This window comes from Calidris pugnax, unplaced genomic scaffold (assembly GCF_001431845.1).
Source record: "Calidris pugnax isolate Ruff unplaced genomic scaffold, ASM143184v1 scaffold211, whole genome shotgun sequence".
In the NCBI taxonomy this organism is placed as follows: domain Eukaryota; kingdom Metazoa; phylum Chordata; class Aves; order Charadriiformes; family Scolopacidae; genus Calidris; species Calidris pugnax.
In genome coordinates, this window is record NW_015091083.1 from 866082 (window position 1) to 936649 (window position 70568).

The following is a 70568-nucleotide window of genomic DNA, read 5'->3' on the forward strand; positions in this document are numbered from 1 at the left end:
AGCATCCCTTGCCCAGTTTAGCCTTTCACAGCCTTTCAAGATCAGCCCAGTGCCAAAAAGCCACTTGAGCGCAGATCTTTCACACAGGCTCTAAGAACTAAGATTGCCTGAACATATGCGAACAGTCAACCATCGTTTTGGAACAGACAGCACACTCATCCTCCTCACCTTGTCTAACCCTCACATGCTTCTTTTCATTGGCTGCAGGCAGATGGGCTTCCACATCACCAACTGCTACATTTTCCAGCTGAGGTATGAACTTCAGTTTGGGAAACTCTTTGCGAAAAAGCACTGCACTAGAAGTATTTGTAAACTGATGAGAAAACTCAGACTTCACTGCATTTGTTACCAAGCAAATGAAAACCAAAACCAGCAGTACAGAAAGTCCAAGCAGTGCTTCAGAGAGCAAGTGACACAGTTCACCTCTTTGGTCTTTGCTGGTACTTTGACTTTTTGGTATCACAAGATTAAAGCAGGGTAAAAGTAATGCCATGCAACTCCCCTACTTACTCGTCAAACATGTGGGCTGCTCCGAGCTGCTCCATCATGGAACAGAATCGTTTCTCTTCATCATCCTCTGCCAGGTCTAAGTCATCTGACCAGCCTGACTCAAAGGTTTCCTCGTGTCTGGAGTGATCCATTCTCCCAGCCCCTTGACACAACTCAATCCCTAATAACTTTCCTGGTGGAAGGAGAAGAGAAGAAGGAGAACAAAGAAAGTCAAATTGGATGTTATTTAATAAGCTGCTATTTAAATGGCGGCCCGACAGAGCTCCATGAGAAGCTGTCTGCACACTGCTGGTATAGAACACAGCCCCTGGTCAGTAAAGAGCTTCCGTTCTGATGTCCTGAGTGATGTCAGCATCCAGTCTGCAATGCTGGGACTGAAACTGGCTCCTGGCCCTGGCTGTGAGGGCTCTGCTCACATCTGCGTGAAGATGACCTACCACCCACGGCCTTGGATTCTCAGCATGTGAAACATGCAGCATTAGGTCACTTCATTCCCATGGAGCTCCACAAGCTCCCTCTGGGACTGCAAGCCCAGCACTGAATAGCACCGTGCCTTCAATACCACCATGCCTCCACAGCTTAAATAATGTGAGGAGGAGATCATTACCCTTTCCTTCTCACGTGCTACATCTGTTCTGATTCAAGTGCTACGGGACAAGGACCCCCTCTTGCTAAGATTGAGTAGTGTCTGAACATAATAAACTTACTTTCTGAACAACCCCTCACCCCATCCCACGTACGGATGGCTTCCAGTTATCTGGATCCTGTTTCATGCTGAGACACTAAGAGACTAATGCCATGAGAACTTCATGCTATGCAAGGCATGTGACAAATATTGATGCTGGGAACAAATTCTTCTCAAAGAAACAAATCAAGCAATCCTATCCAAAACGCAGGCCTCCATCCTGTATACAGAGGTCAGACCTCCATTAGCAGCTACTCATCCTTTCCAAAACATATCTGCTTGGTTCAAAAGGCAGCTACAGGGCCAGGAGCCAAGGGTGTTCAGAGCATGGATGAGAACATTAAGCTGCTTTAAGGGGAAAAATATCCACTATTTGTGTACCTAGAGTCACTTAACTTGACCGCTTCTTAGCTTTGTATGTCCACAACCTAGACACTTCTCTACTGCTCTGGGGATGCAAGTAAAAGAACTTGCAGTAAAAAAAGTTTCCAGTGTGGAGATACAGATCCTATTCAGCTTAAAACCTGAGGCTCGGACAGTTCATTAAGGAGATGGATTTAGATTAGGCACTTTGGATGTCTGCTTTAAAGAAAGAGTCATTATCTTTCATTATCTCTATTTTACAGATGGGAAAATTGAGCTAGAGAATTAGCTGAAAATTGCTCTGACATTCTAGAAGGATCTCAGATTGCTTTAAATTGAACATTTTAAATGTATGCTCTTTTGTCAGTTGTGCAGATGTACCCCGTAACCTCTCAGAGGCCACGTAAGGAGCCCTCTCCAGAAGCAGAGTTGATTGCAGCTTGAACTGCTTCCCTTGATTTCCCCCCCGCACATTCCAGAAGGAAGATGGCAACACACCATGCCAAACTCTTGAGTTAGGGGAAAAGTCTGAAAAGATTTTCAATAAAGCCAGACACAAAGAACAACCATAAAGAAAAGAAACACAGAAATGAAGCGTTCTGCCTAGACTGGAGCAAGTGCCACAGAGCCAGGCTGCCAACACAAAGTGGTCCCTGACAACTGGTGGCTGACACAAGGAGAAATCTTGCCTACCCATGCCAGCAATGGCACTGAGGCAGGTACCATCATGGTGTCCATCTATGGCTATGGCTGGTACAAATGCCTCAAACAATGAGATTTGGGAATCACCAAGCCATAACACAGAGGGCACTGTGCTAAGGTGCCCAAATGGCACCCATTCATCTTTCACCCTGATCTCTACTCTGCATCCTTCCTCTTCTCCACTCTCATGAGACCCCATCGGGAGTACTGCATCCAGCTTTGGAGCCCTCAGCACAAGGAGGACATGGATATGTTGAAGCAAGTCCAGAGGAGAGCCACAAAGATGACCATGAAGACAGGCTGAGAGACTTGGGGTTGTTCAGCCTGGACAAGACAAGGCTCCAGGGAGACGTTATAGCAGCCTTCTAGTACTTAAAGGGGGCCTACAGAAAAGATGGGGAGGGACTCTTTATTGGGGAGTGTAGCGACAGGACAAGGGATAACAGTTTTAAACTAAAAGCGGGCACATTAAGATTAGATGTTAGGAAGAAATTCTTTACTGTGAGGGTGGTAAGACGCTGGAACAGGCTGCCCAGAGAAGTTGTGGAGGCCCCATCCCTGGATGTGTTCAAGGCCAGGCTGGATGGGGCTTTGAGCAATGTGGTCTAGCGGGAGGTGTCCCTGGCCATTGCAGTGAGTATGTACCAACTCCAGTAGATGTTCAGAAGCTGTCCCTACCAGGTGGGCAGGTAACAGTAGTAGAAGGCAGCAACACAAAGGCTCAGGAAGGAGGACAGCAGTACTGCACACACACCTTCTCCGATGTTACTCCCACAAGCATGGGGCATTGCACTTACAGCTGGTACAGCTTCAGCAGAACCACTGCACTTTCTGTGCTTTACCAAGATAAAATATCGTATCATTGGATCACTGCCGTATGAACCAGCAGTGTGCCCAGGTGGCCAAGAAAGCCAATGGCATCCTGGCTTGTATTAGAAATAGTGTGACCAGCAGAAGTAGGGAGGTGATTGTCCCCCTGTACTCAGCACTGGTGAGGCCACACCTCGAGTATTGTGTCCAGTCCTGGGCACCTCAATACAAGAGAGATATCAAGGTGCTGGAGCGAGTGCAGAGGAGGGCAATGAAGCTGATGAAGGGCCTGGAGCATCAATCTTACGAGGAGCAGTTGAAGGAGCTGGGACTGTTTAGTTTGAGGAAGAGGAGTCTGAGGGGAGACCTCATCACTCTCTACAACTACTTGAAAGGACACTGTAGAGAGGTTGGTGCTGGTCTCTTCTCGCAGGTAATTAGTGACAGAACGAGTGGGAATGGCTTCAAGTTCGAGGACATGGATATGTTGAAGCAAGTCCAGAGGAGAGCCACAAAGATGACCATGAAGACAGGCTGAGAGACTTGGGGTTGTTCAGCCTGGACAAGACAAGGCTCCAGGGAGACGTTATAGCAGCCTTCTAGTACTTAAAGGGGGCCTACAGAAAAGATGGGGAGGGACTCTTTATTGGGGAGTGTAGCGACAGGACAAGGGATAACAGTTTTAAACTAAAAGCGGGCACATTAAGATTAGATGTTAGGAAGAAATTCTTTACTGTGAGGGTGGTAAGACGCTGGAACAGGCTGCCCAGAGAAGTTGTGGAGGCCCCATCCCTGGATGTGTTCAAGGCCAGGCTGGATGGGGCTTTGAGCAATGTGGTCTAGCGGGAGGTGTCCCTGGCCATTGCAGTGAGTATGTACCAACTCCAGTAGATGTTCAGAAGCTGTCCCTACCAGGTGGGCAGGTAACAGTAGTAGAAGGCAGCAACACAAAGGCTCAGGAAGGAGGACAGCAGTACTGCACACACACCTTCTCCGATGTTACTCCCACAAGCATGGGGCATTGCACTTACAGCTGGTACAGCTTCAGCAGAACCACTGCACTTTCTGTGCTTTACCAAGATAAAATATCGTATCATTGGATCACTGCCGTATGAACCAGCAGTGTGCCCAGGTGGCCAAGAAAGCCAATGGCATCCTGGCTTGTATTAGAAATAGTGTGACCAGCAGAAGTAGGGAGGTGATTGTCCCCCTGTACTCAGCACTGGTGAGGCCACACCTCGAGTATTGTGTCCAGTCCTGGGCACCTCAATACAAGAGAGATATCAAGGTGCTGGAGCGAGTGCAGAGGAGGGCAATGAAGCTGATGAAGGGCCTGGAGCATCAATCTTACGAGGAGCAGTTGAAGGAGCTGGGACTGTTTAGTTTGAGGAAGAGGAGTCTGAGGGGAGACCTCATCACTCTCTACAACTACTTGAAAGGACACTGTAGAGAGGTTGGTGCTGGTCTCTTCTCGCAGGTAATTAGTGACAGAACGAGTGGGAATGGCTTCAAGTTCCAACAGGGTAGGTTTAGACTGAACATTAGGAAAGAATTTTTCACAGAAAGAGTGGTCAGACACCGGCATAGGCTGCCCAGGGAGGTGGTTCAGTCACCATCCCTGGACGTGTTTAAGAGTCATTTAGATGTGGTGTTGGGGGATATGGTGTAGGGGAGAACTTTGTAGAGTAGGGTTGATGTTTGAACTTGATGATCCCAAGGGTCTTTTCCAATCTAAATGATTCTATGATCACAGGTGGGCGTTTTCCTTCCTCTGCCTCTGTGCAGTCCTTACCTAGTCCCATGCTGAACTCCACAGGCGTAAGATATCCATTATTGTTCTGTTCCAGGCTGTCAAAAACAGTCTCCAGCTGTTCCAGGGTCAGGGGGAGCTCACTCTGGAGCCGCTGCAGAGACAAAAGAATAAATAAAATTTAGACATGACTCAAGTCTCCTCTGTGACTAGCTCCTGTCCCTGCTTGCCCTCAGCTCTGGCCCACAGCAATGTGCCCTTTCAGCACTGCACGCTGGCTGGGATGCGACAGTCTGCCAGCACAGCTGAGTGATGACACAACTGCCTGTTTGGACCCACCGATACGGCAGTGCTTTCCACTACTGGATGATTCAACCAGGACTGCAGAGAGGGAGCTCAACCCTCTTCCTCTCCCACTTCAGAACCATTACCTCTACTTCACTGCCTGTCTCCCTCCACCCCTGCCCAAAGGTGGCTGCCCCCCCCCGGGGCAGTGCCAGCTTCCTGTGACCACTGCTGCTCCCAAGAGAGATCTCTATGGACTCATCAGGTACCACCTCCATCTCTTTGGCCAGGAAGGGAGGACAGACTTGTGGGTGTCTGGATTCAATTCCCAGCACTTGCAGAAAATATTTCAGCTCACAGACAAAATATTCAGTCCGTAACAGGGAGTTATCTTCCTTCTGTCACCTTCTGCCTGTTGGGACAGCATCACTATTCCCATGGCACAAGCCAAAGAGCAGAGATTCCTCTTCATGATACATGTGTAGAGCATGTGGTGTGAAGGGGCAAAGAAGCTCCCAAACAACAGGAAGTGCAGACTAAAACCTCATTACTCACCATTAAATGTGGAGGTTTAGATAAAAGCTTAATAAATATTTATAATGTAACTATACAAAATTAGGCATCACACAACCCAAAACAAAGTGAGTCAATAATTAAACCAGCATGGACCTGCCAAGTGTTAATTATAAATGGAGGGAGAGATGATACTGACTAATCTTCCTGATAAATCATTAAAATAAAACTCACAGAAAACTACAGAGATTCTGTTAACAAATACTGGTTCTAAAAAAAAAAAGCAGAAAACAGAAAGCAACAAAATGCATTATTCTAGAGCAAAGTTAAAGTTCAAGCCTAAAGTGAGTTTTTGAGAGCAAGCTTTAGCTATGATTGAGACAAAAAAAAGTTATACAGCTTTTTTTGTTAAGAGGTCGGTGGATTTTTTTCATCATTGACTGTTTGGGGGTATTGTTGTTGTTTTGTTTTTTTAAATTAAAACAAAGATTGTTTCCCCCTGAAATTTCCCATCCACTGAATACTTAATGTTTGTAGGAATTGTTGCAATTTTTTTTTTATTTGATGCACTCCTTAAAAATCTGGAATTGCAGTCCCACTTGTCCCAGGAATTCCCTAGAGATCCAAGGCCCTTCTGGATTTTCGATTCCTAGCAGCTGGCTGTGGCAGAATTTTGTTACCAGAAACCTGAATGAGACAGAGCCCACATGCACACCCATGCTTGCCAAAAGCAAAGACGTGCCACATTCTGCCCTCTTCTGCCACCCATGACATCACAGCTTTTCCCAGGAAAGGGGAAGGATTTTTTTCCTCACCTGCATGTCCACCTTGGTGATAAAACCCTTCTCATCCTTGTCACACAGCTGGAAGAGCTCCCTTGCCTTCTCGAGCATCTCCACCTGCACATCTTCCAATTCACTCATTTGGCTGGAAGGAGAAGCATCAGGAGCCACCCCATCCTCCTCATCCCCTTCCTCTTCTACTTCCCAGTGGACGTGTCCCACGAGTGCTCCCCTCTGGTTCTCCATTTTCTCAACGTTTTTTTCCCCAGGGCAGGAGCACAGAGAAGAACTGTGGGGCAGGAAACAGAAGAAATCCCTGTCAAACACAACCCTCCACTTCCACTCCACACATCACGAAGTTATGTGCCTTTTTGATTTGAAAGAACAATATTCAGCATCCACATCTGTTACGGAGGGGAGGGGGGAAGGCAGACAACATGTAGAGAATTTGTGTGAGAGGTACACACCATGTATAGGTACACACTGTACACAACATGGGCGTAAGTAAGCCTACCCCACAGCCGTGACCCTCCACACTGTGATGGGCTCCAGACCCTACACTGAGCAAGGATGCTTTTTTGCCATCTCTCCTCCTCTGGCTCAGACCTACAGGGCAGTCAGAGCTCTCTGCTGGTGAAAGCCAGGTGCCAAGGGAAGGTTTCAAGGGAGATCAGAGGATGGAAAGGGAACACTAAAGCATGTAGGTAAGCCTGCATGGGAGCACAGTGATAGTCCTGAGGCCTGAGATAGGGGATTCAAACACCATGAGCTGGGGCAGCTCTAAGCTCTCCCACAGCTCCCTGGATGCTTCTCTCTGGTCTTGGTTCCTCTGGTAATAACATGTGCTCTTCCGCCTCCTGTTGCTTCTCTGTGCCTTTGAACACTAAACCTGCAGCACAACTGCAAGAATGTCCACTTGGACAAAGGCAGAGAAGAAGATCTGTGTAAGTGATGGAGGAAAGAGAAGAAGGAATGTCTCCTTCTCCCAGCTCTCTCCTGCCCAGGTCCCCTGGCTGGCCTTATGCCTCTGACATTTTCTTGTTAACACTTCCCAAATAGTAACTCCATCTCCTTTCATGTTATTACAGCACAAATAAAGGTCAGACAATTCCTACACTGGGAAAAATTTAATAAATTGGGCACTCCTGCCCTCCTTGCCTCCCAGCCTCTGTTTTGAGAGCTCATGAGCTGCCAAACAGAATTTTAATCTGAAACATTCACCTTTATAGGAAGGAAACCACACAACTATGGAGACATTTCAGAGGCCAAAGAAAATAATTCCTGTTACTTGCAAGTACCTAAAACAAAAAGGCTAGGAATGAGAGCACCCCTTGAAGCACAGCCCTGTGATTGTAAAGACCCATACAACACACCCCTACCCCGATCCATCCCAATCCGACTTACTGATCCCACGTAACACCTTCCAGCTTTTCTTCAGTAGCACCACCACCGTTTTTTAAGTCTTATTGCACTGATTACTTTAGACTTCTGCTTCTGCAGATCTGTGTTCTGCATTGCAGGGCAGAAGTGAGCTGTGCAAGCAGGCTGAGAGCAGATTTAAACAGTACTAGACAAAGAGGGCTTGAGGGTTGGGGTTTTTTGTTTGGTGTTTTTTTTTTAACCTCCAAGAAATTAAAAGCCACGTACAGATGCCATGATAACAAACAAGTTAATTCTGCTTGCACTCTTAGTACAATGGGAGGACAAAGAGCATGATGGCCAGGAAGAATGTCACACGCAAGAAGTGTATGAAGCTGACACAAAAGGAGAAGGCAATTACGCACCATGCTATTTGACTCCGTTTATTACCGCTGGTTCGTGAGCCAGAGGGTGGTTCTGCTTCAGAGAACAAGCAGAACACTTCACTCCCCCTTTCAAATCAGTGTTTTATCAGGGCACCTCTGTTTAGTGGCACTTCAGAATATATTTTTTTGAAACTCTGCAGAAAGCTACCTTAAATAAAACTACCTATGATACAGGTTTCTAGTCAAGTAGACATTCCCGTGAAGCAATTGACACAGAGCTGGACACAAACTTTGGGGAATACTGCAGAGGAAAAGAGGGGAAAATGCATGAAAAGTGAGAAGGCAAAGGGGGGTCTTCCTCTCTTCCAGTTTTTCAAACAAACTCTCCTACCAAGCTTCTTTTTGTGTTATGGAGCCAACACAGCAAAATTTGAAGGCTAAAGCTTGATTCTCTCCATTATCTGGACAGTCAGCTTGCTTCTGATGGCAAATCTGTACGTGTTGATAGTTAAGGAGTTGGAAAGAACCCCAGCTTACTTTTCACATTCAAGTAAAAGTTGCAAACACGGCCTTGAAATAAAAAAAAAAAAGACCCAAATACCTTATGCTGCATAGATTTTACAGGTGATTACAGCGAGGAAGCACATAGCCCAACTGATGAGTTATTGCCTGCTACAGGCCACCTTGCTGAAGCTTTTTGCCAGATCCTTTTCTTCCATGAAGACACTGCCTCAGCACAAGCAGCACCCTGTACCAGACGGAGAGTGCGGGCGGCAGCCGGGGAGGAAACAAAATGGGAGTTCAAAACAAGAGCCAGGACAGGATTGCAGAAAACAGCCACCATATGAAAAAGTGCAAATAAAAAAAACCTGTTTTCTAAAACATCCCTCTAGCCACCAAAGAGACACTGAGGTCCCCAGAAGATCTCTCTTACTTTTTAGCAGCTTCATCATTTCTATTTCAAAAGCCAGAGCAGCCCACGCAGACAACGTCTCCCCAGCTCTGCTTCAGCAAACAAAAGGTTGTACAAGGAGGACGTTCTGTTCTCTCTCAGAGACATATTTGCAAGCTGAAACCGGACCCATTACATCCCTACCTCTAGCATCTCCTCATTTTATCAAAAGCCCAGCTGTACCATAGCTCTCAAACACTGGCTGAGCTAAAAACCTCTTAATTAGAAGAGCTGGGAGCCTGACATGGACAAGAGTCTGAAAGGATTTTGCTCACATGTAAAAGACCAAGCCCATTAATTCAATGTTTCAAGCGCAAAGTCTCTAGTTCAAACTGCTTCAAGTGGCTTCAAGCCAGATGTGGCTCTGTCAGTGACGAGACAGCACACGCAGAGAAACAAAGCAGCAAATCAGAGAGCCCCAGTAAGCAAAATACACTGCAGGTCTGACGGACCTCTCTCCCAGAGGCTTTTGAGAAGCTTTTTGTCTCCATCCCCGTTTGCAAGGGCATTGCATGGTACCAACACAGATGAGGCACAAAGCAGGTCTTAGTCTCACAAGTGCTGTCACACCTTCCTCAGTTACAGATCATCACTGCAAACTACTGGGGAAGATGCAGAATTCCACTGAAGGACAACTTTGAACACAGCTGAGGTCCATTAGAGTACTAAAGCTGAGGACTGGTGCACACAGGACCTGGGGATTACACCAGGTATCTCCCACCACGGTGTGTGCTGGGGCCCAGCAAGCAAAAATTCACCTGCTCCTGCAAGACAACCTTCCCAGAGCCCAGAAAGCAAACATAGATCTCAGACACAGCACAGAACAGGAAATTCCCCTGCCAGTAAAGACAGCTAACACCAGGTCTTGTGTTTCTACACAGAGGTAACTCAGACCAGTCTTATGTGCATATTTTAACCACCTGAAGCATAAACTGTAGTTTGTCCTGTGCAAAGCTGTGCCAGAAAGTCATCTGGATCCCATGGGCATGGCATTCTTTGCAGAAATCACAAGACCTGAATTTTAATCCTGATTCAGCTTGCCATATGGCCCTGGGTAAGTCACATCACCTGCCTATGCTTATGGATTGTCAGCTCCTCCAATTTGATTCTGATGCTTGTGACAGCTGGCACTTTATTTTAAGACTCAGTTCCTGGAGACTGATAATTACATGTGAAACTCAAGCATCAAAATAGTTTCAAAGCCTCAAAGCTGAAGAATGAAAAACTTGAACACAGAACTTGAAGAAATTGCAAATTTAAACAAACAGAAGAACAGACTCAAGGTGCTTTTCCTGGAAAGGGTAGATACGACTTTTAAGGTAGCATTACAGGATCATGGCTTCCAATTAATTGTCTCAGAAAGCTTCTTGTTGTAGCAGTAAGCAGTGTTCAAGAGGTAAAGAGAAGTCATGGCTGAAACGCAATCAAGAGCCAAGCCCTTATCTATGTGACCGTGACCACTGTGTGCATGTGACAACTTTGGGGGTTTTTGGGGTGTTTTTTTTCCACAGCCTGAAGACAAAGAGGAAAGTGGGGAGCACAGCCAAATTTTTCACAGCTGGTCCTCAGATGACCCCAGTCTCGCTGCAGGGCATTGTATACACACTGAACACACAGCATTCCTAGCAGTCCTGCCCCAATGCAAGACAATGAATCAACAGTTAACGAAGGAGGAAAAACTAAACACAACTGGCTTAAGTGGCTTACCCAGGATTACAGAGCAAATCCAGTAGTTGCATCCTGTTGAGCTATAAGGGAAAGTAGGTTTTTGCTTTCATGCACCCCTGAATTTTTGGTGACACAGTGGTAGAAGGCAATGTTAAAGAAGAATCATTACAGGTACATAGTAGGTGTTCAAGGTGTACCACAAACTAAAGTGCTTAGATACTTGCTGGGAAATTTCCCAGAAGACGACCTCCTGCATCTCTGCCTAAGACAATATTATTAGAAACAACAAAAACACCCCCATACTAAAGCTAAATATTTAAACCATTTATTTACACAGATCAGAAGCACACACACACCCTTTCCTTTCTACTCCTGGTGCAGAAAAACAGTCTTACAACTTTAAAGGGAGGAATTCACCAGATGTTTAGGTGTGCATTGATAATGCTCTTTACGCATACTCTGGATGAGACAGGTTTGATCCCATGCAGGAGAAGGCATTAGAGAAAGGGGAGATGAAGGGCTGGGGTAAGGGATCCCTGCAGCAGAAGCCTGTTGCCTCAGAAAATTACAAACACACAGCAGAAGCCTGCCAAGATGTGGCAGTACAAAGCATTTGTTGCTTGCTCACAGGATGGGAGCATCACTCAGGAGCAGGTGAGAACAGGTACATTTTAGAAGAAAAGGGCAATAAACACTTCACAGGTCCTTATACCATTTTATACCAACCATAAGCCACTTGGTCTGTTTGCTTTACCTTCCTTTCTCTCCCAACGTTCTGAAAGCCAATAATTACTATAAAAAGTGCTCCTTGTGGGACACAGTCACATCTACACATCCCAAATTTTACAGTATTGTGGGATTCAGTGATCAAATACATGTATTTACAATTATTATCCTAGTTGTATGCAAAAAGCACATATTTTAAATGCATTGACAAAATTACAGCTGTACAAATCTGACCAGGTGAAGGCAGAGCAGAGGTCTTGCCAGGGGACAACACTGACCTCTGCATCAAATTGGCTTCCACACAGGCTGAATTTCCAAAAGCTGCTCAAAGGACCCGGGCACCCTTTTGGTGGAAATTATTTCAAAAGGCTCTGTCACTGTGTCTGAAAAAGCTGGGAAGAAAAATAAAGAAAAAGAGTTATTTCTCAGTGTACTTTATTCAAAATTAATTTTGCTCTTTCCCTTCCCTAGGAAATTTGTTTCCATTGTTTGGAATTTGTTTGGGTGGTTGTTGGGCTCTCCCTTCCCAACGGGAACGGCAGGAAAAGAAATACACTGAAAAATTAGAAAAACATCAATTGTTTTGCAAGGTTTTTTTTTTTTTTTTTTTTTTTAAAAAAGCCTAGGAAAACCCATACACACCCTGGGCAGAGAGCCTGAAATCAGGTGTAATATCTAGAGCTACACTTCACTCACTCTCTCTTTTAATTGCCTGCACTTGATTGTATCCCTTTAAGGAAACAGGAACAAATCCAGGAACCTTTGTGTTGTTTACTCAGCAGGAGATTAGCCCAGCTTGATAGCCCTGAGCTAACTCCTGCTGCAATATCGATGGATGACTTCATCATGGGGTATGCCAGCACGCTACGCAGGTATATCCCAGAAACACGGGGAGCTGCAAAGGGCTCCGTCAGTTTCAACAGCATCATAAAAAAAGTGCTCTGCTGCTATTCACCATTTCCCTCACCAAAGTTCAGAGGAACACTTTTTTATGACTGATCTTACCAACTTCTTGATCTTTGCTTAAAAAAAAAAAATAAATTGCCATGCAGAAACACAGACAGGTATCCACAACATACTAAAACAATATTCTTTCCATCAGAAATTGCCACAAATCATCACACCCAGGCGCCACCCCCCAACTGTACCCATGGCAAGGCAGGGGCACTTGGCAGCTCTCGCACACTGGCACAGTGTGGCCGTGTTGGCACTGCAAACACCGAGGGCGCGTGGTCCCACTGGAGCCGCTCCGACTGATCGGGGGTTTGGCTTTGTTGGGTTGTTTTGCTTGGGGAGCGGAGAGAGAAAGCATCAGTTTTTCCTCTAACAATATTTGGGCCAAGAATTAATTCTCCGCAATTAAAACCAAAATCCAAACCACATTTTTTCCATAAACAGCTAATGGTCTTGGATCTGACAACACAACCAGCACACAGCTGATTTTTCAGAAAATAAAGAGTGTGCCTGCAATAAGACATGACAAATACTGACAGCTAGTTTAAAAACAACTAATTTTTACAAATTCTTTTCCTTTTTATAAAGGCGTACAGGTTTCATGAAACTTTTGTTCTTTAAAGAGACAGAACAGAACATATCCCGTATCTCATACAATGCAACGTAAAGATTATATACCACAGCAGCAGAGGAATGGAAAACCAGCAATATTGTACCCTTTCACTTCAAGAAGAATTAATTGTATTTTCATAGGCTGGATGGAGATCATGCTGCACATCCACAAAGGATGTGCCTAGCCAGCAGTAAGTAAATATCATGCACGTAGTCAAGTAGAAAAGACTCTGAGCTATTGCTCAAGTTTCCCACTGGTGCTGCTGTCGTTAACGTTCTACCACAAATATGCAGTTGTTGGAGGACAGAGACAAGCAGCTCAAGAACATAATTGAGAAAGATAGGTTATTTTAGCTGTGAAGAAATAATATAGCCTTTATCCATGTTAGCTAAGCACTGCTAATGCGGTTGTGAAATTGGAGGTAGATGCTGCTTTGGGTTCAGCAATCAGAGGGTAGGCTACACCTGCACGTTGGCTGTAGAGTGGGGGCTCTGCTCTGGTGAGGCAGGTAGACAGGAGGCAAACAAACTTTCTTTGCCAGCCCAGAGGTGGGAAAAGGAGGCAAGAAGACAGAGAACTTGACACTTGACATCAGACACACTGGATCATTTTTGATTCAAAGTGAAAACTGAGCACTGGGAGGCCAAGCAAAGGAGAACCCTGCTCTCCTCTGTTCCTCTTTTCCAAGGGCTGGTGTGGCAGACAGAAACGCCCCACAAGGAAGACAAGCTCCAGACCTAAGCTGAGATTCAAAGCTCTTCAAACAGTCTTTACAGGAAATTACATAAATCCAAGGCAGCTCTTCAGCCTGTTCAAATCAACATTGCTTCTGCCTTACCTGCCCCTTTAGCAAAGGGAGCACTTGGGTGCAGAGCAGCTTATACCAGAGACAACCATAAGTCAGCACGCTTCTGCTGGATTCGTGCCACTAGTTATTGAACAGCTAAGGTGTCATCCAGGAAAACTCGACACACGATGAGCACTACCTTGGCTGCTGCAGCTCAGCAAGGACACGTCAGCAGAAATGCTGCTGTGGAGACTTCTTTGGCACCCTGAGAGCAGCAGAGGCACCAGTACACAAAGCTCTCCCCCTGCCCTCAGGAATGCAACCACGCTCTACAGGCGTCCTGTAGAGAAAATTCAAGCTGAAACGAGGCACACCTGTGCTGGCAGAGAGCTAGACACACTCCATCAGTGTCCTTGAAGCACTTCAAGAGCAAAATTATATTATGCATAAACAGCCTTTTGCTGACTAAGTGGACTTTAGTTCTAATGGATACACAAAGCTTCAAATGCAAAACTTTGCTTTTTGTGGAATAGCCTGCATAACCAATTCCCAGAGAGTAGAGATGCTGAGGAATTGTCCCCAGTCACTGTCTTCTTTAAGAAAAGAATCCAGGATCCCCAGACAAAACTGGCTGGTGGCATATGCACATCAGACAGGAGAAAGCACTCCTCTGCACACCATTAAAGCCTGGGACTCGCTGACACGGGATGCTGAGGATGTCACAGGCACTCAGGGACTGCAGAAGTGGCTGGCTTTTTTCTTCCCTGAGTTTGTCCATAAAGGCCTATTACACAAAACATCTGTTTTGGTGAAAAATTTCTGAGCCACAAACAAAGAGTGTACTGGGGAAATACCATTACACATTTATGCTGGGAAGACAAGGGTATCTGCCATTAGCTGCTGCTGGAGGCACAGTGCTGGTTCAGGTTAGCCATTCCTCAGCATGAATACGGGCTGCTTTCTCATCAGCCCCAACCACCCTCAAAGTACACAGAGTCTCCTACCAAAAGAACCACAGCATTTGCTGTGTTTTCACCAAGGACAGTCCTATGAACTGAAGTTGGTGCTCCAATAGCAAAAGGTCAGGCCTCTCTGCACAACTATCACTGCCATAACATGGGTGCCAAACTCAAATCAGACTTCCCTTTGAGGCCTCAGATTCTAGCTGCCCATGCAATACCAGAACAAAGATTTTTCCTTCCAAGAAGAAGCTGAAGCAAACTCAGAAGCAGATGCTGTCCGAGAAGTGCTTTTGCTCAACTTGTTCTGGGAAAGGTGAAATTATTAACGGGGGGAAATATTCCCCTATGACAAAAGCTGTCACCGAGTCAGAAGCCCACCGCAGCAACACTGATGTAGGATTACAGAAAATGGGGGGGCAGGAATAGCTATGCTTATGAGATATTAGTGGAAAATTTACTGAAAAATGTTTTTAAAGAAAAATGTCTAAGTCTTCAGAAAGTATGCAACAGAAAATCCTTAAGCTAACCAGCTCAAGACACCAATTTCATAAGAAAACATCACAATCCCGCATATTCTAAGCATTTACTTTTTACCCTTAAGTTTTTAAAATGTAACCATCGCAGCTATTACTCTAAATCAGCAGTTTCCCAAATCAGTGGATCACCAGGAATTAGTTAAGCCACCTGCAGAACTACATCAGACCTGAAAGCAAGTTTCTTCAGTTCAACATTTGCAAGACCTTGGGTGATCTGAATTGAAGTGTTAACCATCTGTTCATTAAGCACCTTGTTAATTCAGCTCCTGAAAACCGATCAATAAATTTTCCTTCCTCTACCCTGGGAATAACGACCGTTTTCTGCAGCGCTACGCAATGCCACTGCGCCCTGCTGCCTTAAATAAAGCAAATGCAGGGAGTCAGAACAGAGAGTTCCCAGGGAGAAACTCAGCGGAGACACAGCAACTTGCAAACTTGTTCGGATTTCCTTCTACTCAAATAATTCCTTACCCGAATGAGACAGACTTTCTTCCCTCCCCTCCACCCCATTGAACCACCTAATTTTCTCTCTCTGCAGGTGTCCCCAAATACCTCCAGCAGCAGGACATTAACACTCCCCTTCCCTGGAACCGGCAACGTACTCCGCAGCAAAAAAGCTAGGAGAGAGCACACACTGCCACTGTAAATAGAGTATCAGAGCAGGTCCAAGGGAGGAGGTGTGGTTTGCAATGCTCCCTACGCATCTCATCCCTTTTCCAACGTAGGCTAGTAGCCATCGGTTCAGAAAGCAGAACAAGAAAACCTGCCATTAAGCTCCCAACTTAAATTCTTTGTAATCCTGCCTCATGCACAGCTGTGAAGGAGAAGGGTTTGTTTCTGAGCTGCCTTAGGCACGAGGGGAAGAAGTGGTAAGAAAGCAGATGATCCCTTGTCTCACGCTGAACTTACCTTCCCTGAGGAATTCTTACTGTGCTTGTAGGTAGCTCACTGCCTACCTCCTCTCTGATTTCAACAAGGGCAAGGCTGGAAACTACCCCTGTGAATCCTGCCTCAAGTTTAATTCCACTTTTACATAGCTGGCAACCTGTTTCACAAAGAGAAGCACAGAGAGCTTAGGAAAAAAGAGAAGTAAAGTATAAGATGAGAATGCAAGGAGCATATTTCCAAAGCACCGTAAAATACACCCCAGGGGTGGGGTGCACATTCCAGGACTCTCTCACTAAAGCAACCAGAGATACCATTGTCTATCCTGTCACTGCCCAAAGTGCTCCTATAAACCACAGCACCCCTGAAAGGAAGCAAAGCCACCCCTGCCCGCTGACAGTTGGAGCTGCTGATGGGGATTTGCTGCTCAATGGCAGTTCCAAGGCCTCCAGGTGGCATGAAGCCGCCCTGAGCTGTGTCAGCTCCCACTAGTTAAACCTGAGGACTTCCTGGGAGGTGACCATAAAAAAAAAAAAAAAAAAAAAAAAAAAGGGGTTGTAGAAAGACGTTTTTTTTCCTGACATTAAACAAGATCACAGATTAGAGCTGATTAGCCTTTTACATCTTCCTTAATTGGCTGGAAGGCTTGGGTGGGGGGAAATAAAAAAAAAAAAAAAAAAAAAAAAAAAAGAGTGTGTTGAGACCCTGGCAGGCTGGTACAGTCTTGTCCCCTTTGCTCAACCCTGCCCCAAAAGCCTCTTTGTGTCAGCCCTCAAGGATAATATTTGCCCAGCAAACAAGCTTTGCCATACAAGTCACGAGCAAAAACCACTCTTCCGGAGATTCCCACTGAGAAGACTCCAGCTGGTATCTGAACAGCAGAGACCTCATCAACCTGCAAACAGAGGAGCTCTAAATAGCCCCATCCTCCCAGCAGCAAGTGAAGGTGGGACCTGCAGAAAGCAAAGGTAAAGGTGGGTCCTTCCCCACATGTTTTAAGATGGTTATTTCATAACCTAGACTAAAAGATGGACATGAAGACTACTACACATATTTATAAATACAGATTTAACACGGCCAGCGAGCTCCCTCGAGCCATCTGGGAGGGCTCTATGCTGTCGGAGAGCAGCCCTGCTCATCTCCAACCAGGACCATAATTTCTCCTCTCCTCACAGGCTCAGCCTTGCCTCACCCCCAGGACAGGGGCAGGCTCCAGCAATGTAGCTGAGGCCAAAAAAACAAACAAATACCAACCAAGTGAGGTACCTGCCTCTGAGCAGGAGAGTTTACTCACCATTTTGTATACCATTGCTGCAGAGGCGATGCTCAACACTGAACCGTGCCTCAGCTGGGATGCTGCTAGAACAGCACAAAAAAGGGGACCCAACTGCTCTTCTGCACCTCGCAGCCTGTCCTGTTTCTAATTTCCTCCTAGTGTCCTTTATAAAGCTTCTTTTAGTACTGACCAGAACAAAAAACCTTATCAAACACAAAAAAATAGCTTTTTGGAGCTACATTAATGAATCCTTAGCGTTACATGGATAAAGGTCAGGAAATACAAAAACTTACGGTTCCCATAGTAATGCTAATTCAGCCATACTGCACATCCTGTGTATTTAGTGATACACGTTGAAAAGAAAAAGGCTTCATCCACCGATGCCAAAAAAGGTTTTGATTTAGTAAAGACACTTGAATACCGTTCCCCACATGCAACATTTGTTGTTCAGAGAAGTGGAGTTTCATATCGAAATGTATTAAGCCAATCTAAGCATCATTAGAGCTCCCCATATCTAGGGCAATGGCAAGAGCTCTCAAGCATGATTACAGACTGAAGGTTATTTGCCCAACCTGAATAGAGGAAAGGGATCCAGGCGTCAGAACAGGTTGAGTCACCAAATCACAGTCGGCGCTGATTCCGCACTTGGATGCAGCAGGGAGGTGGTAAGGAGAGAGGGGAGAGAATAACCGACCAACCTCCACATACTCAGAACTAATAAATGTTAATCCACTTCTATAAATGCTTATTTCTTTGATACTGACAGCTTGAGATATCCCCCTGCCTGGTATCCCACCTCATGAGTCCGGAAACAGGTTGTGAATGAGCTACAGCCACGCTGACCTCTCTCCAGCACAAATCTGCGCATTGCTCTGCTCTCTGAGCTCCTGAGGTCTTATCTTGACGCTTTACATAAAGCCCACACCACTCTTCCCAGAGGGAACAGCCACAAGTGGTCCATTTGCATTTAGCAGCTTTGACTGAGCGACCAGATTTGCATGGAAAGCAAGACTCTTTTTGTGCCATATGAAACTCATTAAATCAAAGGGATTTCTGCATCTGTACCAGAGCAGAGGATCACTCCTCTGGTTACGTGTTTGGGAGGAAGGAAAGGTAGAGCAGAGATCTTGCCAACTCCTTTAAGAGGCAAAGAGGGTGAGGAAGAGGGAAGGCAGCTCTCAAGCACAGGAGCAAAGCGTGCAATGGAAGAAACACGTGCATTTGGGGGGGCATCTGCATGCATCCTTTTTCCCACCAATGCATCTGAATTCTTTCCCTAGTTGCCATGATCTCAGACAGAACAGCACAGTTCAGGACAACAGATACCTTTGAACTTCAAAAACCTGATAGGCGAAGAGAGAGGTTCTGGCAGCGCTGCTGCTGAGGAGGTCCTCAGCCCTGACAGACACCAGGGCACCCACACAGCCCTGCTCAGAGAACACCAAGCTGATGGAGCTGCTCATGGAGCAACATCTACACCAGAGTCCGCAGAACACAGGCAGAGGAACACACAGCAGGTTTACTGGGTGGCTCTCTCACTCTCACACCTCAGGTGCACCTACCTTCCCCTTTGGGCTCCAGTTCCTTCACTCTCACACCTCAGGTGCACCTACCTTCCCCTTTGGGCTCCAGCATCAAGCCTCCATGTTTTAAAGAGGATTTGCAACCCTCCCCACAGCTGCAATGCCTGGCTGTTCCTTAGACCTGCACAAATCCCAGCCAGCATCTAGCCACACCTGCGTAACAAGGATTTCATCACACTATTATCTTATCTAAGCATTAATGTCTCTCATCCTATTTCTTGGGCAAAGCTCAGCAGCTGACATGCGGAGGAGAGGAGCTGGGCAGAGGGCAGGAGCTTCAGGCTGCAGCAATTCACACCAGAGCAGGATGGCTCTGTTGGCCTGCCTGTCCCACCACACAAACCACTGGACGTTTAGCCCACAAGCAAGAGTTATGGGGAAAATAAGGCTCAGCAATATTTAGACACCTCACCTCTGCCTCAGCTGCTAGCACAGGTGTACAGCTCACCTGCCCTATACACAGGGCAGCCATGCTAGTCCTTGCCTATAAATAAGCCAGTCAATTTTATTTTACAGGGAGTCAGACCATTTGTCCAGAGAGATGACTTCAACATCCATCATGCTGTCAACCTACAGCTTAAATTCCCAGACGAGCAGATGAGCTTGGTTTCCTCCTCTTCATTTTATAGAGGGGAAACTGAGGCAGATAAAGGCACTACTCTTACTCAGAAATGTTTTGCTGAGTGAGATGGAGAGGTAGTCAGCTACTACAACAGCAAGGGTCACCATGTTTTCCTGTATTACACATTAGATGTGCCTCCACACACCTGCATGTCTCCCAAGCTCCCACTACACCCAGCTGAGTGCTTACAGCTAGTCTGAGAGCCTGAAATCTGCTTCTAACCCTCCTCTTGCAGAGGCTGGAATCACCCAGCTATACCCAGACATAGCTGGATTTTTTCCCAAAAGGTTTGCTTTCCATGGCCTAAATAACATATTTAGACATTCCACAAAATTATTTTTAACACCACACAGCTACCAGTCCTACTCCTCCAGAAGCCTGTAGATATCCTGCTTGTTATTCGTTTTAAGAGCTTGAGAGGAAGCAATAAACAGCTACTGTGATTGCACAGCTACAACACCTGGACTCTACATTTTTCAAGCCCCAACTGCACTGTGTTAGCCTTCATCCAGCATATGTGCTAAAGGCTAATTCTTTAAAAAAAGCCATAGAAGAGGTCTTAAGAGCTCTCCCCTTACTCATACTCCCATCTCCTCTTCAGAAATGCAGGTTGACTCAGCCCATGATACATCATCTGCTGTGAACAGTGACAACTTTGCATTCTGCCAGGATCTTACCAGCATCACAAGCTTGGGCCAGCCCCATGCCCAGACAGCACTGGACCACCACAGCAGGTGTCAAGAGGTTCAGGACTCCCAGGCACATTTTTAGAAGTCTCCTGCCATCCTCAGAACAACACAAACCTTTCCTGTGGGGCTTTCAGGTGTATGTAATCCGCAAACATCTTTCTGAATCAGGTAGTCCTTTCCACATAGGTGGGGCCATTAACTGGTGCAGAAAAGTGATACAAAGTCTTAAGATTAAAACTAGAGAAGCAGGAACAACTGCTCCTCCTTCAGATGACACCTCTGCTCAGTTAACTGCCATCACACATGTCACTAGATAGAAAGCGGGGATGTTACAAGCTTCTTTGCTCTCAATCTTATCACTTGACAGATTTTCCTACAGTTACATCAACCAGAGGAGAGCACTGTACCCTTCCAGAGTGTTGTACCATACCCCATTTCCTCCACCCCCCACCCCGATTAAACTCAGTCTCTAAGAGCACAAGACAGTATTTGTTCCTGCTTTAGTGCTCTGTGACACTGGTTAAGAGGAAAACACAAGTCCACAGGGCTTCCCAATCACATTACCCCAACCTGAACAAAGCACGGGAAAGCCCACCATGGCTCCAGACATCATTTTAAAGTTTACAGTACCACAACCTACGCACAGCAGCTGTTAACCTGAGGTTTGGCATCGTTTTCTCCCAAAGCTCACAATACTTGTTATTCTACTCGAGGCCTCTAGGTCTGCAGTCAAGTGAAATACTGAGATTCAAGCATTCCTGGCAGCTTATACTGACATGCAGAATCATAGAATTGTCTAGGTTGGAAGGGACCTTTAAGATCATCTAGTCCAACCATCAACCTAACTGATAAAAAACCATCACTAAACCATGTCCCCCAGCACCGTGTCAACCCGTCTTTTGAATACCTCCAGGGATGGTGCCCCAACCACTTCCCTGGGCAGCCCATTCCAATGCTTAAGAACGCTTCCAGTGTAAAAATTTTTCCTAATATCCAATCTAAACCTCCGCTGGTGCAACTTGAGGCCGTTTCCTCTTGTCCTATCGCCTGTGACTTGCAAGAAGAGACCGACCCCTGCCTCTCTACACCCTCCTTTCAGGAGCGATAAGGTCTCCCTTCAGCTTCCTTTTCTCCAAGCTGAACAACCCCAGCTCCCTCAGCCTCTCCTCATAACACTTACCCCCCAGACCCCACACCAGCATTGTTACCCTTCTCTGGACCCACTCCAGCACCTCAATGTCTTTTTTTGTAGTAAGGGGCCCAAAACTGGACACAGTACTTGAGGTAGGGCCTCACCAGTGCTGAGTACAGGGGGACAATCACCTCCTAAGTCCTACTCAACATGTTGTTAATCTCCAAGACAATCACAAATCAGCATAAAAATTAAATTTAAAACATAGTTTAAAAAAAAAACAAACCACAAACCACTTATGTTATCCCATGGCACTTTTTTTTTTTTAATGTCTGGCTGATGATTTTTTTAAAAGCTTAGTGCTGGCAAACCTTTTGAACATATGGCCTGAGAAGAGCACATCATGCTCGTTGCCAGAGCAGAAGCACGCAAGGAATACTTGGTGAATCCACCCCAGTGCTCCTTGCACAGCTGCAGAGGCCAGGTTTGCTTAGCAAAATGTGCAATTAGGTCCATGCAAGGGGAAATCTTTCTCAGCATCAGCTAAGAAATTTCACACCTCAAAGGATACCCAGTGATAAAGTACAGAAAGCCTTACAGATAGTTCAAGTTCTGCCATTTTGATGCAACAACAAAACGGACCATTCAAGACTCAGACATTCAAAGTAAACCAAGTATTTCCACCTCAGACTTTATGTGGACAGCATGCAAAGGTTCTGGCAGGAACAGGGGAGCTGCTGCTCCACTCGGTGGAAGGCAACGCATTTGGTACAGCTGAAGTTTCTCACCACTGTCTTTAAATCCGAGATGAGCTCCTGCAGGCAGGCGAGGAGAGGTGGGAGGATTCAGTCCTCAGAGCAGTCTTATCAATTCAAAAAGATTTAGACAGTGAGGAACATGTGAGCTATAGACAGTAACATGTGAGCTATATTATGGAAACCAAACCTAGTTTATTTTACATAAGGATCAATATTTGTAAAGCGCTCTGACCATGAAGAACATTGTGCATGGAGCTGTGCCTATATGATTTATGTCACTGCCAATCGTCCTCATTGCATTAGTTCATTCTCTGAAGCTGCCTGTCAAAGTCACAAGCAACAGCAGCTCCCCAGCACTGTCTGTGTGCTGCTACAGACAGTCCCACATGGAGTCCTCCTGGGCAATACAATCTTCAGATCAGTAGATGGCAGGGTCTTGATTCATTGGGTGCATCAAATTGGGGTGGAGGGAGAAATTTTCTTATTTGATGGTGACAAAACAGCCAAGCAGACTTTCCAATCAGATAGTTTGTACTACCCAGCTTAGTTTGCCACACAGAGACCAAGAGAAGAGTGATGCTCTGGAGAACAAGAACAACATTGTCCAACTTCAGAGAGATTTTATACCATTGTATGAAGGGTCCTAAAATTTTATGCCTGAGGCCTCATATCAGTCTCTGTGCAGCAGGATGCCAAGGCAAAGACAGGATTCTTCCACTCCAGCCCATTGCAGTTTATCAGAACCTCCTCTGGACCACCTGAATTGGCCAGTGAATGGACAGACTAGACTGTCTGTTTGATCTAGAAAAGCAATTTCTTCAGGAGTATGTATATACATATACACATCTGTATATACCTGCTTATAAGATCCTCAGAAATAAATATAGCTCTAGAACATGAAAAATAAGATGCAGTTGCCCCTAAACCTGGCTAAGGCAAGGCTAGAAGTTACTGGTTTTCTGAGAGCCCCTTGACGCGCAACAGCTACCATCTCCACTGGAATAAGCAAGGACTCAATGGGTCACATCTAAACAAGTAAACTGTTTGGATTATTCTGCCTCCTCAGGATATTCCTGAGCACAGCCATGTCCCCGTGTCCGAGGCTGGCGACTGCTGGCCTCTTTTCCCCTTGGCTGTTTTCAGGAAGTCCTACAGGAAGGACCCGAGGTTCAACACCCAAGTTCACCAAAGTGCATCCCATGCGCACGGGATGTTAAAGAGAAAGACGCTGCAGTCTTAGGAGAGGGAAAGCTCTGCTTATTTTTTCCTTTCAAAGATAAGGAGAAGCAGCACTAAGGCAGCTGCCATCGGGACCCACGGCATTACCGTGGGGTGTCACCTGCACCTGGAGCGTGACAAGAAAGAATGTTCCCTGAGCAGAGGATGCTGGAAATACCCGAGAAAATGAAAGATCTCCATTCGGATGCAGCACACGGGACCAAAGCCCCTGAACTCAGCTCAAAGGAGGCTGCAGACTTCAGAGCAAGAGAAGAGGGGAGAAGGTGGGAGGGTCGGCAGCCCCCCCGGCCCAGACCCCGCCAGGGCAGCTCTCCCCCTCCCAGGGTGGCAGCCACAGCCGAGGAGCGGTGTGTGGCAGAGAGGGGGGGGCTCTGCACAGGAACGGGGATCCTCCGTCCCCGTCCTTCTCCGGCGGGGGACCACCGGCAGCTGGGGACGAGGCCGGTGGGTCGCTCCAGACAGGCCAGGACACGGAGCACACGGGGGGGAGCACACGGAGGCCCCCCACCCTCCGCTCCCTTCTCCCCTCAGCCGCGGCGGAGGGACGGGGGAGCCCGACCAGGCAGGGGCGAAGGCGCCGCCAGGGCCCTTCGCTGTGGCGGCCGCTCCCCAACACCTCGCCTGCCCCGGCGGGCTCGGGCCCCCGAGGGGGTCCTGCCCGCCGGCCCACGGCCGTGTAAAACGGCGAGGGGAGACCGCCCCGCCGAGGGGACCCGTCCCCAGGGACACACCGCCCTCAGCCCGCCCCGGGGAGCCCCTCGCAGCCCTTACCTGATCCGGCCAAGGGGGAGCAGGCACCTGCGGCCGCCCTGCCCCGGGGAGCGGAGCCGCCGCGAGCGCTGGAGGCGGCCCCGACCCGGAAATGAGCGAGGGAAACCCCGCCGCACGGCCCGGGGCCGGCTCCCGCCGCCTCCGCCCGCCCCCCGGGATAAAGCAGCCGCCACAAACCTCCCCCCCCGCCCCGGCCACAAACCTCCCCCAAAAGTCAGGAAACCCGGGGCTTGCGCGCCCGTCCCTGCGGGCAGCCGCTCCCCCGGCATCGCCCCCATCGCCCGGCGCCTCCCCTGCTTTAGGGGAGAAAGCTCAACTTCGGCGATTACCGGCACCGAGTTGGGATGTTTGTTTCTCGCTGGCATTTAGGGGTGAAAAAAAAAGCTATTTGGTTTATCAGGTGCATGCTAAAAATGTTAATTACAGCCCTTGCGCCCGCCCCGCGGCAGCGCATCAGAAAGCATCTTTCTACAGTTTGCTGCTGTCAAAAGACCTGGGAAAGGCGGAGAGCCCCGGCCCCGCGGCGGCTGTCGGACCCGCGGGAACAAACCCCATCCTGCCCGGAGATGCCCTCCCCGCCCCCGGGGATGGGTGCCCCCACTCCGCAGCCCGGCCGCAGTCCCGGTGCGGGGACCAGGCGCGGGTCCCGGGGCTCTCCCGCAGCCCAAGGGCTGGCGGATCCCGTGTGCCCCGGCAGGAGATCCAGCAGGCAGCCCGTGGTATCGACGCGAAATAGACATTAGTAGTGAAATAGTGTCATCTCTCCCAGCACCTGGTGAGCAGAGGTAAGAGACAAGGCTCCATTTCCCCAAGAGGTCATATAGAATCATCCAGGTTGGAAGGGACCTTCAAGATCATCTAGTCCAACCACCAACCTAACTCTGACAAAAAAAATATCACTAAACCATGTCCCCCAGCACCGTGTCAACCCGTCTTTTGAACACCTCCAGGGATGGTGCCTCAACCACTTCCCTGGGCAGCCCATTCCAATGTTTGATAACCCTTTTGGTGTAAAAAAATTTCCTAATATCCAACCTGAACCTCCCCTGGCACAACTTGAGGCCCCTTCCTCTAGTCCTGTTGCCTGCGAGTTGTGAGAAGAGACTGACCCCCGCCTTTCTACACCCTCCTTTCAGGTAGCTGTAGAGAGCAATAAGGTCTCCCCTCAGCCTCCTTTTCTCTCGGCTGAACAACCCTCAGCCTCTCCTCATAGACTTGTGCTCCAGGTGCCTCTGAATAGGGGAGGTTTCAAATTTGTGAATAATTTTTCACTACACCTTTCACAGGTTCCAAACTCCTGCAATTCCCACAAGATGATGCTTAATTCCTCTCAGGAACCAGAGTCTACGCAGAAGCTCCAATGAAAGAGACTTACGTCATTCGGGGCATTTTGGCTTGAGGAAGTCAGAAGTGGTCCAAAACGGATCATTTTTTCCTCAAGGTCAATGCCTCATTCATCACACACTGATGCATGTTTACCCTGCGAGGATTTTGAACGGGATGAACAGGATAGGGCCCAGCAAAACAAACCCACAGCGTACAGTATATTCCAAGAATATTTAATAAACCTTTAAATGGCAAGACAAGCAACCTACCACAGCCAGGTAAATATATTTAGAAAGTTTTTATTAGAAGGTATATTTCTGCCAAAATAAATAGTTACATTTTCTTCAGCAAAACATTAGAAAAAAGAAACAGGAGCAAAAAAAGCATCAACAATTTAATACTGAACTTTTAAAGTGACTGTGAACACTACTTAGTGACATTGCTGTGTAAATACATGACTTGCGTATGCTATTGCTGGTCTAGTTGCTGCTCTGACATCAGTAATTTCCACAGGATCTCCACGTGTGTTGTGTGTTTAAGGGTCTTCCCAAACTCGGCGACAGCAGCCGAGTCCCAGGGACAAATATGTCCCTGGGACTCAAATATAAGTCAGAGAGCTGCTTTAGATGCTGTTTTCAAGAGCAAGAGAAAACCCGGGAAGAAAGAGGTATTTATTTCAAAAGTTACATTTCTAAGTCTTCTGTTTGGAACTAGAGGTTTCCCCTCCCTGTGCAGGAGGGCTGGTGTGGGTCCACACAGTGAGACTGTCCTAGTGCGGGTTGGAAACAGCAACGTGCCACCCGTGGGCAAGGGGAAGGAGGGAGAGGAGACAGCGCAGGGACACGGGGGGGCAGGCAGGCCAGAGCCCACCATCAAGGCACAAGGTGTGTTTGGCACAAACTGGCAGACACAGCAGCCAGGTGAGGTGGTCCATTCACTCATTGATTTAAGGGGAAGATGGAAACCAAGCTTGAGAAAACTGCTGGCAAGGTCCTCTGACTTTGGCGACGCCCAACCCCACCACCCACCGCATCCAGCATGCGTTTAGCAGAAATGGACCCCTAAGGGAAGCACACAGAGTTTCAGATATTCCTCCCACAACCACTTTAGTGAAAGCGAGAGCTCTTCTCTCAGAGGAAGGAGTGAATTACCAGATTCATTCTTAAAAATGGACAAAACCACTGGGGAATATATAGTAAGCTCTAGGGACACCCCAGTGCTGGCAGACAGCAGATCGTCTCTTATTCTCTGGTCTGAGTGCTGCAGCTACACAGCCCTCTAAGTTACAAGAAAACAATTCCTAGGTCCTATAGATCACGGTCAGAAGTGAAGTATTTTCTCCTACCCCTTGAAAATCAGCTTGCAACAGTATTAACAGTAGGGCAGGCAGCAAACCAAACCCAACATACCACACGCGCATCGTGGCTTACAGAGCATGCCATAGATACGGACTGTTGTGCACGACATAAACAACTCTACAGTGTTGTACGGGTTAGGGGCTGGTTAGATGCAGGAGTAGTTCACCATTAGCCTTGTTAAAAGCAGCAGGTAGTATCTGTATCACAGGAAGGAGAAAAAAAAAAAGTGGATTCCTGAATACACAGACCCTTTATGTAAAACAGTAGAAACTGCTAGAGTTGGGACTCTTGCAGAGTTCAAGTGAATGCTGTAAGGATGATTGGACATGGACTGCAAGATGGACTTTTGGTCCAGGAACCTGACCTCTCAACCACCATATATTGGAGAGCAGACAGGCCCTGGCAACCACCCACTGGGCCGCCCAGCCACATTTTGCTGAGGAAGGGACTGACTGCTACAGAGGATAACCTTGTTCCTATGATCTTGACAATGTAGGTTAATCAGCAACTGCTGCCCGGAAGATAATGCACGCCATGAGGAACACACAGAACAAAGGCTTGAAGAATTCCAGTTAGCCCTATCACAACAAACCCCTCTATATCCAATCCAGAGCCTATCACAAGGTTTCCAGTTATTTCAAAGAAGTGAGCTAGACAAGGCAAAAAGCAGCCATAGGTCTTTTTCTGCATCAGTGGACAAGAAGATTTCCCCTACTTCCTTCATCCTTTATAATCTGTGATGAACGAGCAGCAAAAATTTCAAACAAATGTGTGAAACTTCTCTTAAGGAAGAAGAGGGTAGTTTGGGGTAGTTTTGACAGGTCTGCAGTTCCTTTATCAGACCTTAAATCTATAAAACCAACAAGCTATCACTCAACAGCCACTGAATTACTGGGGGAATAAGCACAGGCAAAGAAAGGGTTAATACAGTGGTGCTTTCCCAGTATCCGTTCACACCCTGCAAATTAGCATAGGGAAAACAGGAGTTTCCTCCCTGAAGAGTTAGACCTTTATATTTAAAGCCAGGCTTTGGTTTGTGGTTACACTTTGAAGTGTACAAAAGCATCTCTTTGAATGGTTAATATAAGAAACCGAACAGCAGTCGAAGTAAAAGACAAAAAAACCTCAGGCCTTTTACCAGGCACAGCAGTTAATGTCTTGAAACATACAGACCAGAACCAGCAAGCCTTCTGGATCAGAGCACTGGAAGACAGTGGCACCATCCCAGTTAGTTCTGATGCAAAAGGAGAACAGAGGAGACCCAGGGGATAAGGGTGCCAAGCTGCAATTTCTTAGTGCACTGTTGCCAAGAGAGTTTTATTTCATAGTTTAGTGGTTTACATAATCACTCAGTGGTTTTACCAGTCCAGGAAGAAGGGATAAAAAAATAGTTGCATCATTTTCTCCACCCATATATCAACACAAACAAGGCAGAGTCAAAAGGGCAGCAGCTTCTAAGCACAGGACTTTCCTTATCCAGCTTTGCTCCTCACAGATGTTTTGCTTCTGGATGAAATACCTTCAATCTTGCCACTAAATATCTGTATATTCCTGCCAATTGCTCTGTGTGCTCTAGGGACAAGAGATGTGCATTTGGCAAACTAAGCAGCTGCACATGTGCTGGTCCCCCAAAGAAGGCAGCCCAAAGCAGTGGAAGAAAAGAAATCCCACACCAAACCGCAAGATAAACACCTTTTCTCAACTCCAATTTTCATCAAATTCATCCTGTTCCCACTAACTGGCAGTTGCTTGTTATGATTCACTTTGTTTAGTTCTATCCATCTAGCAGTAAGTTTTTTCTGCAGGCTTTAGACAATCACAAGATTGACTTGTTTTATAACCCAGTATTCCTATTCTGGTTTCCGAATCCTCTTTTTTTTTTTCCTCTTCCTGTAGCGACTTCCCTGTTCCCTAATTGCCTTAACTATGTGAAGCTTAAGACTAAATCTGACTGCGTAAGTGCAGGCCTGCTTCAGAAGCAATGCAGGCCCTTGTTAGGTTACATCCAGGAAGGGCAGTGGGGCGATACTCTAAGTCACGAGCTCGTATTTGCACTGGTGTCTCCCAGGCAGTGGGTTAGCACCACAGCTGCCTGCTTTATTGCCTCCCAGCTTGCAATGGCCACTGCAGAAAAGTCCTGATGCTTATTCACAGTCTCCACCACAAAGACTCAAGCCCACGTCCAGTGCACAATTGTGCTGGTCAGAAACAGCACCCACCACCTCACCCACACTGCTCCTGCAGATGTGATCAAGCAGATTCACTACTTTCTCCAGCTATTAGTAGAACTTGTGCGGTTAATTTCCCTGTCTAAATCAAAAGTGCATAAGAGAGTCTATTATATATCACTATTCCACATATAGGCTATGTAATCAGCTTCAGACACCCTGTTCTGCTCTCCAACAAAGACAGCATATGTTTGCTTTGGCCAGTTGCAGACTGTTTGTGCTAGGAGAGGTAGAAGAAGCCTCATGCAGCTAGACACACTGCAGAAAAAGATACCAGGAGCTGGTTTTGTGTCAGTGTGTGAGGACTGAAGCTTAAGTACATGCAATCCCCACAGGAAGCCACATCTCACCCTGTGAAGGACAGAGTTCACGTTTCTGCACAGCAAGTCACAACCAGACCACCACTGAGAAGGCAATACCTTACAAAGGCAGAGTCCTGCCCTGCTACAGACCCAGTAGCTCCAGTCTTTGAAGGGCAATCCAAAAGTAGCCAGTCCAGTTCCAGGCATGCTGCACATGCACCAACACTCCTAACTTCACTTCCACTTCTCATGCTCCTGCTGTTGCCAGCTGCAGAGCTGTACCAGCGAGCCACGACACAAGACAGGCAAGCTGTGAGGCTAGTACAGCTATAAGCCTAAATCCTTTCACTCCAAGGCCTCAACATCCAAACTCTTCAAGCAGAAGACAGAGCCAAGCCCCAGTTTTGCAGGAGATCCCTTCTGTATCACCCACTTGGACCTTCCTTCAGTTGTACAGTCCCTTAAGGAGCAAAGCCTGACCCCTGTCAGAGGCAACCGCTTCCCCAGCACTTGCTGTGATGCTTCACCACAAGCCACTCAAAAATAACATGCCCAGCACAATCTCACCTTCCTACAAGCACTTCATGTTGCATCAGCTGCTAAACTGATCCTGAGCTTTTCCAGGGCAACCCCACACTAATTTCATTCACAGTGACAAGAATGGGGCCTCAAATTCAACACGTTTCCCTGGAAAAAAAAAAACCAACTGTCTAAATTACTTCTTTAAAATAAACTCAATGACTTAACATTCAGAGTTTAAGCTGCAGCAGTTCCATGAGAACAAAGATCAAAACGGGAGAGACCACAACAACATGAATCATAAATACTTAACTTTTCTACATTTCTGCAGTACCAGCACAGTCTGCAGCAGGGCCAGCTCTGGCTTCCAGTGGGGATGCAGTTAAGGGACGGAGGAAAGGATGTGGCTTCAGCAAAGAAGAAAGTCAAGAGGAGATTTAGAAACCATGAGAAAAACTGGTTTGGCAAGAGGCTACTTCATCTTTCAGTAGCACAAAGAGCTAAGGGATGTCAGATGATTTAAGAAAAAAACAAGACTCATGCTCTAAAAAACAGAGGAAGCTGTATGAACTTCAGAACGTCACCTACGTCCTAATTATTTGGCGATAAAAAGCCAACGGCAATTCAAAGTGCATTATTTGGGAGAGCCCAGCTGGATCAGCATCAGCCTGGCCACGGGCAATGGCCAGGCCTCAACACCAGTCTAGAGCAAGGTAGCAGCCCATGTGTGTCTTTGAACACAGAGACCCCTTGCTTGGCCCAGTGGGCAACAAATGGCTACAGTCAATTCCACCAGCCTCCATCCCGGGGAAACCCCCTTTGCAGCATAGTCAGGAGCACAGGGCAGTCCTGCTGCTGAGGGATGAGACTGGTCCCCTTCCCACCCACCCTCATCCCCGCATGGCAGCAGGCTCAGAAGAGTGGCAGGCACTCTTTTGCACAGTCTAGAGGTGGAAGCTTTATCTGAAACCCTTCCCGAGGGAAGAGGGAAGCCTGCATGTCCACGTTGATGCAGAGTAAGCCCAGCATGAGCTGGCGCTGGTACTCCTCCCACTTCATCATGACATCAGACACGGAACGGTTGCTTCTTATCCACACAGGCAGGGCTTCACCACAAGCTGACGTGGAAGAAATTGGCAGGTTCTGCGGCCCTCCAAGCTCGAGATGATAGTAAAGCCTGAAAGGCAAACACATGCAAAGAATCAGTACATTGGGCAGACTTGAGCAGGTCACCAGACCAGAGCTCTAGAACCATACACTTAGTTTGTTTTACCACTGACTGCATGAGCATGGTCAGGAATGTGTGTGTGTGTGTGTGTACGCTTGTTTCCCCCCCTCTCACCCCCATCGCTTGATTATTCAGATCACAAGCTCTTGTGCTTAAGAATCACTCCCTCATACTCGGATCCAAATCACAGCTGGGATCCTCTGCCTACTACTGTAAGGTGCAGTTTCCTATCCTCATCCAAGCAAGACAGTCTTGCCTCAGCCTCAAGCCACAACCCACTGCAGGGAGTTCGGTTCAGAGGCAGAGGCACACACACAGACCCAAAGCACTGTGGGGTCCCAAAGCACAAATGAGACTGTGTCTCATTTGGAAACCCCTAGTGTTTCCTGGCCACCCTAGTGCCTCCCCAGCCTAAAAAAGGGCCTAGACCTTGAGGCAGATAAGGCCACCTGAACACAAGTACCTCTTGGAAGGAACATTTAGGGGACCCTGGGCTAGCAAATGCCACACAGACAAATGCCCCCATCTTCTACAGAGAGCACAGAATAAGCTAGCATATTGTTTTAATTAGACCTACATCTTCTGCTCTATTGCTATAATAACAGCTTAATTGCAGGGTCTGCCCTGTAATGGGAAGAAGGAGGGAGACCAAGTGCCAAGTCTATCCAACAATTAAGGAAACCAAGGGACCATGGATCAGATCTGTATTTTAGATTGGGCAGTAAATCCTTCTGGTCAGTTTGTGCTTGACCTGCTCTGCTTCAATGGAGTAGAGTCTGCAGAAGTCAATGGTGAAAGGGGAAATGGAGGGGTCCTCCAGAACAGTGCTGTGGAGGAAACCAGCCATACCTGGCTGAAAGATGGCTGCCCAGTTTCTTCTTGGCTTTCTTCACAAGATAGTTGCAGATTTCAGTCATCTGCTCCCTCATCCATCTAATATCCTCAGGGATATCTGGGAGCCATTCCAACAATCTGGGAAGAAACAGGAGACAACCATTAGCTGGGCCCACAAAGAACAGGATGGAAAGAATGACAGTTTTGCCTCCTAACAATGATTACTCATTATTTTTTGTGACAAATGCATTAAGAGCTATTTACACTACCATTCACAGAATTAAGGGGAAGAAGGTGCGAAGCATGAGAACAGCCCAGGAACTTATTCTTCACATTTTGTGTCAGCACTTTCCATGTTTTCCATCCATTTTCAGATTTGGAAAGTGTTTTTCCCTAAGCCTTTCTATCACAAACTGTGTCCTCCCAGAAATTTTTCATGGGGTACTTCATACTAAGGACAAGTCTGACAGACTTGCCTTCCCAGCCATGTAAGTGTAGAGCTGGAAGCGACTGCAACCACACTGCCCCTCGCTCCAGTGGTTCCAGCTCTTGTGTGGTTTCTGCTTTCATCCCTGCACTCCAAGTTCAGAAGCCTCTTTCCAGGCTCCAAAATTAATCACCATTTTCCAGGGCAAGATCCAACACACAGCCATCTTCTTTCAAGCTGGGAGTATGGGTGTAGCTAAGTGACACACAAAAGTAGGAAAAGTTTTGGGGCTTTTTTGGGTTTGGTTTTTTTTTTCATATATCTGGTAAGCAGCAGGAACACTTTTCCCAGGAACTCTGGCACTGCAGAGTTAGAGAGGATCCTACTCTCTGTCCATTCATGCTCCACCAGCTACATGAAACACTTTGCTGCACTGGGAAGAACACCACTGAGGGAACCAGCCAAAGACCTACCTGACAGTGAAGGAAACTGCAGACTCCAGAGGCAGCATATAGGGGACCATCATTGCCGTGGCCACACGTATAGGCAGCATGTTGGTGATGCCAGTCAAGAAACTTCTTCTTTCAGCACAAGCCTCCAAAAGAGCTGAAGACAGAGAAGAACATGGCTGAATCCCCATAACAGGAATGTCATCTTCCCTGCCACACCCCAGTAGTTACCCAGCCTAAGGTCTCCCCTCCCCACCTTTCACTTCTTAAGGAAGTCTTGCTCAGGATAGTAGTTCTCCGAGCACAGCTGAGAACAGCAGCTTTTAGCTTTATCAGACTCCCAAAGGAGTGACCAACAAAATACCCTCCACTCCTTACCACACAGAATACTGTCAAATGAGTCAACCTCTCCCATATTCAGCCTCCACAGGGCAAGCCACAACTTCATCTGAGAGCCACCAGCTCCATCTAATGATCAGCAGGTGCCAGAGCAATCCCTGGGTATGGCCAAGCCCAGCCACAAGCAATACCCACAGATCCCAGTAATCCTCTGAAGTGGACCAGGCAGCACAGGAAGATTGCCTGGGCGCTCTCACTTTGGATCATACCTTGGTTCAGTCTGGGAGGCAAGTGTTCAAAGATGTGCTCTTCAACAACAGCAAGGGCAGTATTGTCCTCTAGTTGGTCCTCAGCTTCTGTTTCTTCCTCTTTCTTCTCTCCTGGGGGTGCTTCTATGGCAAGGAGAGGACGGGCAGGACTTGGACGATGAAGGAGACCTGAGAAGAAGTCATACCATAAGGATGATACAAACTAGCAGCCCTGCCTTGCCTGGCCTTTAACGTTAGTCCTCACCTCACCCTAACACCCCTCAGACAGACAGACATCACAGCTAGCCTCTTTAGCTTACATCTATCGTAATGCTTACCACAATGAGTTAGAAATCTTGCTCCTTTAATATCATCCTTTCTTTCCCTACCAGAAATTTTAACTTTTCCCCTTTAAGTACTGCAGGGTGCTGTTCAGCAGTGTTTTGTTGCTATAATCTGCCAGGCACCAATCTTGCAGGCAAGATTTCCCTCCTGCAGCTTAAATCCACAAACACAGCTGCATGATTGCTCTTATCCCAGTAAGGTACACATTACAGAGCAAACAAATGTGCTTGATCTGCTGTAAATTGACAGTAGGTGGCATCAAACACACACTCAACCTCTTAAAACAGTTGGAGGCAAGAAAGACCAGTGTTTTATGTAGAAAGGAGTGAAACAGTAGTGTCAAACTGCCAGGTGCTGAGGGCTGCTGAGGGCATGCCTGCACTCTGCACTGCTGTGCCACACTAGACACAGCCTCCTCCTTTTTATGTGCAGCTAGGGTATCTGCAGGAGCTCCAAATGGCACCTAACAACTGCGCTGGTGTAGCACTGAGACCGTACGAAGTAGCTTCAACGATCCGTTGTGCCACCACCACTGTGGTATCAGTGGTTAGAGTCACCCTGTGTTGCACCAGAAAGGTGTCCACTCCACCTCCACTTCCTGAAGTGCTAGCACAGGCTTCTTAATGGAAATCCCATAGTAGCTCAGTTCTGCCCTTCCACCTTTCAAATGCACCATTGTCTATCCTCAGAGCCAAGCCACCAAGCCTGGCACAAAAGAGGCAAATCAGCGCAGCTTAAAAACACCCAGTTCCTTACCATTCTTCTTCAGGAAGTGCAGTGCATCCCGATAGCCCTGCTTGCACATATCCCGCAGCACCTGGGGGCAGAGGAAGGCAAGAACATGTAATTTGGAGATTGTCTGGCTGAGCAGAGCAAACACCCAGCTCAATGCTGGCTTTAGAGGAATTCTCCTAACTCCTAAGCTACCCCAAGGACAAGTTTCATCCTTGCCAGCTCTTCCCAGGCTTTGAGCAAGAACGGGAGGTATAACATGAATACACTGGGGACAGGAGTCACAGGATAAATCAGATTGGGACACTTGGAATCCTACTTAAGTACAGGCTTAGAGTTGCAGCCACCTCATTTCCTCACCTACGGCTGATGCCGCGGCAGGCAGTCTTCAGCGAGTCACTCTGACAAGCAGCCCAGAATACTTCCCAGCAGATGCCAGGAAAGGCCATTGCATTTGCAGATAAAGCCAGCTAACACTAGAGGGGGGCAGGAAAAAGCTTGTCCAAGTAATTCAGCACATGAATGCATGCTTATGCCCAAACGCCGGGTCTATCTGAAGCTTCATTTGCTCAGAAGCATGCAAAGCTGTTTGCAGTGCCACCTGCTCTATCTGCACTTTTTAAGAGACAGTCACTGCTGCAAGCTGGCAGCTCCATCCTGACACCTTAGAACACTCAAGAGCACATTGGTTCTGATGGTTAATACATCCGTGTTTACAAGTGAGCCTGGCTTCCTGGCAAACACCACTCTAGAGAGAACAACATGGGAATGCTTTCCAAGCAACTCCTACCACCTAAATTCCAGATCTCCCAGTAGCAAAAGAAAACCAAGCCACCTGTACAACCTTGTGCAGATGGTCAAGGCTTTCCAAGTCACTGGGTTCATAATGTCAAGGTTAAAAACCAGACAAAGAGATACAAAACTAACAGTGTCTGGAATCTTGTTCTGCCAAAGTGCACAGTATAGCCAGGACCTGTCTACTGTCCCCAACTTCTGGTGCTGCCAGGAGACTCACCTGCGGCTCCGGAGGAAACAGGGCCTTTGAGAGGCGGTAGAGGTTGCGAAGGTTGAACTGGATGCTTGTATTGGTGACTCTCAGCTCATGCATGTTTGTGGAATCATCCCGTGGACAGATATCGCTCTCTCCTGAGAATGGAGACACCGTGATTGTATTCTTCAGCTCATATCGGGGCAAGTTGTCAGAAATCCCTCCATCAACGTATCTCTGAAATCAAGACAAATGAAGAACTTTTCATTCTTGTAACTGATCAAATGGCTTTTGTACTGTGTCACTGTTCATATTTTTGCCAACAGCTTGGGAACAGAATGGAGTACATCCACCAGCACTGAAGGAGTCAAAACCAGGGATAGCACAGCTGTGTTGTCTATAATCTTTTGCTATGAACCTTTCTTCCTTACGGTAAAGTGTGTTGATCACAATTGTTCAATAAGAAAGGCCTATTCTCTTGTGCGACTGCTGACTTACACCCATGGGGTTTGACTGCTGTCCAATTAAATAATATGACACACCAACGACCACCTGCAGTGCAAATTAGCACTGATCTAAGCTGTCACACTGTGACTTTGTGCCATTTTTCACTTGTGTTTAAAACAAATATGCTCAGACACAAGTCCCCACGGGCAGAAGCATTGTTACCTAAGAGTAAAACCACATGATTTGTTGCTAGCAGGCTTATCAAGCAGCAATACCAACACATGCATACACATTTGGAATCTACTTGCTGTGGTGTGATAACAGAGAACGAGGGACTTGGGGTTTGCTCCTAACATGTACCCTCTTATCAGAGGACGTTCTGTACCTACGTACCATAAACACATTTGCGTTACCCTTGCAGAAGGGCAACTCCAGTAGCATATACTCAATTCAAAGCATTTGTTGCAGTACCATAATTGCACAAGGAGCTGAGCAAGACAATCCCTATCACAGGCCTTTGGCAGAGCAAGCAACATGTAGAAGATAAAAGGAAGGTGATGTTGGTCAAGCCAAAAGAGCAGCAAGTTTAAGACTTTGCAGAACAACAACTCAAGCTCTTGTGAACCTCAGTTACAGGAGAGTCTTGCTGATTTCGTATCAAGGTCGATCTTGCCACTTGCTGCCTGGAACCCTTCCCTTTGGATGCATTCAAAACAAATCATCATACAGGAGCTACATATCCCCATAAGCAGCAGCTGTAACATCTTTCAGCTCTCTGCTGGGTTAGGAGCTGAGCCGGCAGAGACTGAACTCGGGCAGAGCATGGAAATGCTGATCAGAAGAGGATCATGCTTTGCCTTCACAAGTAGGCTGACCACTGACAGCAGTCTTTTGCTGCACAATGTCTAGAAAAATGCTGGGTGCTTTGCCTGGAGGGCACATTGCACTTTGTTCTCTCTTGCTCTGGATGGCAGACAGGCAGAGACCTCTTCAAGCAGCTCCTCTGAGCCTGGTGAACAGTTCATAGACTTTTGGGCTGAAAGCAATCAAATTCAGCTATAGGAATCCAGTTTCCATTGAGGAGGCAGGGTCAGAGTGGACTGCACAGTGGGTTTCTTTGGGGCAAACTAAATCTCGAGACTACCTTTGCATATAGCCTACACATTCAAGGGAAATGGTTTGTAGGTACAGTTGTAGGCTACAGCAGCACTAACTTGTAGCACAAGGCATATTGTCATCACATCAGGCCTTGTTCACCAAACACAGTATCAAAACACACGTAGAGACTCCTGCACCACCTGGGTTTGGGCAGCAAAGAAAGTGGAAGGATGGGATAGATTAAACTCAAGAAGTACACCCTCTTGGGGTGCTGAGTGTTCCTAGTGTTTTCTAGACAGAGGTGCCAAAAATCAATTGAACCCTCACTCCCTTCTAAAGCGGGCATCAGTCTTCCCTAAACCAAAATCAACCACAGCAAACTGGCATTGTCATCATCTGCCCCAAGCTGCTCCACTGAAAGCCAGACCAGTCACAGCTAGAGTTAGAGATGTCTGGCCAACTCCCTCTGCAAGGATGAGATGATGACGGGATGAGTGGGAAGAGGACAGAGCAAAGCAGGCGGCACACGCTTCGTTTGAAGAAGATGGAGGTAAGCGTTTTGGCCACTTAGCTAAGACAATAGTTTTGCAGTAAGGATGCAGAAACATAGGGTTCCCTGAGGGTGGCAGCACAAGTGCACGGATGCCATTAGGAAGAAGCCTTAACTACAATAAGGCTGACAGGCAAAGTCTTCTTCTCACTGCATGGAGATCTAGGAATACACGTGGAAACCCCACTCCCTGGTTCTGCAGGTGATGGCAAGTACCATTCCTTACTCAGTATCAACTGCCACTTCTTTGGATTTGCCTGAACCTCCAGGAAAGAAGCCCAACCTCTCTCCAACCTCCTGGAAAGCCCCTAAGAGTGCAGAGCCACGGGCTGGAGCCCCCAGCTGCCTGCAGGTGTGAGCAGCAGCTTTTGGCAATGGTTCACGGACTGAGGTAATTTCTGGGGTGCCCAGTTGCATCCCTTATTGTGTCCTCCACGGGGCCCCTCACTTGTGAGCTGTCAATTTGCTTTTTTACCCTTGTTAGGAGTTCATCTCACCCATGTGCCACAGATAGTTCATGGCAAAAGTGTGTGTTGACAGATCAGTTATCAACCCTTCAATTTCTCTGTATTTGAGAATTCCTTTTTTCCTCCTCCCACCCATCTTCATCATCCATTCCATGGGGCTACCAGAGCTTAGAGACATGAACACTGAAAGAAGATTAGGAGGAAGACAGAATATGGGTTTTACACCTTGCACGCAATTGTATTGCCCTGAAAACTGGTCCTCATGCCAGGCCTGTCAGTCTGTCCTGTGATACATACAATAATCAAAGGCGCGCTAGAAACCATGCAGTCCTTTTTCAAGCCTTTTGCTGGGCTCATACTCAATCTGACTTAACCTCTCCCCTTGCCAGCTCTCCCCTTCAGAAACAGAAAGGGCCATGATTTTCTGGGGAAGAGGTAGGAATGAATTTCTTCATCTCATCTATTCCCTCCCCACCTTTCCCCATGAGGAATCTTGACATGAGGAGTCATCCCTCAGAGTGCCAGGGCAGCTGCACATTCCAGAAAGCCTCATGCTGTACACAGCTTTGGAATTTTGAGATTTTGCCTGATTCACACAGACCTCAACTGGCCCCAAAGAGGTGTCAGGCAAGAGCCACTGCTATGCTCCCACTAGCTGTGGGACAAAAACCCTGCCTCCAATTGATAAGCAAATGTCAAACCATTACTGATTCTGTCACTTCTCTGAAGAGTTGGACATTGGACATTTCTTCTAGGTCATTTCCCTACCCAACATGCTTGCACAAGACAAAACCAGCCAACTGACCTCAGTTTCAGGACACAGGTAGTAGTGGGAGCAGATTTGATGCTCTGGTCTGACAGACTGAGGCATCTTGGTCAGGTTACTTATGGAAAACCAGGGCACACATACATTAATAGCAGTCCTCCCTCTCCCTTTTGACTATTTAGTTTGAAAACAAACTGCCTTTTAATGTGTACATTAATCTACAGAGCACAAGGGGAGTCCAACTCAACTGTGGCCCTTAAGCATGACTGCAATATTGAGAGATGCTCCAGCATTTTCATTTCTAACATGCAAACACAGAAGAGAGAAATGGTTCTGGACAGCCTTGGACAGGATATTAAAGAAAGCTCTTGCAGGCAGCAGAACATTATTCTCAGAGGAAGGTCAGGAAGAACTCCACGGAAAAGAGGTCTGGTATCAGCACCAATAGTTAAAACCCCACAGAAAGCGTTTAGGTATGTGGGAGAGGGACTACACTCATTATTTCTATCCCGGACCTAAGTTCTTTCCACATGCAGAGGGTTGGAGCCTCAGTGATGGAAAGTGCTGGGCTAAGCAGCCAGAAGAACTATCTGCTACATCAGCCAGCAGTTGTCCAGATTGCTATATATTACTATCATGTTAAATCCTCTAGTCTTCCGGACATTTATAGCCAGCATTTATAGGCAGCAGCAGAAAGAAGGCACATTCACTGCTGGAAGTTGTTTATTTGGGAATTTCTCATGCCTCTTCAGGCTTAGTGTTGCCATCAGACAGGCAATAAGACTGCCAAAATGGAGTACCAGCATTTCCCTCTTCTTATTCATTAGTGCATGATTTAATGAAGCAGCATCTTAAGAGTCTTACTTACCACTCCACGCAAGGTTGGAGGTATCAGCCCACAGTAGACAGGTATAAAGGTGCTGCAGACACAGGCCTGAGAGAGAAAGAGATCCGGAACATGAGAGGCAGATCAAAGCTTACCAAACTTATTACTCTTCTCAGAACACCATGCTGGCATGCGCTGACAATGAGAACAAGGCAAAACAAAACTGCTTGCAGTTCCTGCCTAGCCCTGCGCAGCAAGTTTCCATTCACCTGGATCAGCTCTTCCTTGGAATTGAAGTCTGACAGTATCACGTTTTCTCCATCAGAAACCCGCGTCAGGGAAATACCCAAACGTCCTGCTGCAACCTCATGCCCATTCTCTGGCACAGTCTTGGACAGGCAGATCCGAATGGTCTTCACCAAGTTGAAAGATGGGTGGAGTGGGCCTAAGAACCTCTTCCGGGCTTCTTTTGACACTCGAATAATGCTGGCGCCAGCCTCACCTGCAACAAGAGAAAGAAAAATGCACCATGAAATCCTTGCAAAACCAGATTTCTCCTGCACAAAATCAGGCACAGAAAGCCTCATTCACAGCTTTACTCAGAGGTTTCTCCCCACTGGTTGATATATACATATAACTCAAGATAAGAGACTACTACGGGCAGTGTTAGAGAAGTCATGGAAGTTTGCTGTCTTGACCCTCGCACTCCTCCATTGCAAAGAGCCACCCTCATCTTATATATGTTTTATACAGTTAAGGAAGATCGCACACATCCGGCTAAGGCCTCACACTTTTTCTTAGATCCTGTTTCACTGGCCAAAGCAGGGCTGGTAAAAACACAGACTAACAAAGAAAACAAGGGAGATGCTTTAACAGCTTTGAGTTTTTAACTAAATCCACTTCAAAACATCTTTCACTAAAACTTTTCTAGTAAACATCGTCTTTTTCCTCACATAAAAAATAAAGTCATTTGCCTGGAAGCAAAAGTGCCAATAAACAGGAATGCTGGTGCTTTCCAGCTTAGCGATCTCAGCTCTGCTGCGATGTCAGTGACTTCTCAACGTCAACAAGACAGACAGCATACTACATTAAGGAATCAGTGACTTAGTGCCACCTGCAGAGTCTTTGGTGTCCCATCCCTTCTGTGTCAGATTCCACTGCAGTACACTAGGCCCCAATGGCAAGCAGGACTCAGGAAGGCATGCCTGCTTCGCCCTTTCACACAGTGACACAGCTGAGTTTGGAGGAGAGGAGACATCCTATCCGCACAGAAGGGAAGGCATCTGCTAAGCCCATTATCTCACGGTCACTAGGAGCCCAAACTGGCAAAAGCATCAGAGCTCGCCAGTGGGAAAGGAGGGATGGGAGAAAACAAACCAAAAACATCAACCCACGCCAAACCCTCAGCACCCACATGCTGCCCTTTACACACACTGTCTGCGGCTTTCACACACATCTCCTAGCCATGGTGAGATACAGACAACAGTTCCTGTAAGCACCACCCAACCGCTGCACTCCCAGGGGCATTTGGAACATACACAAGAAGAATGTGAGGGGAATAATTAAAGAAACCAGGACAAGAGAGGCATGCTTTCACAAATCAAGACTTCTCTCCAATCAAGTTTTATTGACTGCCACATTTATGAGGAAACTAATTAACTTTCAAATGTAGCCTCTCCTTGGGGGAAAAAACATGTTAAGAGACTGAAAAAACCCTATGATTCAGAGCTCCCAACCATGAGTGAGCTGTGGGGACATTAACGAAAGTGAAGATCAACAGCAGCAACATTAAGTGAAATTTAGCTTTAATTCTGATCGTGTACTTCAAATAGACCCTTAAAGTCTACACCTCAACCCTATGAATGACTAAAAGTTCAGTTCTCGGAGAAAAATGAAAGACTATCAGTTCAAGCCAACTGGAAATCCCTCCATTTTGCTCTCCCACCCAGTCTTGCAATCACAGAAAGGAGGTAGCAGAATGAAAGCATCCAAGTTAGACCCAGGTTAATAAATATAATGGAGATAAGAGCAACACCACCCTCAAAGCTATGTTGACACATCCCAGTCTTTTGCAATACACGTGTGCCAGCAACATGTTTTCCACCAACACAGCCTGGGAATGTGATTCTGTGCTTAGGAAACCCATCAAGATCAGCAGCTCAAGCACGCATAGAACTAGACCCTTGAACATGACCACAGACTCTGGGGTCAGGATTTTAGGCACTGTGAGGTAGCAACTTAGCAGAAAATCCAAGTTACCCCCTCTGAAGCAATTTTTAGCACTATAATCCCAGTCTTTTGCTCTGTCCTAGAGCAATGTTTAGCAGTCTAATTCTGATCTTACTTACTCAATTAGCAGTAAGCCATTGAGCCCAGCCTGTTCCAGATAGTAGCCACATGGTTCAACATCTTCCCAACATGAAGGAAGTCGCCCTCACAGAAATTACATTTTATCAGCACCATGACATTAGCACTCATAACGTTCCCTAAGATGCCTTCACATCTGACAAGGGGAAGAAAGACACACAAAGAACTGCAACAGAGCTGAAAACTGAATGAAGCCCAGCCCAGCACCTTATCCACACAACCCCAGGAAACTCCACTGTCTGGAGTGCTGAAAACCCCAGTGGGAGGGTGGGTGTTGAGCGTGCAGCCATGGGGAGATAGCCTGTGTGCAAAGCCCATGCTGGAGGGGGTGGGTGGGTTGGGGGGTCTGTGCCACCCAAGAAAGACACACAAAGAACTGCAACAGAGCTGAAAACTGAATGAAGCCCAGCCCAGCACCTTATCCACACAACCCCAGGAAACTCCACTGTCTGGAGTGCTGAAAACCCCAGTGGGAGGGTGGGTGTTGAGCGTGCAGCCATGGGGAGATAGCCTGTGTGCAAAGCCCATGCTGGAGGGGGTGGGTGGGTTGGGGTGTCTGTGCCACCCAAGAGATGGGGCTTAGAGAACAATGCTTTCAGACTTGGCATCTCAGCGTGCAGAAAGATTTGACAGCAATACTGAAAACGACTGCAATTAAATTGAGCTTATGATTTTTTTGAGCTACAGCAGGAGCTGGAAGTTGCTTAAGAAAAACAAAACAGCGAAGTCCCAACTATGCCAGGAAAAAGACCGTCAGCATTTGAAGGAAGACTTCACTTGTAGCTGCTCTATCACCATTTCACAGCCAAGTGGGGTGGGAGGACAGCGAAGAACAGAGGATGAAATAAGAATTGCTGCTAATTAGCAATTTCATTCTTTGAGTACTTTCTGGGTATTTGTTGTTTGGAGTTTTTTAATACACGTGTGCATACATGCACACACACACAGGAGCTTCTGAGGTATTTCAGTGTAAGGGCACCTGTGATTCTGTTGGACTTGCTGGCTCATTTGCATCGAAGCTGAACGCAGAAGAGCTCTGTGGGAGAGACGAGGACAGGGTGATCTGCAGCACCACCACCTTTCCTGGAAATAAGGCTAGCTGAGGGTTCAGCCAAAGGAGTCGGGTTTACGTAGTTAGATCTGTGACAGATGAAAAGCCCTCTTGGAAATACATTTGGGAGGAGAGAGAAGAGGTGAGAGTGTTTTAATCCTGTTACTACCAGAGGTGCTATTCCAGGAAAACCAGCTCAAATTCTGTTCACAGACTGCCAGAAGGAGCAGCTGAATGAGGGGTGGTCAAGAGAGAAGTTCTGCAGAGGTCAGCCATAAGCTGTCAATTATTACTAGGACTAGTCCAGTGCCAATTCCAGTCCACAGAAGTTTCCCATGGTTTTTGATGGATCGGGTGACTCAGGACACAGGGTCACAGGAAAAAGCTAAATTAAGTTCCTCTTCCTTTATTGAAGTACGTACCGAGGGGCAGAGACAGTCCCTAATAGCTGGTATTGGTTGTTGGGAAAACATTTCATTCTTCTCCCACCAACCAATTAATTCAACACTTCTCCCTACACAGATTTACTAAGCCAATATTTCTCTAAAAATTATATTAATATGTGGATTATTCCATTTTCATTAGAAAAGCCATATCTCCCTCCTTCCCTGCCCCCACCACTGCCGCAGTGGGTGGTGTTATATATGAACCTGAGTACTGCAGGGCCATTGTCCTTATCTGAATTTCAGTTGTGATGACGCAAAGAAGCATCAGACAGTTGTGTCCTGAAACACCCCAACGTGTCCCTTGCCAGACAAGGCGGCCAGCTGCTCCACCTCTGCTGGTTCATCCCATGATTCTTCTGCATCAGCTACCAGGGGCAAGTTACTGTTACCAATGGGAAAAGACCTGAAGGCAGCTGCTAGTTTGCATTTAATTTTTAAGCTAATGTTAAGCCAGCTTCACATTAGCTTATTGACACAGCAAGACTGTTCCCTTAAAGAACTGGCTTTCACCCCCACCAGTCATGCTCAACTCCAAAATAACCCAGTATCTAAGTCTCTACTGCCTTGCATCCCCTAAACTACCATTCTCTAACCTGAAAAGCATTCAAGCAGCATGTGCTATTTATAACTGTATAGAAACATCTCCAGCCACAGCAGCCTACTGCTACTCTGCTCTGGAAGAGGAGACAAGCTGAAGACCCATCATCTAAAACTGATGTTAGCCGGGCCACTGGGAAGACCCCTAACCGCAGCTAAGAGCTCTGAGATGAAACAGAAAAGGCTACTTCAAGCCTGTGGAATGCACAAACATAAGGACCCTTGCAAAGGTTAAACACCCTACAGGAGGAGGGGTGATGCATGGGGAAGAAGGACCTCTTTAGACGCACATCTTCAGCAGCAGGGCTTTTGCGCCAAGGGCACCGTGATGCTCACCTGTTGATATCAGATCACATTGACATCCATTTGCCAGCCAGCAAAAGGACAGTTGACCCATAAAATATTTCAAGTGGAAAAAAAAAAAAAAGCCTAAGATACAAATAAAAATAGGAGGAGAGCAGGCTGAAGAGGGAGAGGGGCATTCTGGACATTCCACCCAGCAGCTCCTGTGACTGTGGCTCACCCATGACACTGCAGCTCCTTCTGGAAAAGCTCCACATCGGCACAAAGATCACCCCCTGCGCCAGGGACATTCCTGCTCCCTGGCTCGTGCAGCAGTAAACAGGATGCAAGCTTAAAGGAAAGGTTCTCCAAAAGCAATGGAGAACAGAAGATGTCCCCTCTCCCTGCTGGTAGGAGGCACCAGCAGAGAGGTCACACCCCAGACTGCAGATGCCATACCTCTCCTGGACAAATGGAGCAGGAAGGGAACTGTGCAGATCCCTGCTAATCCTGCTTCTCACTCAGCACAAGCCAGAACTCAGACTCCTTCCTAGACATCAGCGATACGCAAGGCACTGCTGCTCTCTCCTCAGTCCCATTGCCCAGAGAAGGCTCCAGACTGGCCGGACACATCAATACCAAAAGCTTTGAAAGAAAGCCCGCCAGCAGAAGGAAGTCCAGGTGCATTTTGACATTCCTCCAGTACCTGGAGAGCCCGATGCCTTGTTACTTTGGGATGGCATGACCGAGCTATTTTGACTGCACAATTTTCAGGACAGGAGCCAGCTCCTGTGTACCATAACCAAGGACCTCATTTTGGAGCTGCCTGAGTTCTGCTTAGCTCTCTGTTGAAGCAATATGCTTGTGATGCTCAACACAGATGCTCCCTACAAGAGTCCCCAGCTACAATCTTCACACTTTTCTTTGAACTCAGATAGTTGCTGAGCATCACCGGAGTTCTTGTGTTTCCCGTTGGTAGATCCCAGTCCAGATCTGCATTTAGGAATTGGATGAGTCGGAAGGATTTTACTAGCATGATCTCCCTCAAGGTTGATTTAGCTGGGTTACCTCTCCCTTGCTATTTCAGCTGTTCCTGTTTATAGTTAAAAGCTAGTCTCTAGTGATGGTTTTTGGGAGAGCTGTCCTGTGTTCTTCTTGGGCACAAATGCCCAAGTTGCTCCAGCTCAGCACACAGAGGTCCTGCACCTGCCTCTTCTCTGAATACTGAGAGTAAGCAACAGGCATACTCTGCCTGCCTGCCCTCTCCTAGGAGATTATACAGTCCTAATTATAACAGTCCTGTCACCAGCCCAAAAAGATAAAGCTGTAAACAAGAGGCACCGAAACAACAGTTTGCAAGCTGACATCTAGAAAATAATTAAACAAAGAACTTTACTGGATGCTTCCTCATAGGTAGCTTACACCACCAGAAAGGGCCCATTTGTTCACCCCAAAGAGCAGCGTATAGCAATGCACCAGTGACCCAAGGACAACCCCAATTCTTGTGGGCAGTAACCTCAGTTTGTGAAAGATTCCACTGCTTGGCTGGACTTCTGCCCCTCTTCCCACACTCAGGCTGAAGCAACCTGGTTTCCACTCGATGTCCCAAGTCAACAAGAACCAGACAGATCTTCAGCTGAGCTAAGCTGAACAAAGGCCGACTTGTGCTGAATGGGAACATGACCCAAGATGTTCTCTGACTGCCTATCAGTGAGGCTGGATGGATGTCAAAGGGGGCACCCAAAGACAAATTGATGCCAGCAGGAAATTAAGTGTCTTATGATCTGCCCCTGTAGATAGAAGCCTAAAAGCACTGGGTGTGCAAAAGATATCTATCCCTCACTTGGCAGAAGTTGTATAACTCCCACTATTTAAATACAAAGAAAAAATGCACATTTTTAAAATATTTGAGGCTGGGGGATGGCAGCTAGCAGCGGAGCCTCTATAGGCACCGATTCTTCTCACATCTGTACGCATCTTCCTGTAAGCCAGTAATATTGAGAAACACCATGTACCAAAACAAGCTGTTCTTCTGGGACTTCCCTAATTTTTGTTGTTCTGAGGCATATACATTTCGTGGGGTTTTTTTTTTTTGTTTTTGTTTTTTTTAAGGTTTCCACTCAGTTCTTCTCTCCTACTATTTTGCCATCAGATAATAAACAGCTCATCTGACTTGACTCCAGATAAGAGATACATAAATAGCAAACACGATTCCCTCCCCACACCCCCACCCCAACAACACACCCCCAACTCAGTCTTCAGGCAGCCCTACTGCTTGATCAGCTGTGTCCTGTGGCAGGTAACCCTTCCCATCAGGGGCTCTGAGCAGGGATTCAACCCGAGCTCAACAAGCAAGTGATTTTGCAAAGGCGACTTTTTAGAAAGCCTGACCACTGGCTGTTAAATAAGGGTCATTCTCCCCCTTTGCTCAAGAGTGAGGGGGACTGATACGTACCCTATTGGAGTCACTCCTGAAGATCCCTATCAGGCTACAGGAAGCAACATCTATTCTGACCTTACAGGTGGAGCAGGTGGAAACAGTGAGAGGAAGAGACAGCTTTTCAAGTAGGGCCAGCTCTTGCAGCCAGAAGCAGAAGCCGAAGGAAGGGCTCAGCCCACAACACTTTCTGGCTCAGATCCTCAGTGCTCAACATTGCGAAGTCTAGACACAAGCAGTGCCAAGATCCAGCCTGCAGCAGGTGAGCTAGGTAAATCCAGATCACCTGAAAGTACTTCACAGCCAGAAGCCTCCCTCTTAATATGTTTGTCCCCAAGATGTTTACTTGTATATTTCAAGAAAACTTGGGGAAAAAAAGGCAAATAGCTGTTGGTCACTTTATCTGTTCAAATAAAGCCAAACCAAAAGGAGCTATTTTTCCCCTTTGAGCCAAAAGAGATGGCTAATTTGTGTGCTCCAGATACCAGTTAATAGATGTACCAGAACTACTACCATGTCCTGGATGAGGGGAGCATAAAGAGAAGATCTGCTTTAAAGTTGCCCTGTTTTTCCCTCTTACACAGAGCAGCTCACCAGGCAGCCCACGGTGACTGTTGCCTGCCTGTCCACCCTCTGGTACCTACAGGGTAGGACCCTCCTGCAGACACACAGCTCATACCCCCTCTCACCTCAAGGCAGGTTGCTCTGCTTTGTACAGAAGCAGAGGCTTTGGGAGAATGGTCACAAGAGCTGTCAGGCTCGATTATGTCTCTAAGCTAAACCTTTGTGCTGGACTTACTGTTAGTGTTGGCCCACCAAAGCCTCACCAGGCGACTGCTGTTCTGCAAGCTGAGGCCTGCTTTGTTTCTGCGGCCAGGACCGGAGTGTTTACTCTTGCGACACAAATCAGAAAACAGTGCAGCTGCTACTGCGAAACAATCAATAGGAATGCCAAGAGGCAGCTCAGTTCATGCAGCAGCCAGGGTCTGTCTCTGTCACAACCACAACAGCAATCCCCACTAGCCTAATCTTTCTCCACTGTAATTCCCTAATACGGGGCTTAATGCTGCATTTCTGCTCACTGCGTTAAGCAGAAATTAAACGGTATAACAGCACACGGAAAGGAAGAGTTGCTCAGGACATGAAAAGTTGCAAGCTGTACTGAAAGTCCCTGTCCATGCTACACTGCAACTCAAACTGCATGGGATGACAAGAAAAGGGAGTTGACAGAGTAAGAGAAGGTCGCTCCGAGGTACAGCAATGCTGGGTTTTGGGTCACTTTTTAGAATCCAGTACTCAGCAAGAAAAATCTAGTGGAGAGGAGAAACAGACCAAAAAACATGTAACAATGCAAAATTGCCTTTTAACTCTGCCCTATACAGAGGCAGAAGTGGAACCGCATTGAACTCTTGCTTTATTCATCCATGTGAAAAACACTAACACAAAACCTCCGGTGGTTGTTATTCTGAACAAAAACTGGTGCAGAAGGATCACACCCACAAATGAGCGTACTCATTTCTCAGGGGCAGCTTGCAGGATGGCACTACACACCTAGAGAAAGAGCACAGTTTCCACTTCACAGTGGAGGTATCACTAGAGCTAAGATGCTTTGGAGGAAGAGAGACCAGTGCTACGGGGCAGCTGATACCTTTGCCAGGCGCTTGCATCACAGACTGATGAAGACAAAGTGGAGTGAGCAGTCATCATTTTCTGTTTCCAGAGCCTGAAGAAATAGCTGCCATGCCAGCATCACTTCAGCCCCATTGCACACTAGCCATTACCCTCAGCTGGCTCACCAACACCAAAGCAAGGCCCACACACAGCTTTTGGTGGCTTTCAGTCTAACACCTGCTAAATACTCTCCTGCGTGCTTGCAGGTGACAGTTGTTTTGTGTTCACCAGAGATGCCACCAGGGACCTTACCAGAGACACAGCTGACTGTCATGCAGAAAAGAGCAGCCTTCTCCCTTCTACCCTACCCTTTATCACTGCACACTTGCGTGGCTGCTACAACACTGTCTCACCCTGGCACAGAATGAAAGGAATAGCTCTGCCATCCTCCCCTGGCCCTCAGCCTGCATCGTGCCCAGCTCCCTCGTGCTTGCACAGCTAGCCAACTGCTCCGATCCATGCCAAGCACCTCCCTGTGCACCTCTGAGCATGCTGCTTGCTGTGCCCGCTTTGCCCTTCCATCTCACACGGGTGTGTTAAGTGTCACCTTACACCCTTGAACTTTTCCCCAGGAGCCATGGCATGAGCAGAGCCTGCCACCAGCAAGGAACCAAGGATGAGAAGCTTCGTTCCAAAGCAGTCCTCGGAAGAGGCTCAGGTGTTTTGTTCTAGAAGGAATCTCATTTTGATGATGAGGCTTATTTGGGAAGGATCTTCAGTCAGAGCACACAAGGCAGACTGCATTCCTTGGGAGCCATGACACAAGAATATCTGGATTACCTTTCTTCATGGACGTCAGCAACAGTCCCCGAACTACAACTCTTGGGCATAAAGATGACTTTGGTTCTGAAAGCATCCACATGAGCAGGACGGGAGCTGCTCACAGAGGGTTGCACAGACCTCTGCAAGGGAAGAGCCTCTGCTCAACCCTTCCTGCAAAGCTGAGCAGTGCACAAGCAAGGAGAGCTGCAATGTCTACCTGAAGCTCACACACAGGATCAACTCTTCTGTGTGCAGTAGTGTAGTTATATAGTGTATAGCTACTATATATAATATAGCTAATAGTTAAACGGTTAGTTTGTTCATATAAAGAAGTCTTTACCAATCCCACTATAAGAACACTGGGCTAGATAAATCAATGTAACATTCTCAAAAAAGGCTCTAACTTTCTCCATGCATGAAATTAACTATGGCAGCCTGAATCCACGCCCTGTCTCCATGATACACTGGAGTACCTTTCTTGCCAGGTCTAGCCCTGAATCAGCAGTGTTCAACAAAGCCAGCAAGAGCAGTTCTTGTAATTAATAGGCACCCCTGTTCATTTACACCCTCAGATGCCGCCTTCTCTACTTCAGGATGCTAAACTAGATAATCCACAGGAGTGGCAGCTCAGAGACACTGCCAGAGCCTCCAAGTCTTAAAGGGTACTCAATCCTTTAAATCCTAACCCAAAAGGCTTCCAAAACCAGTACCCATCCAAACAAACTGCAGTGTAGGAAGAGGAAGAGAGAGGCTAATTCTCAGAAGAGATCCTCCAAGCAGAGCATAACCAAAAGCCTAGGAAACAGCTGCAGAAGACACTTCATGAAGCTTGCCAATTCCAGAGGACTTGTCAGCCAGAAGCCATCAATGTAGATTTGGCCTTTATCTGCACCAGGAAGCATCACACTCAGTTCTGTGCAAGCACCAGAGGGCGGCCCAAAGCCTGGGTTGTACTAAAACTAACAGCATCCACAGCTGACATACCCCAAGCACCAAGAACAAAGTGTTCGCTGCCTGCCCAGACTCATCACCACTGGGATTGCATGGAGCTTGGCTTGTTCTGAGTCCCTTTCTCCAGGAACTCTGAGGGCAGCTCTCCGAAACACACTGTGCCGCCAATCAGCACAACCCCAGGGACAGGACCAGGCCTGTCACAAGCAGCTATTGTATCACAAGTGCCAAACTCTCTCCTCCCTTGCTCTGGCCTTTGTAGCTAAAACAGGCAGAGCTACAATCATCTCCAGCACCTTTTCTACGCTCCCAGGCTCACCAGTTCCCTCCCTTGTATGAGCTCCTTGGAAGGGACTTCTACTGCCCCAGAACCTATCACTTCCACATTCTGCCTTTTCCCAAGGACAAAGACACATTTAGTTTCTTGAAGGCACATCCTGACTCTCACCTCAAGTCCCAGAAAGAAGGAGGCTGAGTATTAAAACTGGGCAACAGAAGTGAAGAAGTGCAGAGGATTCAACGGAAAAGGGGTGGCCAGTTTGGAATCCAACCAGCAAAGGGGTTTGCCTCACAGAGAGCAAGATGGACGGGAGTCACCCGCTCTCACTGCTCCTTGGAGTAAGAGATCTCTGAGCTTTTGCAAAGACCCTGGAGTTAGGAATTTCCAGCTCCAGAAAGAAGGAATGCTGACCAAATTACTATTTCCCCAGCCCTCACATGGTTGTCTTCAAGTACCGAAAAGCTGAAAATCCTCTTTGGCCAGGCCAGTGAATATTTCAACCCTGCTTCATGTAGGGCACAAAGGGAAACACGGAGAAGCCCAGAGTGAACAGAGGGCTAGCTTCACAGCACAGTCACTCCCAAGGCCACTGTGCTGGATGGCAGACAAGAAGCAAACACCATCACCCACTGGACATGCAGGCAGAGCTGCTGTAACCACTACAGCAGCAGGAGTTTGGAACTGGAAGGCAGAGCAAGGAATCTGAGGAAGGTTTTTGATTTGTCAGCACTAAACTTTCAAACATAATCAATAACTGGATATAGGACCCTGAAGAACAAATGACAACTTCTTGTATTTTATAGGGAGGACTTGCAGGTGCCTTGAAGAGTTCTGGGAGATAAGAGGCAGAAAGAAATGGAACAGGCTGAACGTGCTACAAGTTCAAGAGAGATGCTAAAATTACGGGCCAGAAGAATGCCCATGCAAATACTGCTTGTGCTGTTGCCAGTGTCACTGCACAGCTGCGGCTGACAGAGCAAGGCTGGGCACCAAGCTGCTCTGCATGCCTACTGTCTGTGTCTTACCATGACAAAAGAATAAACACATGCCTTGCTATGACTAAGTTTTTTTGCCGGAAGTGGCAGCTTGACTTCCCTTCATTCAATGAGATGCCTGCAAGAGCACCTTTCCTCACCAGAGCTTTCTTACTACAGACAGCAGAAACAAGTTCCTTCCCTCCCAGCAAAAGGCATCGCAGGGTGCTCCAGCTGCTTGGCTACCAGCTTATTCATTTTGACACCTGAGTCTGCAGCCCAGTGACCGCTGATGGCACTGATCCAGGCACAGCAGCTTCTCCACCAAGCCAGTGAACGTTTCTGACTATGTCAGCACACAACCCCCCCCCGACACACACTTCTATTGTCCATTGGAGAAAGAAGCAGCAGCTTTACCACTGCCAGGGAGTGCCAGGAGGTTCTCCATGAATTACATCCATGTCTCCGTGGATGTACATAGAGATGCTTCTCCTTCCATTGACTGGGCTGGGGCTGCTGAGCTCAGCGACTTTTTCCCCAGCTACAGCCTTTTCAGGAGATACAAATTACCACCTCCTGTGCAGGGAGGGACTCGAGCTTTGAAAGGCCACAGATGCTATGAAGCATCTTCCTGTACCTGAGGAGATCTATAGATCTCTTCACATAGCCACACAAGTCAGCATCACGTATACTTCCCCTACGATAAGCTTCACGATTCACGTTTTGGCTAGCGTAAACTGGCACTGCTCTGAGGACTCCATAGAGACTAAGCTGATTTATTTCCCTCTCTCAATCTGGGATTTGGTGTTGGACTCCACACACACAGAGAAAATAACCTCCGGGACCAGTCCTTAAACCTTTGCATGCACATAATCAAATTTCAGGAACCCAACATTTAAGATGCTGCTATCGTTCATTATCTCAATTTCAAAAATTAAAAAGAGGGTTTGCTTGTTTGTTTTTCTTCTCGTTACTCAATGCAGAGTCTCTCCAGTTCAGCAGCACATTTCCTGGTGGTCACATGGTGACAGCTGACAAGCAAACCTGAATGTCAAATAACAGTTACTCCATCTCAAGTGGAACATGAGACAAGAGTCCTGGCTAAGATAATAATTTAAATTAAAAAAAATTAAAAAAATTTAAAACCCTGTAACAGCCCAGAATTTGGGTCTCCAAAGAACAGCTCAAACAATGCTGCTCAATCTAGCAGATATATGGCCTCCTTCACTTATTCTTAGCACTAGAAGCACCCTCTCAGCTTGCTTTATCTTTTTCTGCTGACATTGTCATGCTTTAGGAGACCAGCTAACAGCCACAGATGGCAGTTTGATATCCAGCTTTGCCTCTGACAGCAGAGCCCACCTCTTCCCCCCAAAAAAGAAGCGATTCAGCAGTTCCAACCCACGCTCAGTTGAGAGCTGTATTCACATGCCACACAGACAACTGAGATGCTGTTGGTTAACTGTGAGTCACAAGCACAGTCCGGGACTTTAGCATCAGCTTTTCAGTGAATAGAGGTTCACATCCCATCATTCATTCAGATCACTACACTTCCAAAGCGGGCACACCGAATCCCACACAACTCACCAGAGTTAGATGATTCAAGACCCTTAACAAAAATATATCCCCTACTCTGTTTTAAAATTTTAAGAATCCAACACAGGCTGATTTTTAGCATTACTCCTGACTGAAAAAAGTACGGTCTCATCATGTCACATAAGCCAGTGTTACTCATCCAGGTGCAGTGACTTAAGGATTTATTCAGACAGGTAAGCATCCTCAGAAATCCAGACATAGAGTGTATGAAAAGCTGCAGTATTTGAGGTACAAGTGAGGAGGAAACTGCAGAGCCAGCACAAAAGAACTTATTGGTTGCTTGGCATATAAAGGTGCATTTCCTGGTGTGCTGGACTCCCAACAGCCCCAAGAGAAGACACAGACATGACACAAGGCCACTTCCCAGAAAACCCTTAGGACAAGAAGTGATTCATGCTTCAACACTGCAATAAACACAATCAAGTAACTTCTAAACACGCAAGACTTTGCCCAATGTACCTTGATAGCCACACAGACTATTCCAGTGGAAAAATAGCAATGCTTTTTCAGGCCAGTGAACAGAATAACCTCAAAGCTGGAGAGAGCACTTCAGATATGGGACAATACCACTGTTGTAGCCCTGGAGAATAAATCCAAGATCCCTACAACTTAATGGTAAAGTGCTTAAGAAGAGCTAGGCGAGGTCGTATCAGACCATAAATACCTCCTGTCCACTTATTTAGAAATAAGGTCCTCTGCCTAGCTAATATGGATGCCCAATGTTCTTTTATTTGGTATTCTCAAATGTGCCTTTGAAGTCCACAGTGATCTAGCTCTCAAGCTTGCACATCATTTGATCAGGGCTTTCAGGTCAGCATTAGCCCATAGTGAAGCCTTACTGCCATATGCAAATGATGACAGCACACTCTTAATTCAGGGAGGAGACAGACCAGCGTCAAGGCAAGCTAAACAAACACAAAGGCCAAAAGGAAAAGCTAGAAAAGAAACAACTAAGTGGGATCTTACACCCCAAAGTCCAGTTTCTGTTCTCTCTGATCAGAGTCTCAAATGATCAGAACCAAAGAAAAACACAAAGGAAGAGCTTTTTCCACTCCTCCCCAGGAAGTATTTATCTTCACAATAGAGTCTCACTGAGTTCAGAACTGGGTACAAATGCATGAGGGCACTAACCTTATCTAAACACAAGCCAAATAAGCAAGGCTTCTGCAGAATTCCTCTCTGCTTGGCATCGATCAAGAGACACTATATAGCATGCCAATTTGATGGACAGGGCAACAGACAGCACAGGGTAGCAGTTACCATATGCTTCAAAGCCCACAGGCTTACACTACTCTCAGATAGAAACCAGTTGCACAGCAAATACAGATACTTGGGATCCTACAACAGCCTGTACTAACATGAACTGCTCTCCTAGTACAGGCTGCAGCTGTATCTTCTGCCCTGTCCCCTTCTTCCCTATGATTTCATTCTAACCCCTGGACGTCGGCTTGGAATCTGTACTGCAGGAGAGTTTACGTCAGGGACGAAGTACAGCAATGCCATGCCCCAGCCAAGCACCCTCTCTGCTTTTACTTTCATAAGGCAGCTCTGCTGCCATAAAGCTGCTCTCTACCCAAGGTATGTGCCAGCCACACAGGCAGAGTGAAAAGAAAACTACCCTAGTGAAGTCAAACTTTAGACAGAACTTGAACACTCAAGCCTTGGCTGGCTTTGAACAGCATGGTGTGTCCTCTTTCAGGAGGGAGGTGAATGCTGCCTAAAAGGTAGTCCCTAACTCAGGGCTCTTTATCACACCTCCCCTGTACCTGCTAGGGAGCAGGAGAACCTATTCACTGAAAGCTCTCTACCAGGCTGGGTAACTCCCCAAGGGCAACGCCCAGCGCACCATGGATTCTGGACATATAAATAGCAAGAACAAGGTAGACATGATAACAGCCTTGCTCAGCACTATAATGGCATCTGAGTAAGTCAAAGGATTTGAGCACTAGTGTCAGCCTGTTTCACATTTGTGCCACATCTCCAAGTAGCACAGGGACCCGCCAGTTAGGGAACTAATTGTGCAGCCACCTCTTCAACAGAAGCAATAGCAAGTAAAGCAATGAAGTCCCTGGCAGCTATGAGCAGATGGATGCCTGCAGGAAAAGGGATTAGAGGAGGCCTTTTCCCTTGGCCACAATAAAAGCTGGCACTGTGGCATGACTACAGCCTTTTGAGATCCCAGACTGGGGTTTGAACAGCTGGTAAGAGCTTCCTATTAAGCTCCAGAAGCAATGGTTACACTTCATTGGCACTTCTGTAAACAAAATGCTAAGGAGGGGGAAACTTCAAACCTAACTACACAGAAAAAGCTAGCTTTGGCTGCGTGAAGGCTATATCTCAAAACTCTACCTGTCCCTAAAGAACAGGGAGTGCTGTGGAAAGACACCTGTGATCAAGGTGAGAGGAGTTCAAGCAGTAAAAACCTCTGGTTTCACTTGGCCCTAGGAGAGGCTTGTAATTCTCTGAGACTAAATAGATATACCTAATTCTCTCACACCCTATTCTCCTTTCAAGTTTAAGATACTTTTCTGCATTTGCTATTCTCAAGATAAAAGAAAAGCTTCCAAGTACAGACTCTAGCACATGTTTGTTCACTTTTCCCCCCATATGCCAAACAGCTTCAAAACAGCAAAAAAACAGTAGGCACCACACACTATTCTCTTCACCTGTTCCCCAGACATGCCCTAAGCAGGGACAGGCTACACTGTATGCCTGCTTCAGAGATCACTTTCTAAGGTTTCTTCTGTAACTTGAAAATAGAGACAATACCTAGCTTAACTGAAGATCTAGCTCTTGCAGAGTGCAAGAAAATTCCCCAGTGCCCTACACCCCCAGGAACAACCCTTTTCCAGAAATAAAGATGAGAAGAAAGAATAAAGAGATGTTTCCTAGCTACCCGGAGATGCTGTTCAACTCTAATCCACACACGCTGGTTGATGTCTCCATCTCCAGCCGCTTTGCCTCCTGTTCAAAGCCACTAAGAGCTGGTGCCCATACGGCAAGAGGTCAGCTCCTCTCTTCACCGACAGCCCCACCAGACCCACATTCAAGCCAGCCAAACCCAAGAACCGAGCCCTCACAAGTCCACGTTACTATGATGGGGGTCAAAACCCTGTGGTGATCTTCCTACCATCAGGGACCTTCTTGACAGGTAGCACTGATCCCTCCTGTGGACACCTGCTCTGCAGGACACAGTACCACCCACCCACCCACCTTCCCTCGGGGTAGCTGCCTATTTTGGACGGTGTTTTCGCCACCTTCCAGGGCTGAGGTGCCTCGGCCACCCCCTCGGAGCCCAGCCTGAGGCACGCAGCCACCTGCGAGGGATCGGGGCAAGGGAACATTGAGGTAAAGGCCTTAAAAACAAAGCGCCGCACGCGTTTAGGAAGAACGAGGAGGAAGGCGGAGTGCAGTTTCCACCCCCACCCCCTTCCGATGCTGTTGTAATTAAAATAATTAGTAAGAAGGAAGGGAAGAGCCGAAGGAAGGCTCGGCTCTGGCAGCCGGCTAGCCTCGCCGTGACAGCCCCGGCACTTCATGCCGACCCCGCACCGCCCAAGGGCCGCCCGCCGGTGCCGAGGGCCCCCCGCCCGCCCCGCGCTTACCCAGGCAGGCGCCGCTGACCAGGGCGGTGGCGGTGAGCGCCCCGGCTGAGGCGCCGTAGACCTTCCTGGCGTTGGCGACGAGGAAGGGGGCATGCTCCTGCAGGCAGCTGGCTACCCCGATGTGGTAGACCCCCAGGAAGCCGCAGCCGGCGAAGGAGATATTCCAGGTGGAGTCCGGGGGGAACATGGCCTCCGCGCCCCGCTGAAGGCGGGGGGGGGGGGGGGGGGAGTTGAAGGGGAAGAAACAGCAGCGACGGGGAGGGAAAGCCGCGGAGCTCCTCTCAGATCACACCGCCTCTGGGAAGGCGGGACGGAGGACGAGAGCCGGGAGTTGCTGCTGCTGAACGAAGGAAGCCCGTAGCACGACACGGTTCGCCGCTGTGTTGCCGGTAGCGGCCGCCCAGCTTATATGAGGCGGCCCGGCCCTCGGGCCCGCCCTCGGCCTGTGGAGGGGCCGAGCTGAGGGGAGGCGGCCTCAGCTCGGCCCCTCCGCAGGCCCCGGCCTTGGGCGGGAAGCGGCCGGCCCCTCCTTCCAACCCTTCCTCCGGTGAGCCCCCTCTCTCGGCCCAGCGAGGTCGGTCCCGCGGGCACGGCGGTGGTTCGGCGGCGGTTGGACCGGGGCAGCCGTACCGGGGCCTCCCCGCAGCCACAGAGGCTAAGCCGGCTGCCCCGAGGAGGAGGGGAAAGGAGAGGATCACGGCTTCTGGCAGCAGCCTTCCCGTGTAGCGGGGCAGCCTGGCTTCCCCTCACAACACATGCTGTTTCTTGGAGGCCTCTGCTCCAAGTTTTTGGAGTTTCCTGCAAGCACAGGTGTTTGTTTTTCGGGAGATGGGCAGGGAATGGGAAAGGAAGGGAACAGCTTTCCCGTTCCATAAAAAGTTGGGGAGCCAGAGGGAGGCAAGGCTCAGGACAGCTACAGTGTGAGAGCAGAGAGAAAGGCAACCCTGCTCTCTTAACAGCTTGCTGTAAACACACACAGTTGCGTACCTTTGCTAATCTTAACGGTTTTCTCTACGTGCCTCTAAGCTCACCTAATTGCTTACCTTTGGTCAGGGCAACTGCAATTTTCAGTAGGCAAGCCGATGGCGTGTCAGCTCGTCACAGCAGCACTGGGTGAGAGGCCAGTGCTATTGGGAGATCAAAATAGGGTTCAGAAGCTGGAAACATCCCCTTGTCATAAACATTACAGGCCGTAGCCCTTCAAACAATTAGATAAGTGTGAACATTTATGGGGACATCAAAAGGATCAGCATAGCGAGAGAAGCATGCTCAAGGAAGGAAGCAATATCAGCAGGAGGGAAGTCTGGAGAGTACAAGACAAAATGCATAAGTAGTTTTTCAGTAGAATCAACATAGGGTAAAAGCACTTTCTACTGAAATTTAAAAAAAAACAAACAAACAAACAAAGAAAAAAGACTTAAATAATCTTGGCATAAATCTATTCACATTAGTTTTCTTACACCTAGTCTGAAGCTTCTCATTTGGGACACTGTTATACCTGTCCTTAACAGCTCTCAGACTAAACAAAGCTAGGCCTTCCTCCCTGCAGGAATTTCACTGGTTATGTTAGTGGAGGTCATCCAAATAGTCCCTCTCCTGTTCCTTCCACTTCAAATATAATTTAAAAGGGTACAAGGGAGTCTGGTGCCTTCCCCACAGAGGGGCCATCCAGTTTGTAAGAAGAGCTGCCCACTGCCTCAGGCAGCTGACTGAACCAACCAAACTCACCAGGTAACCCTTGTACAAATCCAATACTCGAGCTCAAGTTAGGTCTTATACTCCAACTTCTATAAAGGGCTTTTTCATTAAATGTTTGTGCTTTCCTTCCATCAGACAGGCAGGAGTCCAGCCTTATCTTTCTTCCAGGCCCTACCCTGGAGCCCACCACCTCACCTAGCTGCCAAGAAGTACCCTTGATACATATAAGCTCCATCCTGGAGCACTTAAAGAACTAACCCCACTTATCTGAAGTCCTCTGTTTATGCCCTTTACCCACCCTTCTTTCTCTTCTTCTCATACCTTTACTTGCTTTTGTAATTTCCTTCCTTCCTCCCTCGTGTTTGATGTGGTTTCATAGCCCTTGTCAGCCCTCATCTCCTTCATCTGAAGAGGTAAGCATTGGCACACCTGAGCCTTGACCCTCTTAAAGGCCCTTAACACCAACAAAATCATAGTGCTTTCACCCCATGCTTCTGGTGACATGGAAAGGTATTTCCATGTCGCCAAACCCAAAGAAAACATCATGTCTTGCAATTTCCAGAACAGGGATTGTGTTGCAGAAGAACTAGTCAATGGGCTGTGGCTTTAGCGGAAATCTGTGGCAAAGCTGAGTACTGAACCTTGTTTGCAGAAACCTCCCTAACACTTGTAACCACAAGAACAGCTTCGTTCTCAAGCCAACACTGCTTCCTCTTTTTTCAGTATTTCACAAACCTTAAGGGTTCTACTATATCTGGAAAATAGAAACAACAATGCTGCGACAATGCTGGGGTTAGTTTCACTTGATTTCTCAACAGCATCTCATTCTGAGTTGTTTACATTCTGCCTTGGCCCTCAAGGTTACCTATTTGAGGAGGTTAATGCTGCTCTGTTGAAACAGGTTAATGAAAACCATGTGAATGGTAATCTCTTGCGGAGTGCTGCCTGGGTACTGGCACTAGCAGGCAGGCAAACAACTGTGTTATTCTCAAAAATAAATTATCCCCCCAAACGAATCTTTTTCTTCTCAGTAAGAAAGTACTGCCATAATCCTGCAATCGCTCATAATCCTGCAATAAGGTAGGTCAGCAAGATTTACATGGCAGTTTTTCATGTTATCAAACTATCAGAACACTCCAAGTTCACCTTGTGCTCTTACATGCTGTGATGCCACAGAGACGGCTTCTCATGCAATCTCTCTTTGTTGCATTTGTTTCCTAGTCTAATGAGCAGTTATGAGATAATAATGTACAACTAAACAGTCTTGTTTGTTTTTTCAAGTAAGACTTTGGTTGTTGGTGGCCATCGGGAAATAATTTTGAAGGGAAGCTGAGAGGCAGTCTGTTATACCATTGTCTTCAGCATGTTACTTTAGTGTTGTTGCCTGTGATCAGCAAGACTGGGGCACTGATCATGAAGATCAGCCCGAGTACTTCAAACATCACTGGAAAACCTGACTTTGATGTCTTTTTCTTACCTGTGATGTTTGCGTATATTGGACAATTCCATGACAAACACTTGGGACTTGCTTCATAGCAGCATCTCCTGAGGCAATGGAGCAGTCCCCTTGTTCTGCTCTCTTGGGACTGAATTTGCCTTCTAGGAAAGCTGCTATGGATATCTCTGCCCTACGTAAGGCAAACCTACTGAGTTCCACAGGGCTGCCTGCATGCAGCAGCTTGCAAAACTGGGCCTTGGTAGTAAGAGTGAAACCAGTTAATTTGTGAGTGGCCCCAGGGAGCCATTGCTTATTACTTTCCAGTAGTGTGCAGGACATTCTTCCCACTTTCCAAGTAGTGAAGATGTCATGTCACTCTCCCTGACCCATGGTGTTTGTAAGGAATGATTTTCAGTCAGAGCTGGTTTGAGATGGCGCAGCGTTTGTGTCCCAGTGAGGAGAGCTCGCACGTTTCAACGTCAGGCCTATGACGAAATCACTCTCCCCCATCATCAATTTAGTAATGATCAGTTACCAGTGTAACCTCCAGGCACAAAGATATCCCTCACTTTCCCTTCAACACCTTTGAGCCTTTCTTTATGAAGAAGTCAGGAAAAATCTGTCCCAGCTAAAATTGGTTCTGCAAGGGGACAGACTAGGCCACCACTCCAAGTGTTCCCAGGTACTAGTTTTCTCTGACAGCATCATGGAATACAACACATCCACACCACTGCTACCCTTGCCTTTGGAAATCACTGCTAAGTCTGAAAAGGCATCAGTGACACTTGGAAATTCAAACCAGTGTCCACAGAGCAAGAGCAGGGAGCCCAGCTCCTTCATAGCTGAAGCTCATTGAGATCAGCAAAAAGTGGTGAACTCCATCCAGAGCATCAAACAAGTCTGTGAGACTTCCAGGCACATCGCTGCTCATGTACAAAGCTATCAGCTGACAACTGTTTCATAAACAGTTACAGTGGAAGAAAGCTTAAAATGCTTTGATTTTACATTCAGAAGAAACATTGACCATGCGGAGGTTTTAACCAATTTTGTAAAATGTGTCTGAAATCTCGGAGAAGACCTGTCCCCCTGATCTTCTCAAGAAGGGTGGTTATGTAAAATACATTGGCTCCCCGTGGCAGTGTAACGAATACTGTTTTCAGTGCTTTCTCCAGGAGCTGGCCCAAAAAGTTTCTTCTCTAAGCTGTTTACCAAATCTGTCCTCCTCTTTCTCAGAGCAGATTGAGTGACAAGAGTTTTCATCAAAATTATGCACCTTCAGGAAGGAATTTAAAGGTGATAAGAGGACACCCAGCACCGGATGAGGTCATAGGCAGAAAATAGAGAAAAATAGTGGAGGGAAAGATCCCCTCATCACAGTAGCCAGCAGCTGGCACCACAGGTTTCAGTCTCATCCCACAGGCCTGGGCAGAGCAAAACTCATGGAATAGCTCAGTGCCACTGAAACAAATTCCTTTGTGCATGGAAACACCCTGCTGAGTGGTGTGACAGGGCAGCTCCGTCCTGTGAAAACATTGACTCTGCTCTTGCAGTAGCCCAGCAAGGCAACACTGCAGGGTGTGTAGGGGTTACCTCTCAGTAAAACCACATCCAAGAACCCTCTTTTTCAGTGATCTGACATGGAAAAATCAGGAAGGAAAGAACCTCGGGTATATCTGCACCCCTGCCAGTGCAGAACCACAGCCATTACGAGTCTGACAGAGGAGAGCAAACATGAGCAGTTTTCAGTACTACCACAGAGATCACCACACTAGGACTTCAGAGACAAAGTAGATGAAAGGTTTTGGCACTGTTACCTCCTGTAACTCCTTGCAGCAGGCACAGGCGGCCAGCAAGGGTTACTTGGTTGGACTGTGGCCATTTTGAGGTCTGAGGGTCTTTCAACTGCTCTCTGCCTTGGCTGGTGTGAAGTAATGGGCACTCTCTCAGTACACCACAGGGAGATAAAATAGTTTTTCCTACTTGGATTTCACCCATCTCTCCTCAGAAGTACTTGCCAAGCTTTGTCCAGTGACTCATAACCAACATAGCTGTTTCAACTAGTGTTTTTTTTTTTTTCTGAAATGACATTAGAAAATCTTCACAGTATAGACCACTTCAGGACACCTCTTTTTGACACTACGTGTGGAGACTACCTGGTATGGGAAGATCATCACAAATGCTGCTTGTACTCTATCTACCTACAGGTACAGCCAAAGACCTAGAAGTCAGGGTAAGGTGCCTGTCAGAACCATATGCTGACAGAAGATACTTTATAAAAGCAAAATTTACTGTCCTCCCAAGCTGATGCATTCTTCTGGGCACGAGATTAGTTTCAGTTCTCCAAAGATACCATTCTCCTCCTAAAATAGTTTCTTTTTGTTTGAATCAAGGTGATTCATGTCCCCATAGTTTAGCTACTCTATAACAATTGTTCATATGAAAAGCATCTTTGCGTTGATTTCAGTGTCCTCAGAGGAGCAGGATGCAGTATTTTTTTTTATTACATATTCTATGCTAAATGTATGGATATAACATGAAATCCAAGCACAGTCAAGCATTTTATTGGTGGTGTCCCTATATCTTGGAAATCTGACACACCAATGAAATAGGTGCTTTTAGATATTTACAAAAACTAGTTCCTGTAACTAGTTCTGAAATGATGTTTCTGGGCTAATTCAGCCGTGCTGTCCATTCAGTTTCACGTGCTTTGGAATTGATTAAAGAGATCCTGAAAAATAAAACCCTTTTATTGCTGAATAGACACGAATCTTTTCTGAGTAACTGGGACAGCAAAATAGTATTGAGAAGGCGAACTTAAGTTAACATCAGGTAGATTCAGCCTCCACATGCTGTTTAAGAAACAGGAGTGTCATAAAATTCACATACCTGTTTCAGACAAGTGAAAATCAAAGTTTTGTCAGAGCTATTTTAAGAACAGCTGTCTGAATAGCACTGGTAGGAATAAACTCAAGAAAACATTTAAAACAAAGAATTTTAATAATTTCTCTATAAGAAATAATTAATCAAATAGGCCGAATCCCATGTCATCATCAGATTCTTCAGATTCCTCCTTCTTCTCTTCTTTCTTCTCCTCAGCTGAAAGAAAGAAAAGACCAACCCAATGGTCAGTATTTCCATTTTTTGCACCAGTTTTCCAAGATACACATTTTGGTGTTCTCAGCTTCCATATTATTGGTATTTCAGTCTCCATGGTTCATCTCATTCCCTTTTCATAGCCAAATATAAATACTGAGGGGACACAGACACCATTGTTGAAGGGATGTACTTTACACAGTGAAGTCAGTTTGATTCTTGGTTCTAAGCCAGACCAATCTTATGGCAGATAAAGAGCAAACACTTCTGATTGCCCAAAGGAAAAGTAACTGTTCATGTTTACACTTCAATCACATAGCGAACTACCAAAATGGAAAAAGCTTTGAAATTTGGACTCAGTTGTTAAGATTTTAAGAGAGCAAAACAGAGCTCCCTGTATCAAGGCCTCTCTGGCCATACTCACCGGCAGCAGGGGCAGCAGCTGCAGCAGGAGCAGCAGAGCCCCCTCCAGCAGAGACTGCCACAGCTCCCCCAGCCGGCATGCTGGCGAGCTTCCCGTTACCTGAGGGGACAGAAGAGGATTTTAATGCTCATCACAAGCAGAGGTACGGTGAAAAGGAAGAGGAATCAGAGTGCAGAAAAAACAAGATACTACGTCTCATGGACTGAACCTGCCACTATTAGCTGAAAGAGAGGAACAAGAGGCTGCATCCATGGTAAGAAAATATAAAAACTATTTTGTGATAAAAAAACTTGAGAGTTTTAAGACTCACAAAGGCTTATCCTGAGAACACTGACTACACATTATCATTAAGTTCTCTTCTGTACACAGTCCCTTTTTTTTTGCTTCCCAAAACTTTCATACAAAAATAATAGCAAACATACCCAATCTTACATACAGAACAACTATGTTTTCTGACTACAGCAGAACAGCCCAGAAACCTTTCATTTCAATATGCCTCAAAAATAACATAGGCAGCAGTGGCTTCCCCCCACCCTGTCCTGATTTCAGCTGCAATAGAGTTAATTTTCTTTCTAGTAGCTACTGTGTTTTAGTTTTAGTATGAGAAAAATGTTGGTAACACATTGGTTTAGTTGCTGCTAAGTGATGTTTACATTAGTCAAGGAATTTTTCGGCTTCCCATAGAAGCTGGGAGGGAGCATAGACAGAACAAACTGGCCAAAGGAATATTCCATACCACAGACAATACACTCAGTATGTAAGCAGGGGCTGGCATGTGTGATCACTGCCTGGGACAGGCTGGGCAACTGATCACTGGGTAGTGAGAGCAACTGGTGGTGTATCACTTTATTTTGTATATTCTTTTACCGTTATTATTATTTTCCTTTTCCTTATTGGAAAACTCATGAGGTGGGTTTTTCCCCTCCTTTTCTCCATATCTTACTGGCTGGGGTTAATCCATGACAACCCCCCCCTTTTTTTTTTTTTGTAGTATAGTGAAGTGTGAAGGCATGACTGCATCACGCTTACAGGAGAGAAGGGGGGAAAGATGTATTTATGGCAAAGAGTACAGTATTTTAAACAAATTCTACAGCATTCTGTGAACCCTATTGCATCTCCTTTGAGATTAGTAAACTGATTTCTGATTTATGCCTGTCTTCGGAAAGCTGGCTAGTTCTCTGGCATCTGCCTTTCACATACCAAGGCTCCCTTGGCATTCAGAGGTCGTGTACGCAGTATGTTTGCCTGTATTCCAATTTCTGGGAATCAGTTTCTAAATAATTCCCTGTTACTTCAAGCTCTAATAAACTAGCTAAGTAAACAAACATGTTTCATATGCATGTCAGTATGTTCTAGGAAAGAATTTATTTAAAGAAAAAATATTACAGTGTTATAGGTGTGTTGTAAGCACATGCATAATGGCTCTCTTAGGTCTTCAGACCACACAGACAGAAATGTCTAGTTACTGCTTGTAACAGCAAGGCCAAAGCCCTGGCAACCTTTAAGCAAATATATGCTTTAAAGTTCCCTTGTGTCTATACACTCACCAAAAAACAGACATTAACTAATCATAAACCTTTGCACTATCTCAGGTCTGCTTTATTTCAGCCCTGTGACCTAGTCAACGTTAAAAGTTCCAGTTTTGGTAAGAGCCAGCAGGTAAGAGCAAAAGCTTCTACAGAAGCCAGGACTCAAGAGTCCTATCTATCTTGACAAAAAGGAAATGCCAGACTTGGGGAGCAATAAAAGAGACGTGCACTGGAGAGGTCTGCATTAATAGCAGAAGGTATAACAGTACCCTTAATGCAAATTGACACATTTACATTTAACAGTCTGTTTTTCCGGTTTTACATAATTGGTGCATACAAGTGGGTAAACAAAGAGAAAAGATCTCTCAGAGAACTTGGAAGAACAGCTAATTCTTTCTCCAATCAACATGTCCAGAAAACTATGCCATGAGCAGACTACCAGTAAGCTCATACACACCTACGTTTTCCAGCTTAATGTAGTCCACAAGCGAAACCCAGCAGGTACTGGCACCAACCTGCAGGGAATTAGAATGGACCTGGATTTCAATCGTTTCAGCTGGGATCCAGCATGGAAGTCCTCAACTGCAAAGCTAAACTGATGAATAACCAGGGAGCTGGCAGCAATTCTACGCTCTCAGGTCTAAGTTACCGAAGTAGTAGAAGCAATTACCTGTGATGCTTGGGGACAGTACTTACCCTGAGCAATGACATCCTCGATGTTTTTCCCATTCAGCTCACTAATAACCTGTGTAAATTAAATTTAGAATGTTAATAGTTTCAAAACAGCATGAGTATAAGCTACATTTAAATTGGTACCAATGAATCATTATGTACAATGTCTCCATCCTGCTGCTTTTACAGCCCAAAGATTCCTTAAGTGGAAGGAACTGGACATTGAAATGAAAACTTCAGCTAAGTCTTTCATGCTTTTCTGTGAAAGCTTTTTCATGAAATCTGTTACAATAAATTCATAATGAATCCAAGGACCCTGCAGAAAGAAGAACATACAGATGTTGTGAAGCCAATTAGGAAACCCCCACTAATGGTCTGTTAGTCACTGAGGGACTGTTAATGTATCTTGCTTAATACCCAGTGGGAGGCTCTGAAGCACTGGGCCCCAGACCAAAAACCACACGGTCTTGTTCCCAGCGTTACCAAATGTTATAGCCAAGCTGGTCATCGTATCCTTGCAAAGGAACAGAGAGTCTCAACTTCAATTTTACTACCATTGTCATATAACTAGGGATGAGGAAAGCCAAATACAAATCCTAAAATTGCTAATGCAAGCAAGCTTTTTTTTTTTAAGGAAAATAAAAAAGAGAGAATGCCACAGACCTTACTGATGAGTCCCTCTACCAGGAGTGAGTGCTGAGCACTGCAGTCACCCAAGCCCAAGAAGCTTTTTAATAGGTACCTCCTACTTATACAAAGCGTGTGATCTATGAAATACTGTGCCTGTGTGCTTGCTTCATCCAGAAGGAAGGTGTTTTTAAGACTTTACTAGATTTACACTGGTTTATTTATTTATACAGCCAACAGAAAAGGATTAATTAATCATGACCAAAACAAATTCCAGAGAAGCTTTCTGGATATTGGAGGATCAGAGAAAACAACTATTTATGAAGGTATTAAACAAATGTAAACAAGCCAAGCTGAAAAGACCTGGCATTTTAACAGGAGCACCACGAATTCAAACCAACATCCCAAAATGTAATAAGGATGCTGTCACCTCAGCCAAGCCATTGTTTGTTGGGCCAATGATAAAACATGTCTGCAGCTGGGAAACTAGCTTGCTTTTTCCTCCACCTCTCTGGAAACACTCCGTGTGCAAGTACGGGCCAGGTGATAAGACCTTAATTTTTTTTATTTTTTTTTCCATGGCCATTCAAGTCCAAAAGCCTGAAAGCCTATTATATCACAAGAAACAATCTAATTAAGATATTGTCTTCTTAAAAATCCTGTTTTTCAACACAATCACTTCAGCATTACTTTCCAAAATTCACCTACATATAATTATTGAGTATCTTTAACATCCATGTTGTAATTTACCTATGTCTCTTGGTGAAGAAACAGATGTTTTTTGGCAGTACTCTAGATAAGAATTTATTACTGAACGTCAGGCCTTCTAAAGTGTTAGCTTTGAATCAATACTGACCAAAGCCCAAAATTAAACATGAACTGCAATCTATACAGTGTGGCAGAACTTACTTTCAATACATACTTATACGTAGCCACCATCCCCTTGAAAATTATTAGACTGAACTGTCAGAAGTCAGCAACAACTGACAGAGACCTTTGCGGAGCACTGTTGTTAAAAAAGAAAGCAAGACTTGTACAAAAAAAGTTGTAAAAATAGCTCTGATGGGTTAAGCAGTGTTTCAGAAATCACACAGCTAATGCTGAGCAAACACCTGAACAAAATAAGACTAGATCAACAGCCCAGCAACTAGAGAAACACTGAAGCCAAGGGAACAGCTCCAATGTCTGACGCTCATGGGGACATGACCATCTGGAATTATGAGGCAATGCCACCTTGTTCATCCGTTCATCATCTGTCTCAATGCCAACGCTGTCGAGGATCTTCTTCAAGTCCTTTGACGTGGGAGACTCATTGCCACCGAGGACCGCTAGAAGGTAAGCTGCGACGTAACGCATCCTGGAAAACAACAGCACGGGACCTTCAGTGCGAATGGTCGCTACACGTTCAGAGAGAGTTCATCTCCTCACCAGGGGGAAGCAAACCTCACCCTCCCGCTCACAGCCGGTTTGCTCTACTTTTATATCAAAACCCATGACGCGTGAGGCCGCATTCCGGTCTCCCGCCAGCACCGGGCCCCGCACAAGGCAGCCCGTTAAACACTGCGAAGCCGCAGCGGCTCCCGCCCTGCGCCGGCTGCGGGGCGCTGCCGCCCGAAGGCCCCAGCAGCCGGCCCGGCCTAACGCTGCCGGCACCCCACACCTCTCCCGGCGGAAAGCGGCACCGCGGCCTCCCCAACACCTCTTCGGCACACGGATGGCATCCCCGCCCCGGCTCCTCGCGGCGTTCGCCTCAGCCGGGCCCGTCCCTCCGCTGGCCCAGGCCCAGGCCCAGGCCCCGGCCCCGGCCGGGAGAGCACATGGCCGCCATTTCCCCCCAGCGTCCCGCCCGCAGTGATCTCGCCCAAGCCCCACTGGCGGCCGCGGGCGGGAGCGCCCGTTCCCTCGGGGGTGGGGGGGAAGCGACGGCCGCGCGCTTACTTGGGAGGAGGCGGCGGGACCGGAGACAGGCCTGGGACGTGCGCTCGTGATGGCAGCCCGGCGGCGAAAGGGAAGGGGCGGTGCCTCGGCCACGCCTTCTTCCCGTCACCCCTCAACAACGCGCGCTGCCATTGGACCAGACCGGCGGAGAGCGGGCAGGCCAATGGGGAGCCGCGGGCGTTGCTGCCGCGGGCGCACCAAGGGGGTCTGGACAGACGGTGGCGCATGCGCAGAGCGGGGCGGTTGCACGCCGCCTCATCACGGGGCCGCGGCTGCTGGTTTTACGTCTTTGGGTTCTTTTTTCCTTCTCAAAACTGCGGCATCTGCGCGGGCCGAGCGATGCTGCCCGCCCTGCCCGGCCCTGGCTGAGGAGAAGCTCCCCACAGGAGGGAGCGGGTGGCCTGGTCTGTCTCAGGGAGGCAGCGGGAAGGTTTCACCGTTGTGGTAACAGGAGTTACCGCCTGTGCTCGGTTCGCTAGATTTCTTTCTGGATTAGGGAAGTGAATAAAAGTGAAAAGTTAACACTGTGCTGAAATCCACTGGACCTGAATAAACCTGAACCGCTGCGGTAGCAGGGCTGTGAGCAGGCTTTGGCTATCCCTGCCCTGCTGCCCTGGAGGCCACCCCTCTGCGGGTGCGAGCACTCTCTTCTGTGGTAACTCTGGTGCTTCCAGCTTTATAACTGAGCTTTATAACCCTTTGGCAACACGGGCAGCGGACAGTGTTTGCCCTCTGTGGGAAGAGAAATTTCCCTTAGGGCGCTGTGCAGCTCGTGTCCAGCTTTGAGCAAGGGGCACTTCTTGGCCTCAAGTTGCGCCAGGGGAGGTTTGGATTGGGTATTAGGAAAAATTTTTACACTGAAAGGGTTCTTAAGCATTGGAATGGGTTGCCCAGGGAAGTGGCTGAGGCACCATCCCTGGAGTTACTTAAAAGACAGGTAGACGTTGTGCTTAGAGACATGGTTTAGTGATGGGTTTTTATCAGAGTTATGTTGATGGTTAGACTAGATGATCTGAGAGGTCCCTTCCAACCTAGACAATTCTATGATTAGTTCAGCAGCGCTGCCCTATTGCAGCATTGAGGCACCAGCCAGAAACTCACAGGAAAACCTGGCTTTGCCCCTCGGAGTGAGATGGGGAGCAGCACAAATGCAGCGTGGCATCCCCAGGATGCAGTGTTAGACTAAATGGCGTCCCTCGCTGTGAGACAGCGCCTTCTCGAAGTGCACGGGGCAGCAAAGGCCCAGCTGTGGCAGAGCCCCGGGGCTCTGGGTGGACTAAGGGCTGGCTGTGCAGCACACAGCCCTGTGCCCTGCCGGGCTTGCCGCCCCAGCTCCCATGTCGTTTCCTTCCCTGACTTTGCAGTGAATGAGCACACCAGCAGCAGCTGCCTGTGCCTCCCCTTGCCTGCAGGCTGAGCTCACGTTTGAGCCCAGAGGAGCTGCGGCGGTGGTGCCGAGGCTGTGGCGGTGTTAGGAAAATCTCGTTTGGTGTCATTTTTGTGACAGCGGGACGCCTGGGCCTGGTTCCCCTGAACTGCCTGCCCCTTGTCCTGCTGCATCCGGCACCTCCTCCGGCTCGTCCCGCCCCGGCAGCACCGCTCGCCAGCAAACTTTGCAGGAAGTGCCTGAGCTTAGCCAAGCTGTACCGGCCTGAGCTGAGCCAAACCGAGCACGGCTGGGCTTTCGGGACCCAGGCATTGTGTGCCAGAGACCGGGTGCGAAGGGGGTGAGAAACGCGTGGCCACGCTCAGCGGGGCGCAGTGCGTGTGGCCCGGCTGCTCCGCTGTAGGTTGTGCCTGGGGAAGTGCCTGGGGGCTGAGTCTCGGCTCAGGGGCCCTGTGGGGTGTGGGGTAATGGGGGCCTGGGGCTGCCAGAGCTGGTGGCTGGGCAGGTGAGGACAGCCTGGGGCTAGTGTGTGTGCGTGCATGCGTGTGTGTATGTGCACGTGTGTGTATGTGCACGTGTGTGTACCCATGTGCCCATGCACAAGGGTGCCGGCCCGTGTCCTATACACACGCCTGAGGCTGCGTTTGTGGTCTCCAGCCCTCTCTTGCCTGGCCAGTTCAGAGCTGCCCTCTGGTTTCTTCACCACCAATAGCTTTACAAAGCTATAGCAGATGGTCTTTTTGCTTATGTATATTTGTAAGAGAGCTGTGTATGTGTGGTGTACAGCCTTTTTGTAAGAAATACTTACCTTTTTACTAAAACAGTGGTTTCTATTTACCTGATCTTCCTGTCCTTATGTGTCCATAAGGTTTCTGCTCTTCCAGGGAGCTGGGTGTGATGCCTCCTGCCAGAGTATGCCTTGGGAACATCAGTGCTGCCATGTTCCACAGGTTAATAGTAAAAAGCAT

The 70568-nt window shown here is 47.2% G+C and overlaps 4 protein-coding genes across 13 annotated transcripts in view; 1 reads left to right on the forward strand and 3 right to left on the reverse strand.

Annotated features, from left to right (window-relative positions):
• CRACR2B (calcium release activated channel regulator 2B) overlaps window positions 1–24400 on the reverse strand; it is a 49591-nt gene extending 25191 nt beyond the window's left edge. For 8 of the 9 annotated variants that reach the window (XR_001413741.1, XR_001413742.1, XM_014957631.1 and 5 more), the window contains exons 1-5: window positions 24299–24400; window positions 11770–11883; window positions 6434–6689; window positions 4863–4974; window positions 511–682 (exon numbers count right to left, since the gene is read on the reverse strand). Coding sequence is in view for 7 of the 9 variants with exons in the window: in XM_014957631.1 (XP_014813117.1) it covers window positions 511–682; window positions 4863–4974; window positions 6434–6689; window positions 11770–11777 (548 nt within the window). In the remaining 2 variants the exon portion in view is untranslated. The remainder of the gene's footprint in view (window positions 1–510; window positions 683–4862; window positions 4975–6433; window positions 6690–11769; window positions 11884–24298) is intronic. The other variant, XM_014957634.1, reaches the window with a different exon arrangement.
• A 1507-nt stretch (window positions 24401–25907) lies between these two features.
• On the reverse strand, window positions 25908–57184 carry PNPLA2 (patatin like phospholipase domain containing 2). The gene is made up of 9 exons (XM_014957560.1): window positions 56795–57184; window positions 40045–40277; window positions 39818–39883; window positions 35649–35858; window positions 34658–34718; window positions 33578–33745; window positions 32994–33126; window positions 32109–32231; window positions 25908–31208 (listed from the first exon to the last, which is right to left on the reverse strand). The coding sequence occupies exons 1-9, from the start codon at window positions 56979–56981 to the stop codon at window positions 30944–30946; spliced, it is 1446 nt and encodes a 481-aa protein (XP_014813046.1). The 5' UTR covers window positions 56982–57184; the 3' UTR covers window positions 25908–30943.
• A 5720-nt stretch (window positions 57185–62904) lies between these two features.
• RPLP2 (ribosomal protein, large, P2) lies at window positions 62905–68344 on the reverse strand. Its single transcript, XM_014957721.1, has 5 exons — window positions 68214–68344; window positions 67509–67632; window positions 65673–65721; window positions 63448–63546; window positions 62905–63026 (listed from the first exon to the last, which is right to left on the reverse strand). The coding sequence occupies exons 2-5, from the start codon at window positions 67629–67631 to the stop codon at window positions 62950–62952; spliced, it is 348 nt and encodes a 115-aa protein (XP_014813207.1). The 5' UTR covers window position 67632; window positions 68214–68344; the 3' UTR covers window positions 62905–62949.
• A 1499-nt stretch (window positions 68345–69843) lies between these two features.
• PIDD1 (p53-induced death domain protein 1) overlaps window positions 69844–70568 on the forward strand; it is a 19899-nt gene continuing 19174 nt past the window's right edge. For both annotated transcript variants that reach the window (XM_014957406.1, XM_014957407.1), the window contains exon 1: window positions 69844–69940. The gene's annotated coding sequence lies outside the window, so the exon portion shown is untranslated. The remainder of the gene's footprint in view (window positions 69941–70568) is intronic.

Coding starts and splice junctions, on each gene's coding strand:
- PNPLA2 (XM_014957560.1), bottom strand. CDS start 56,981: ATGTTCCCCCCGGACTCCACCTGGAATATCTCCTTCGCCGGCTGCGGC. Junction 34,719..35,648: donor TGTTTCCTCCGGAGCCGCAG/GTGAGTCTCCTG, acceptor CTCTGCCCCCAG/GTGCTGCGGGATATGTGCAA. Junction 33,127..33,577: donor GCCTCCCAGACTGAACCAAG/GTATGATCCAAA, acceptor CTCTGTCTTCAG/CTCTTTTGGAGGCTTGTGCT.
- RPLP2 (XM_014957721.1), bottom strand. CDS start 67,631: ATGCGTTACGTCGCAGCTTACCTTCTAGCGGTCCTCGGTGGCAATGAG. Junction 63,547..65,672: donor CGAGGATGTCATTGCTCAGG/GTAAGTACTGTC, acceptor CTGTCCCCTCAG/GTAACGGGAAGCTCGCCAGC. Junction 63,027..63,447: donor AGCTGCTGCCCCTGCTGCCG/GTGAGTATGGCC, acceptor TCTTTCTTTCAG/CTGAGGAGAAGAAAGAAGAG.